The sequence below is a fragment of the Pleurodeles waltl genome, chromosome 1_2, assembly GCF_031143425.1.
Source record: "Pleurodeles waltl isolate 20211129_DDA chromosome 1_2, aPleWal1.hap1.20221129, whole genome shotgun sequence".
In the NCBI taxonomy this organism is placed as follows: domain Eukaryota; kingdom Metazoa; phylum Chordata; class Amphibia; order Caudata; family Salamandridae; genus Pleurodeles; species Pleurodeles waltl.
In genome coordinates, this window is record NC_090437.1 from 419,696,761 (window position 1) to 419,768,849 (window position 72,089).

Consider the following 72,089-nt stretch of genomic DNA (forward strand, 5'->3'; position numbering starts at 1 on the left):
TGTTAACTTCCTTATGCCACAGTAAGTGTGGAAGGGCAACTTGTCTTTTGGACATTTCCAATTATTCAACGCCAACTGGCCCTCTCATATATCAGGGTCCCATATATATGCTTCCAGCTAAAATACACAGGGACTTATTTACGAGGACCTAGCAGCACACCCGCCAGAACATCATTGTTTTTTTACGCTCCGTGGCACAGTATGCAAACCAATATTTACGAGGCCGTGCGAAGCCACCTTGTGTGGCTTTTCATAGCCTTGTAAATATGGACCCCTTTCACGCATAGCACTGGGTGAAAGAGGCGTTCCATGGGTGTTGCTTGGGGTGTTCCCATGTAGCAACCATGGAACCCAAAGGAATCTGACACATTCCCAGATTTGCAAGTCTGGGAACGCGCCAGATTCCTATGCCACCACAGGGGTGGAGTCAGAATGACGCATTGGGGAGCAATATCTTCATTTCCCCCATTTTTTTCTATCCATGTGTGCTCACATAGAAAAAGGAAAACACCTCTTTGATTGTTTTTGTGCAAGAAAGAGTCCCTTCCTGCACAAAAACAATCATCCCCACAATTAAGGCACCCTTGCACCATGGTGCAAGGGTGCCTGTGTTAGCACATGGCAGCAATTTGTGCACCAGGGCAGGTGGAGAGGACAGAAATGAGCTGTATCTTGTAGATGCAGGTCATTTCTGCCCTATTCCAGTGGCACAGGGAGTGGCCTAGGGTGGCACAGCAAGTTTTTCCTGTTGCATCAATATTATGCCTCCCCTAGAGTGGCGTAGGCTTTTGATGCATTCCAAGGTTTGCAAAATCCTGTAAATCTGGAAATGCGTAAAAATTCATAGATGTGTGGGAACAGTCATGTAACACCCATGAAAGCGGCTTTGCGTGAGCTTGTAGATATGGATCTGCAGCCTGCGCTGCCGGTGCATCACAAAAAAGTGACGCACCGGCGGCACAGGCCACTTGTAAATATAGGCCACAAAGAGCAAATATGTCTTTTTTTTTTCTCTATTCGAAATTGACCCCTTATGTTCTATTTCTCTTGTACTTTTTGTTGACAACAATGAGTCTAACACCTTCCTAAACATATACAATTGACGCGCTTGGGTCGTATCTTGATGGGCTCTGCTGATGCAGAGCACAGCCAGTGTCTGTGTTATGCACCCACCTTGCATAAATGTAATTCATTTAACCCTATAGTTCTCAGACGACTTTGTGCTTACATTTCAGCTAGCACAGCTCGTAAGCACTGAGCAAGGTTTGACTCTTTCTGTTTCTAAGCTGAGCAGGGACGTAGCTTCGTGGAGGTGTTTGGGGTGTTATGCCCCCCAATAAATGTATTTTGTGATAAATTGTTGGGTGCAGGTGCTTTTAGTTGTGTATGGAGAGGTGTCTGTCGGATTTCACCAGCAATCTTTACACCCAGACAAAAACACACACACACCTGTCCTTTCTCTATTTGAAAATACTTCAAAAACGTTGATTATTTTACAAAATATTGCGCTTTCTCCCACGTAGTACTTCACCAAATCCGCATTCCTTTCTCTTTTAGCTGCCCCTTAAACCCCTCTGCTGTGCCAAGCTTGTCGTATAATGTATTTTAATATTATATGCCAGAGTAATTGTTGGGAAATATGACGCTCATAAACCTCAATTTTATTGACCAAGCTTTGCCCCTGAAGCTGTGTTGTCTGAAAGTAAAGCAATAACTCGGAGAAATATTGGTTTAAATTAATTCATTTTATGTACTGAATGCATAAAGCAGGCACTCAGCTCTGTGATGCACCATGTAGGTCTATGGTAAGAAGGACCCTGATGTAATAATGTCAGATCACATTGCAGATGCAATTTTTGCACATCAGCGTTGCAACTCAACATTATTTTCGTCTTGTGGTGGAGGCACTAATCTCTCATTTCAAAAACTGCAAGCAGGTGGGGGTGACCATTTCATGAACTCTTTACATTACCAGAGTTCACTTTGCAAGATGAAAAAGCTTTTCCAACTCAATGTGAATTCGGCACATTGGGATTTTCCACTTTGCAAATCCTCCTGTTTTGACTGTCTCAGGCTTTGTCATAAAAAAGAATAGTATGTCAGGCCCTGAGGTTGGTCGTTTGTGCAGCACATGGCCTAAATTATTGGTTCTTAACCTTTTGACTTCTGTGTACTCCACACAATCATTACTGGAACCCTGGGACCCTCAATGATTCATTACTGCTATCCAGGGACCTCCACTGAGTCATTACTGGATCCTGGGGACCCTGGCCCAAGCATTTAGATGATTTGAATCACAAAACTGCTGAAAAATGCAGACAAGTACACAAATGATGAAATACTTAATTGAGTTCACAAACAAAAACAAAAAACAATATTAATTTAATGGGAAGGTTGGAGCTTTTCTAAATTAATGAAACCATTCATCATTCATTCTTTAGTATGTTTGATGCACTTGCACTGATCCCACAAATCAATCTGCGGATGCTAACTACATTTTTATCCTCCAATTTCAAACTCCTTCAAATTTACAGATTGTTTTTACTTTTTACATTTTAAATTTTGCTCCTTATTTATATATAATGTATGAATCTGTTAATATTATTTAATGTTGTAAACAGTCACGGACCCCCTGAATAGACTTCGCGAGCCATGAGGTGTCCCTGGACTGCAGGTTATAACCACTGATCTGCAGAACACACATTGCTCCAATGAGAATGATAAGGCAGGAAATAATATTTACAAAGGTGTAAAAATCAGCACAAGTTCGATCAACATTAAAAACAAATTTAAGCCACAGAGTTGGAAGGCCTGTAGCTATGATTTAAAAAAATAAGTTGATAAAAAAGTGCTTGATTGATAACATTCACTCTATTTGACAAAATTGTACAAGACTTTCCAGGAAACATAAATACGCATGTACATTTTATTCTGGATTCTTTTCTGCGAATTTGTATAAGCAGTCAGAGAACCCTTCAGGTGTCTCGAAGATCCCCAAAATGCAAGTTCTAATCAAATTTCCTTGGGAATTTTGGTGAACCTGTTGTGCACTGACACAATGATATCAAAGATGGATTGTAAAGAAACACCAACTCAAAATCGTTTTTCGTTTTGTATATATCTCTCAATATTTGAAATATACTAAACAATAGAAAGAAATGATGCATATGTTGACAGTTGGGATCAGAAATATTTCAGCACTCGTACTTTGAAACCAATCTTGGAATTTAAATGGCTGTGAGATGAGTTCAGAATCTGATTGGCTGTAAAGAGAGAGAGATGTTTGCTATTTTTGTGGTGCACAAACCTGGACATAGTATGGGAACAGCATTTTGAAAAAATAAAGGGGCATATTTATACTCTGTTTGCGCCGAATGTGCGTCAAAAATTTTGACGCACAATCGGCGCAAACCCTGCCCCATATTTATACTTTGACGCCCGACCCCGCGGGCGTCAAAATTCCACCATGTGCGTCATTTTTTGGAAGGGGGAACCAGCCTTGCGTTAATTATATGCAAGGTAGGCGTCCCCTTCCAAAAAATGACTTTAAGGCCTGTGCCCCTTATTTATACTCTGGCGTCATTTTGACGCACAGGAGGGGGTGGGCCTTAAAAAACGGCGCACAGCCTGATGTGCGCCGTTTTTAAACGCCTGGGTCAGGGCGGGCGTTAAGGGACCTGTGGGCTCGGAAGGAGCCCAGAGGTGCCCTCCTCTGCCCCCAGGGACACCCCCTGCCACCCTTGCCCACCCCAGGAGGACACCCAAGGATGGAGGGACCCATCCCAGGGAAGTAAAGGTAAGTTCGGGTAAGTATTTTTTTCCGATTTTTTTGTGGCATAGGGGGGCCTGATTTGGGCCCCCCTACATGCCACTATGCCCAATGACCATGCCCAGGGGACATATGTCCCCTGGGCATGGCCATTGGGCAAGGGGGCATGACTCCTGTCTTTGCTAAGACAGGAGTCATGTCAATGGAGGTTGGGCGTCAAAAAAAATGGCGCAAATCCGGTTTGAGGCCTGAATTTTGCCTCAGACCTGACTTGCACCATTTTTTGACGCACAACCCCCATTTTCCCATACGCCGGCGCTGCCTGGTGTGAGTCATTTGTTTTTACGCACACCAGTCCGCAGCGCCGGCTAACGTCATTCCATTAATAAGGCACCCGCATGGCGCGTTGGAATGGCGTTAGCCGGCGGTAACATTTTTGACGCACAACTGCGTTGACGCAGTTGTGCGTCAAAAAGTATAAATATGGGCCAAAGTGTGCAGCAAATGCAGAAAGGTGAAAACAGCACCTCTGGCACTCTGCACACCGGTTTTGATGGTGGAAAATATCACCCTGTCAAAGAATAACACTAGGCTTGTATCACCAGTTTAATTAAACAATATTTTAGTTTCAACAGTCATTGCTGTGGGATTTATCCGACAATCTAAGTTTAATGATCAATTATTTTTCAAAGTTTGTGCTGCAGACTGTTCACCTTATGTTTCCTTCAGTAAAAATTGGATAATGCTGCACAGGGGGCTTGCAGCTTGCAGTTCCTGCCCTTTTTGTGCCAAACCTAATTTAACTCTGACTAGATGCAGAATCATAGCAAGCTGGAACTACTACTTTTCTGCTAAGTGTTAGAAATTAAGTTGTTTGAGAAGGATGAAATCCTGCTCAGGCAGCGAACACAATCCTTGTCAGGATGTACCACAGAAAGTCACTCAATGAACCTGTGCTTACCTCTCGGGTAGCTTGGCACAAAAGGAGCCAGGTTTAATTCAGAGGCAATGTGTAAAGTATATATGCAACACTTAATCAGCAGTAAAGTGAAACACCACAAGGTAAATCTTCACCAGTTTACAAAAACAGAGTGCATTTTAATATGACGAAATGGCAAACATCCTATCAGTAGAACCAGAGTGAAGATTTTTAAAGTTTAAAATTAAAAATAGCATAAAAAAGATCAAAGTACCTACCACAAACATCTAGTCAAGCGAAACCAAAGCCAAGTCAAAAGTTATGGCCGACCATAATGAAGTGCGGTTTGGATACACAAAGTTGATTGGGTCAGTAACTGCTTACCTTCAGATTCAGAAGAAATTATCAAGATGAATGTCTGAAAAGATAAAGTTATTGGGGCAAGACATCCAGCGGTGTCTGAGGAGGAGGAGCAGGAGTCATTGGGGAGCCGCTGCATGAAGTCACGGTGAAGATTTCTATGTTCAGACTTAGGTTTTGATTTAGATATTGGCAGGCGAGTTACTCCATCACAATAGTGATGGATTTCCCATCTGCCGAAATTTAAATCCCACAGGGTATAATGGGATTTAGATTGCAGCAGTCAGGTTATCATCACCGTTGTGACAACGTAACTTGTCCGCCAATATCTAAATCAGGCATTCTGTTACTTTTTTGGAAGTCAAATATTTCCAGTGGGATACAGCTGCAGGCTGGAGCTGATGAGGGCTCCATGAGGCTGGATACCCCTTCTATGAGGAGTCGCTGAACAAGATATGCTGTTGCGCATAGGAACGTCGCGAGCACTACCGCAAAGTCAGGTCAGCCAGTGATGCACTTTGGGTGGATCGGTGAGTCAGTAGGTCCTGGTCTTCTCTTGATCTCAGACCACTTTTTGGCTGAAAAAAAAGTTTGGTCCCAAGTTTTGGATTTGGGCTATCCGAGAACCTTTAGCACCACTTGCATGGGTCCGGGACTGGAGGAGCACCACTTGGAGAATCAGGACTCACTCAAACTGAGTCCAAGTACGGGTTCAAGATGGTTGGAGCCTTTTCTGTCCCTGTGGCTCTAAGCAGGATGTCAGCCAAATGGCTCTTGAAGTCACTCTGAAAGTACTGGATTCAAGCACGAAAAATGGTCTCAAGCTGCAGGGCACTCCTCTGAGGGCACAAGACAGGCTTCAGGCAGCATGGAAGTCATCTTGATGCAGCAGGGAAGTCCCCTGAAGTACATAGCAGGCCACAGGCAGCAAGGTAGTCCTCTGAAAGTCCTCCACTGGTCCAGAAGTGAATTGAAGAGTGGAAATGAGGGTCCTAGATTATACGTGGTGCAAGCTTTGAAGTGGAAGAAACTTCTAAAGTTTTCCAAAACAAAAGTGTCTGAAATTTCCTACTTCCCTGCCCTGGACGCAGGATTTCTGGAGTCACAAAAGGCTACAGTGAACGTCACTGTGTGTGTGTGCTGAGTCAGTGTTTTTGAAGTGCAAGTATGGTTGTGCACAGCTTCTCTCCCCATCCTTCAAACACCCAGTCATACAAAGGCCAACTACCAACTACACATAGGCATCAGACCCAGGAAACAGGCTGCAGGCACCAATATTTAGGACAAGAAAATATCAACTTTCTAAAAGTGACATTTTCAGAATTGTGACTTGAAATTCAACTTAATCATTAATGAGGATTTTAAAATTGCATACCCTTAGACACCAAACATGATAGTTCAACCTGCTCCCAAGTAAACGTTATCACTTATTAAATGTAATAAGGTAACGTAATGGTGTACTTATTGGAGAGGTAAGCCTCAAAATAGTGAAAAACAAATTTGGGTGTTTTTCACTACCAGGACATATAGAACTTAAAAATACATGTCCAACCTTTTAAATGCAATACACCCTCCCCCATGGGCTAGTTAGGGCCTACCATAGGCGTGACTTATATGTACTTGAAAAGGTGGTTTTAAACTTGGCAAAATATTAATTTGCCAGATCAAATTAACAGTTTAAAGCTGCACATAGTCTGCAATGGCAAACCTGGGATATGTTTTAAGGGACTACTTAAGAGAGTGGGACACTAAGTTCTGTAGGGCCTCAAGTAGTATTTAGTTTACCAGCCCCAGGTATATTGTATACCACTTTACTAGGGACTTTTAAGTACAATTAAACATGCCATTGAGGTGTATGCCAAATGTACTATGTTGTAGGGAGTGAGCACAAGCACTTTAGCACTGATTAGCAGTGGTAAAGTACACTGTATTCTAAGTCCCATGAAAACAAATTTAGCAAAACAGGAGGGGAGAAGGTGAACGATTTGGGGAAGACCACCCTAAGGCTGACAGGTCTAACACTGAGGCTACAATGTGGTTGAAAGATGCTAGCCTTAAAGGCATCTTGCACACTGTCTAGAGTCTGGCATTCCCTCTACCAGTTACCAAGTACCTTTCTTCATGACCTCCTCTACATCCCATCAGACACAGGCTGCTGCTACTGCGCTGTTGCACTGTCCCTGTTTACAGTTTTAGCAGAGCCAAGAGGTTGTGCTGAGTGTGTCTGGGAGCAGAACTGTGTTCAGTGAAGTTGCAAGGATATGTCCTATGCTGGTTTCATACCATCTGTCAAGCACCCCTCTGTTGAGATCACTAATGTCTTCCTTGCTCAATCAACTCTACTTGTAATGTACTTTTAAATATTTTCAAGTTATTTTTCAAAATTAATTGAAGCACTTTATTTTTATTGCAAGTCACTTATTGATTGCCCCTTCGATGCTGTTTACTATTCCTAAAAGGACCTAAAGGTATTCACCTGCCCTCACTGCATGTTGCACACAGCTCATGCCTGCAACATTGTGTGATTGGGGTGTGTAGGAGGCTGGCCTGGCTTGTAGTGGGTACCTTGTGGTACTTACACCCTGTGCCAGGTCCAGTTATCCCTTATTAGTAGAATAGAGGTGTTTCTAGCAGCTTAGGCTGATAGAAGGTAGCTATGGCAAAGCAGCTTAGGCTGAACTAGGAGACATGCAAAGCTCCTACTATACCACTTATATCATATGCACAATATCATAAGAAAACACAATACACAGAGTTACTAAAAATAAAGGTACTTTATTTTTATGACAATATGCCACAAGTATCTCAGTGAGTACCCTCAGCAAGAAGGTAAGTAATATACACAAGTTATATGTACACAAACCACAAATAGGTAAGTAAGAGTCAGAAAAGTAATGCAAACAATGTAGAATTACAATAGGTTGCAATAGGCAAGCATAGGTCTAGGGGCAACACAAACCATATACTTCAAAAGTGGAATGCGAATCACAAATGGACCCCAGACCTATGGGAGCTTGTAGAGGGTCGCTGGGACTGTAAGAAAACAGTCAGGGTGTCCAAGATACCCCACCCCAAGACCGTGAAAAGTAGGAGTAAAATACACCTACTACCCGAAAAAAGCACAATAGTCGTGATAGGGGGATTCTGCAAGAACAACAAACACCAGCAGTGCACTGAAAACTGATTCCTGGACCTGAGGACCTGCAAAGCAAGGGGACCAAGTCCAATAGTCGCGAAAGTGTCCAGGGGGGCAGGAGCCCAGGAAACCCCGGATAAAGGTGCAAGGACGCTGCCTTTCGGATGGAAGAAGCTTGGAATTCTGCAAGAACGAAGAGGACTAGGAACTTCTCCTTTGGATGGAAGATGTCCCACATCGCGATGAAGGTTGCAGAAGTGTTCCCATGCAGAAATACCACAAACAAGCCTTGCTAGCTGCAAGGGTTGCGGTGGAAGTTTTTGGGTGCTGCTGAGGACCAGGAAGGACTAGGATGTCGCCCCTTAGGGGAAGAGACAGAGGGGGTGTTCAGCAACTCAGAGAGCCCTCACAGAAGCAGGCAGCACCCACACAAATACCTGAACAGGCACTTGGAAGATTTGTGAACCGGAGTCGATGCAGAGTTACAAAAGGGGGTCCCACGACGTCGGAGGCCAACTCAGCGGGTTGAGCACTGCAGGACTGAGTGCCAGGGATCCAGGCTAGGCTGTGCATGAAGGAAATCCTGGAAGAGTGCACAGAAGCCGGAGCAGCTGCAAATCACGCATTACACAGGTTTGCAGTCTAGCATGGGGAGGCAAGGACTTACCTCCACTAAATGTGAACTGAAGGATCACTGGGCTGTGGGAGTCACTTGGATAGAGTTCCTGTGTTCCAGGGACCGCGCTCGTCAGGATGAGAGGGGACCCAGAGGACCGGTGATGCAGTCTTTTGGTGCCTGCATTAGCAGGGGGAAGATTCCGTCGACCCACAGGAGATTTCTTCTTGGCTTCTGGTGCAGGGTGAAGGCAGGCGACCCCCAGAGCATGCACCCCAGGAAACAGTCGATAAAGCCGGCAGGATGAGGTGCTACAATGTTGCTGGTAGTCGTCTTGCTACTTTGTTGCGGTTTTGCAGGCATCCTGGAGCAGTCAGCGGTCGATCCTTGGTAGAAGTCGAAGAGGGAGATGCAGAGGAACTCTGGTGAGCTCCTGCATTCGTTATCTGAAGAATTCTCCAAAGCAGAGACCCTAAATAGCCAGAAAAGGAGGTTTGGCTACCAAGAAAGGAGGATTGGCTACCAAGAAAGGTAAGAACCTATCAGAGGGGGTCTCTGACATCACCTGAATCACCCTAAGGGTACTCCTGGCAGTGCCCAGGTCTACCAAATAGATAACCTCACCCTTTTTCTCAACAATTAGATGGGGTCCATTCCATTTGTTTTGGAGTGATCTTGGGGCCACATGCTCCAATACCCACACCTTCTGTCCTGGTTGGTACTGGATCAGAACAGCCTTCTGGTCATGCCATTGCTTTTGCAGCTCCTGGCTGGCCTGAAGGTTTTTACTGGCCTTTTTCATGTACTCAGCCATTCTGGATCTTAGGCCAAGTACATAACCCACTATGTCCTGTTTAGGAGCTTTTAAAGGTTGTTCCCAACCCTCCATCACAAGAGTGAGTGGACCTCTTACACGGTGCCCAAAGAGGAGTTCAAAGGGGTTGAAGCCCACTCCTTTTTGGGGTACCTCCCTGTAAGCAAAAAGGAGGCAAGGTAACAGGACATCCCATCTCCTCTTGAGTTTTTCAGGGAGTCCCATTATCATTCCTTTGAAAGTTTTATTAAACCTCTCAATCAGTCCATTTGTCTGTGGATGGTAAGGGGTGGTGAACTTGTAGGTAACACCACACTCCTTCCACATTGCTTTCAAGTATGCAGACATGAAGTTGCTACCTCTGTCTGATACTACCTCTTTAGGAAAACCCACCCTGGAAAAGATTCCCAGGAGGGCCTTTGCCACTGCAGGAGCTGTAGTGGTCCTTAAAGTTATGGCTTCAGGATATCTTGTGGCATGGTCCACAACCACCAAGATAAATCTATTACCTGAAGCGGTAGGAGGGTCAAGGGGGCCAACCATGTCAACCCCTACCCTTTCAAAGGGCACCCCAACCACTGGAAGTGGAATTAGAGGGGCCTTTGGAGTGCCACCAGTCTTGCCACTGGCTTGGCAGGTCACACAAGACTTGCAAAAATCTTTGGTGTCCTCTGACATACGAGGCCAGTGAAACAAGGGGACAAGTCTTTCCAAAGTTTTTATCTGGCCCAAATGCCCAGCCAAAGGAATATCACGTGCTAGAGTGAGAAGAAACTCTCTGTACTGCAGGGGAATGACCAATCTCCTGGCTGCTCCAGGTTTTGGATCCCTTGCCTCTGTGTACAAGAGGTTATCTTCCCAGTATACTCTATGGCTGTCACTGACATCCCCATTTTGCTGTTTGACAGCTTGCTGTCTGAGACCCTCTAATGTGGGACAGGTTTGCAGTGCCACACTCAGCTCTTCCCTGGCAGGCCCCCCTCCACCCAAAAGCTCAGCAGTGTCTGCTGCCAGCTCCTCTGGTGTAGGTTCTGCACAAGGAGGAAATTCCTCTTCCTCAGAAGGGAAATCATCTGTAGAGGGAGGGATAGTGGGTAGGGATTTACCCTTGCTACCCCTAGCTTTATGGAGCACTTGGTCCATTGTTCCAAGATCCAAGTTACCCTGTCATTTTTGCTTTTTGGCATGAGCCCTGGTTAAAGCAAAAATATGCACAGGAATGCCCAGCATTGCTGCATGAGCCTCCAACTCCACTTCTGCCCAAGCTGATGTCTCTAAATCATTCCCTAGTAGACAGTATACAGGTAAATCTGAGGCAACCACAACTTTCTTTGGACCAGTAACCCCCCCCCCCCAGTTGAGATTCACAACAGCCATGGGGTGGCTAAGAGTGTTGTTATGAGTGTCTGTCACTTGGTACTGCTGACCAAGTAGGTGTTGTTCAGGGTGGACCAGTTTTTCTATCACCATAGTTACACTGGCTCCTGTGTCCCTGTAGGCCTGAACATCAACACCATTTATTAGGGGAAGTTGCTTGTACCTATCCATGTTAAGGGGACAAGCAACCAAGGTGGCCAAATCAATGGCACCCTCAGAGACTAAAATAGCCTCTGTGGTCTCCCTAACAAGACCAACCCCAACTACATTGCCAATAGTGAGCCCAGCTACACCCTTGGATTGGCTATTAGTAGTAGATTTCCCACCACCACTGCTATTACTAGGGGCACTAGAATTTGCAGCAGGGGTTGTGGTGGTGGGAGGTTTGGTGTTTTTCTTTGGACAACTGGAATCAGTTGCCCAATGGCCTTTGACTTTACACAAATAACACCAAGGCTTTTTAGGTTGATTATTGGAAGAGGATTTGGACCCACCACCCCCAAAGGTATTTTTGTGGGCCTGATGAAGACTCAGAATGTTTACTTTTGTCCCCACCTTTGTCAGAAGACTCACCATCCTTCTTCTTGCCACCCTTGTCACCCCCTGTATGAACTTTTCTGTTCACCCTTGGTCTGACCCACTTGTCTGTCTTCTTTCCCAATTCTTGGGGAGAGGTCAGATCCGAGTCCACTAGGTATTGGTGCAACAAGTCAGACACACAGTTGTTCAGAATAAGCTCTCTCAGAATAAGATTATACAGGCTTTCATAGTCAGATACCTTAATGCCATGTAACCACCCTTCCAAGGCCTTCACTGAACAGTCCACAAAATCTGTCCAGTCTTGAGAAGACTCTTTTCTGGTCTCTCTGAACTTAATCCTGTATTGTTCAGTGGTTAAGCCAAATCCATCCAAGAGTGCATCTTTCAATACTGTGTAGTTGTTGGCTTCACTTTCGCTAACAGTAAGGAGCCTATCCCTACCCTTTCCACTGAAAGATAGCCACAGAATAGCAACCCACTGCCTTTGAGGGACCAACTGTACCATACAGGCCCTCTCAAGTGCAGCATACCACTTATTAATGTCATCCCCCTCCTTGTAAGGGGAGACTATCTTGTGCAGATTCCTGGAATCTTGCTCTCTAACAGGATTGCTATCAGGAATACTGCTGCTGCCACCATGGGGAACTAACCCCAACCTCTGTCTTTCCTTCTCAATGTCTAAGGATTCCCTATCTAAGGCCAGCTGTTGTTGTTTAAGCTTCAGTCTGGTCTCTTCAACCCTCAACTTTTTGAGTTCCCTTTCTAACAAGTTATCCTCAGGGTGGGTGGGTTGGGAATGCTTTGACACAGATGACAAATTGGAAACTTCAGAGGGGGACCTGTCCCTAACTGTCTGGACCCTGGTAACCTGGCCTCTAGGGAAAAAGGATGCCTGGGACCCTTTCTCACTACCAGCATCACTAGGTGCCCTGCTAGGGGGAAAACCCTTGTCAGAACCCTCCCCAGCTTCTTCAGGGGGATCCTCTGAATCATACTGGGAAGCTTCTCCCTTTTCTAACCTCTCATTTGATGGGCCAGACTGGTCATCCACAACAAGCATATTAAAGAGAAACTCTTTTGTATGGTTCTTTCCTATACATAAACCTCTATCCAGGCAGAGACCCCTTAAACTCTTGTAGTTCAAACTCTCATAAGTTGCATTAACTGTCTTGAGAGTGGAATCTACAACAGACATGATAGAAAAGGTTTAAGGATAGTGAAAAGAGAGAAAAAGTTTTAGAACTTTTGAAAGCACAGAAAAAAAAACTTTTTCTAACTTCTAGAAAACTTTTAGAAGTTTTAAGAAACTTTTCAGAATTTTGTAAAAAGTTTTAGGATAGAAAAGCAAACTTTTGGGGTTAAGTGTACATACACTGAACTGTTTGGTATATGATTCTCTTATGAAAAGTACAAAATGACAAAGTGGTAAAGCAGTTGCAAGTACTTATCCCACCGCTGCCACCAATGTAGGAGGCTGGCCTGGCTTGTAGTGGGTACCAGAGGTACTTACACCTTGTGCCAGGTCCAGTTATCCCTTATTAGTAGAATAGAGGTGTTTCTAGCAGCTTAGGCTGATAGAAGGTAGCTATGGCAAAGCAGCTTAGGCTGAACTAGGAGACATGCAAAGCTCCTACTATACCACTTATATCATGCACAATATCATAAGAAAACACAATACACAGAGTTACTAAAGCAAAGTTACTTTATTTTTATGACAATATGCCACAAGTATCTCAGTGAGTACCCTCAGTAAGAAGGTAAGTAATATACACAAGTTTTATGTACACAAACCAAAAATAGGTAAGTAAGAGTCAGAAAAGTAATGCAAACAGTGTAGAATTACAATAGGTTGCAATAGGCAAGCATAGGTCTAGGGGCAACACAAACCATGTACTCCAAAAGTGGAATGCAAATCACAAATGGACCCCAGACCTATGGGAGCTTGTAGAGGGTCACTGGGACTGTAAGAAAACAGTCAGGGTGTCCAAGATACCCCACCCCAAGACCTTGAAAAGTAGGAGTAAAGTACACCTACTACCCCAAAAGAGCACAACAGTTGTGATAGGGGGATTCTGCAAGAACAACAAACACCAGCAGTGCACTAAAAATGGATTCCTAGACCTGAGGACCTGCAAAGCAAGGTGACCAAGTCCAATAGTTGCAACAGTGTCCAGGGGGTGCAGGAGCCCAGGAAACCCCGGATGAAGGTACAAGGAAGCTGCCTCCGGATGGAAGAAGCTTGGAATTCTGCAAGAACGAAGAGGACTAGGAACTTCTCCTTTGGATGGAAGATGTCCCACATCGCAATGAAGGTTGCAGAAGTGCTCCCACGCAGAAATACCGCAAACAAGCTTTTGCTAGCTACAAGGGTTGCAGTAGAGGTTTTTGTGTGCTGCCGAGGACCAGGAAGGACCAGGATGTCTACCCTTGGAGGAGGAGACAGAACGGGCGCTCAGCAACTCAGAGAGCCCTCACAGAAGCAGGCAGCACCCGCAGAAGTACCTGAACAGGCACTTGGAAGATTTGTGAACCGGAGTCCAAGCAGAGTTACAAAAGGGGGTCCCACGACGTCGGAGGCCAACTCAGCGGGTTGAACACTGCAGGACGGAGTGCTGGGGACCCAGGCTAGGCTGTGCACAAAGGAAATCCTGGAAGAGTGCACAGAAGCCGGAGCAGCTGCAAATCACGCAGTACACAGGTTTGCAGTCTAGCATGGGGAGGCAAAGACTTACCTCCACCAAACTTGGACTGAAGGATCACTGGACTTTGGGAGTCACTTGGATACAGTTCCTGTGTTCCAGGGACCCCGCTCATCAGGATGAGAGGGGACCCAGAGGACCGGTGATGCAGTCTTTTGGTGCCTGCGTTAGCAGGGGGAAGATTCCGTCGACCCACAGGAGATTTCTTCTTGGCTTCTGGGGAGGGGCGAAGGCAGGCGACCCCCAGAGCATGCACCACCAGGAAACAGTCGAGAAAGCCGGCAGGATGAGGCGCTACAATGTTGCTGGTAGTCGTCTTGCTACTTTGTTGCGGTTTTGCAGGCGTCCTGGAGCAGTCAGCGGTCGATCCTTGGTAGAAGTCGAAGAGGGAGATGCAGAGGAACTCTGGTGAGCTCTTGCATTCGTTATCTGAAGAATTCCCCAAAGCAGAGACCCTAAATAGCCAGAAAAGGAGGTTTGGCTACCAAGAAAGGAGGATTGGCTACCAAGAAAGGTAAGAACCTATCAGAGGGGGTCTCTGACGTCACTTGCTGGCACTGGCCACTCAAAGCAGCCCAGTGTGCCCCCAACACCTCTGTTTCCAAGATGGCAGAGGTCTGGGACACACTGGAGGAGCTCTGTTCACCTCCCCTGGGAGGTACTGGTCAAGGGAGTGGCCACTCCCCTTTCCTTTGTCCAGTTTCACACCAGAGCAGGGCTGGGGGATCCCTGAACTGGTGTATACTGGCTTATGCAGAGATGGGCACCATCTGTGCCCATCAAAGCATTTCCAGAGGCTGGGGGAGGCTACTCCTCCCCAGCCCTTCACACCTATTTCCAAAGGGAGAGGGTGTAACACCCTCTCTCAGAGGAAATCCTTTGTTCTGCCTTCCTGGGCCAGGGCTGCCTGGACCCCAGGAGGGCAGAAACCTGTCTGATGGGTTGGCAGCAGCTGCAGTGGAAAACCCAGAAAGGCAGTTTGGCAGTACCCGGGTTCTGTGCTAGAGACCCGGAGGATCATGGAATTGTCACCCCAATACCAGAATGGTATTGGGGTGACAATTCCATGATCTTAGACATGTTACATGGCCATGTTCGGAGTTACCATTGTGACGCTATACATAGGTAGTGACCTTTGTATAGTGCACGTGTGTAATGGTGTCCCTGCACTCACAAAGTCCGGGGAATTTGCCCTGAGCTATGTGGGGGCACCTTGGCCAGTGCCAGGGTGCCCACACACTAAGTAACTTGGCACCCAACCGTCACCAGGTGAAGGTTAGACATATAGGTGACTTATAAGTTACTTATGTGCAGTGAAAATGGCTGTGAAATAACGTGGACGTTATTTCATGCAGGCTGCAGTGGCAGGCCTGTGTAAGAATTGTCTGAGCTCCCTATGGGTGGCAAAAGAAATTCTGCAGCCCATAGGGATCTCCTGGAACCCCAATACCCTGGGCACCTCAGTACCATAAACAAGGGAATTATATGGGTGTACCAGTGTGCCAATAAGAATTGGTAAATTTAGTCACTAGCCTGCAGTGACAAATTTAGAAAGCAGAGAGAGCATAAACACTGAGGTTCTGGTTAGCAGAGCCTCAGTGATACAGTTAGGCACCACACAGGGAACACATACAGGGCACATACTATGAGCACTGGGGTCCTGCCTGGCAGGATCCCAGTGACACAAGGGCTAAAACAAAATACATACAGTGAAATATGGGGGTAACATGCCAGGCAAGATGGTACTTTCCTACAGGGTGTGCAAAATTTGAATAATTTACAATAGCGCTATCAAGCACAAATTCCCATAAATTACACGAAATTACGTATCATTGTGCAAAATACATCTTTCTGCACAGAAACTGAGCAAAGACACATTCCTTGTAAAAATGTTATAAATAAGTGAACTACGCATGACACATGTGAAGCTATTTTGAACATGAAGTGGCTGTGAGAAAAGCCTTGTTTTGACATGGTTAGCCCCCACGTTTTGCCTGGTATGTGATGTAGCCTAGAAGTTGTTAATGTCCAGGGCCCCTGCTAACCAGGTTCCCTGGGTCAGAGCTTTTCTTTACTAAACTGTTGTGATGCATTGGCACAATTGGATACACCTTTAGCTGCCACTATATGTCCCTCATAAATGGTACCTAGGTACCCAGGGGATGGGGTACTAAGGGTAGGCCCCTGAGGGAAGCAGAACTGATTGTGCTACCCTCTAGGGCCATGTATCCAGATGCACCCAGTCCTACCAAAGTAGGCTGAGTGGAGACCTACTTTCCTGAAAGGTCTGGGGGAGGTAAAAAACATTCAGAAAGACATTTGAAAAAGAATGGAGATCATTGAGGAGCACTTTTATTAGGAAGGAAGTAGGACTATTTTGTGCTCTGGATCAAAGACTGTTGAGAACAAATAAGTGCAGGTCCCCAAAAATGCAACCCCCCACTTGCAATCACTGGCTCAAATAAGTATTGTGTATGTACATACAAAAAGTCAGAAATCGGCTCCAAACATAGAAGTATTCTCAAGGGGGTATATTTCAGATTTTTTGTTACAGGGCTTTTTCAATGGGGCACAAAGCAGTTAAAATGTGATGGGCAAATTCTTTGGCTGCTACTTCCCTAATGTCTAAGTGTCACATTTCTGTGTGACACCATTTATTTAAAATGGACGCCGTTTCAGATGTTTCTCTGATGTGGCTCTTGTCATCCTGTCATGAGGCCTATTCATGGACTTATTATAGTTATGCCTCATTTCGTAGCACTCACAACGTCTTTGCTTTGCACTGTCATACATTGCACCTTTTTTCTTTTGTGCCATTCTTTTGAAACACACTGTAATGTCACTTGTTGTGCAGCCACTTGCCTGAGATTCTGTCTGTACAGTGGTGGCCGGCAGCTTTAGGATGGAGGGGGGTGGGCGGGAAGCACACACACACTCATTCTTACACGCATGCACGCACGCACATCCATTAACAACACTCGTAACATTCAAACATGCACGCACGCACCAAACACTAATTTTAAAGATCACACACACTCATTCTTTCACACACATACGCATGCACATCCATTAACGCTGTTTGAACTTTTCTTCCCGGTGTACAATATAGAATTCTTTACTATGCTAATCACATCACCTCAATGACTTGATTACAATGCAGGTGGTCTTTTGTTATTATGAAGTCACCTTGAATAATGGTTATATTCGATAATATTTAAGTTCGAGACCACTCATTGAATTTTCTGCTTTCGCACAATCATTTCTTCTTTCTTTTCATATAAGATTTTTGTTCACATTCTTTTGACATCAGTTCCAGATGTTTTAAAAACTTTTTGATGCGGGTGACGGATTACAGAACAATCATAAGAAATTACATCTTATTTGTGAAATTATGGATATTTATTTCTAAAGACAATTATATGAAAATTGTATTCACAGCCCTGATGAAGTCATTTGCGACAATTTCTGCAAAACGAAACACGTGTTGGCTGTTGATTTATGATTGCCTTTGTTTGCTTCATCTTCAAATAAAGAACAAAAAGATCTGATCCAGACTGCTGGCTGTTGACTGCTATATATTGGGACATTCTCGTGACAAGAGGAAGATTGGATTTACTATTATTGATACGGACACTAACATTGATTTACACGAGTGCCTCTGAAATTTTGACCATTAATATTCTCTTTGAGAAGTGTGGAGGTATGGAGAGGATCCTCCTTCCGGGAGGACCGTGCCATTAGAAAGAACTTTTGTTAAATTTTAGGTTGTGTGATGAACTTTATGTGAGCGCCATTCCTATATAAATATTCTCCCTTCGACAATTAATTTACATTTTTCTCTATAGGAGGGCAGCTCCAGATATTGATTAGTATATATTAGAATCTCTTCTGGTCATTATGGATCGCAACAAATTAGTGGCAGATCTATTCAATAGTTTGGAAACTGATGGCAATATCAACATTGTAAATATGGGTGGGACTCACAAACCAAAACAGGATTTGAAAGAAAAATTTGTGAAATTGGAGAAACTTAAGAAACAAGAGGTTTCAAGGTGGTGGGATGGAGCCACCTTAAAACAATATGTGAAATTAAATAGGATACCGAGGGGATTGAGATCCCATATTTTTCCCACTTTCGATGATCTAGATGAAGATCTTCTAGAGTGTTGGGAGAAGGAGTTGACTTTCAGCTCAGCTCAATGAAATTGATTAACATTCTTATTGAAAATGCAGACAGGAAGGTCCTTAAATTACAGCTGGAAATTACTAACTTGGAAGCTGAGATTAAGGGACTCAATTTAGAAGAAGCAACTACTAAGAACTATGCAATTCTCAATGAGATTATTGACAGACATCAAAAGGAGATTACTCAGAGGAAGGCACGTAAGCTTAAACGTGATGAGATGGATTATAAGAATGGTAGAATTTTTACCTTCTCCCACAAATATGATCACCTTATTAGGAAGGCTGATAATTTACAAACACAGACCTCAGGTTCCCAATCCTCATTGAACATTCCATCAATCAGTAGTAGTGAATCTGATGTGAGTGATAATGCTGCACAACATCAGGAGATAGGTAATTTTAGGACGCCTTTTTTTTTAAGGGAAGTTCAAAGAATCAGACAGGGCCAATGGGAGATGAATCGGAGAAAAGAAGACCCTGTAAAACAAGGAGGGGCAAGAGAGGAAGAAGCTGCAGTAGAAGGAAAGGGAATGAGAACCAGATCTTGGACCAAGGAAAAGCAATAGATAAAATTGAAGGGGCAATTTCTATTAAGAATTTGTCAGATAAGGTATTGTCAGAGAATGACCTATCTTTACTAAATAAGGGCCTAGGCTCTTGCCCCAGTGAGTTTGGTGATCTCTATAAAGTAAAGATATTTTTTTTTAAAGTTTATTAAACGTTTAAAACTGAAGACATTTTTCAGCATTCATCGTGAAAACAGAGTTGCAAATGCTTTACATGATCTCACTAGAGACTTCAGTCCAGTGACGATTCAGGATATTCATGATACGGCTACATTACTGTCCATTACTGATTACGAACAGGATTCAATTACTGTCCCACAGATACTTGCTGATCTAGATATTCCATTTGGCACTTTGACTAGTGGTTTGAAAGCAAAATCTAGATGGACTCCTAACGTATCTAGTGGTAACAGTATAGATACTTTTTACAAATTGTTTTGGCAGGACTTAGACAGACTAGAATGAAAAAATAAGACACGTTATAGACACCACCATAGAAATCTTAAGAACGAAGAATATTCATTGTTAAAATCCCTAAAACAACTCAATGATATTACCACTAAGGAGGCGGATAAGGGTGGTAATATTGTGATAATGAATACTCATGATTATGAACAAGAGATCTATTCTCAATTGGCAGATCAAGTGTGTTATGAAAAGATTATATCGGATCCAATACCTACATTGACAAACAATATTAACAGTTTCCTCAGACAATGTTTTGACAAACAGCTATTGGATGAGGATGAATACTTGTATCTTCGGGTTTTCAGACCTAGAAATCCGTGCCTACATACCCTACCTAAGATACATAAAAATCTAGAATGACCTCCAGGTAGACCTATAGTTTCAGGTATAGGTGGCCCCACAGAGAGACTTTCAGAGTTTGTAGACATTTTTCTGCAACCATTTGGTCTTAATCTCCCATCTTTCATTAAAGATACCAAGCATATCTTGAGTATCTTGGCGGACATCACCTGGGAACCAGGTATGATCTTAGTAACTTTGGATGTGACCTCACTCTATACCAGTATCAAACATGACTTGGGGATCCTGGCACTCAAACATTTTTTGGATAACAGATCAGCTAGTCTATTTGAACACACCCTGATGTTACTAAAAATGACTGAGATTATATTGTCTAATAATGTTTTCCTATTTAAAACTGATTGGTATCCACAAAAACAGGGGGTTGCTATGGGGTCCAGATTTTCCCCGGCGTATGCAAACTTGTTTATGGGATACTTTGAACGAAAAAGAATTGGAGGATGGAGGGGAAACCCTGGAATTCTAATATTCTATATTGGGGCAGATATATTGATGATTGTCTAATGATTTGGACGGGTGATATACTGGAACTGAATGGCTTCTGTGAGTATTTGAATTAGAATAATTTGAATATTCATTTCACATGGCAATATAGCACTTCCAATATTGCGTTTTTGGATGTATAATTATTTATCGTTAATGAGAGAACTGAAAGCCGACTATTCTGGAAAAGTACAGCATGCAATTCTATTCTACATGCTACCAGTGCACATCCAAGACATCAGATAGAATCTATTCCATATGGGGAAATGATATGTGCCAGACCTAATTGCAGTAATGATATGGATTTTTTGAAATGCATGGAAAACAGTTTAGGCAACATGGGTACGAGCAACACATTTTAAAACAAGCTTGTAATAGGATTATGAAAATGCCCAGAAAGGACACTCTAAGTCATAAACCTAAACGGAGCAGTGATGAAATTCGCTGCATAGTGAACTATACACAGACTTCTGCCCTGCTAAGCAGATGTATGAAAAAACACTGGCATGTGCTTCAGGCAGATGTAAATTTGAAGAGTTATATTTCTGAAACTCCCTCTTTTACGTATCGTAGAGGGAGGAACTTAAAAAGCATTTTATGTCCTAGTTACCCCCATAGTAAACCCAATGATAATTGGCTTACCATTCGTAACAAAGGTTTTTATAAGTGTGGACACTGTGGCATGTGCAGATGGGCAAGATCTGGTATTTCTACTTTCAATAGTTCTACTCATGAGCAGTTTCATATTCTTTCCAATATTACTTGTAAAAGTAATTTTGTTATCTACATGATCACCTGTAAGTGTGGACGTATCTATGTGGGTAGCACAATTAGACCATTGAAGATCAGAATAAGCGAACATTATAGGGCTATGAGACAGGATGATGTTCGCTACCCCATTGTAGCACATATGAAACAATGTTCCAAGCAAGGCTTAGTGAAGAGTTTTGATTTTTTTGGATTTGAACATGTACAGAACGATCCCCGTAGTGGTAACAGGGAACTATTCCTTAGAAAGCGGGAATCAATGTGGATTTTGAAACTTAGAGCAGTGGAAGAGGGTCTAAACACAGACCATGAAATGGAATATTTCTAAGGGGAATAAATGTTGGTGTGTTTGATTCAATTGATTGTTGGTGATGCAATACTGGATATTTTTGTACTTATGATTGTCTTCGAAAAGTTATGGTGGGAATTGTATCCTAGGATCAATAATTGTAAGAACTGTTAAAGTAAGGGCTATATTGTAGAATCATATTTTAATGGATGACTGTATTATTGAAATGTACCCAGATTACATTGCCTACTACTTATTATCATACCAAGATGATGATGATCTGTATGCTTGATACTAATTGAATTTATGTACACTCTACTACCTAATGATGTTATAACATTATGGAAACTCTAAATATATAGTCACTGGCCATTGGGGCTTACTAACTAATTTTCTTCCATCCCTTTCTTTTATCACTTATGCCTGAACATGTCACTTTCATTATAGTTTTATATGACATATTTTCATTATTATGATGGGTATTAGGCGTTGGCCGTAGTGATTCTATATAATCAATCATGCCGTTAAACAGGTACCGATTTACTTATTAGATAATAGGCTTTCCGATATTATGGTCATATACGACCTGAAGGTCAATATGTTACTTGATGTGGACACTAATGTCTCGGTATGCTTTTCCCATTAAGCTTTAGTCATCATATAATAAGTAATCAATAAACTTGAGTGAATAATTTCAGACCTTCAAAACATATTAGCATTTTGACATGTTTGCGAGATATATCAACAGTTTTGGTTTATCTGACACTGCCTAGTGAGATGTTGTTTAAGGTTACTTCCAACATGGCGCCCACATATTGGAACCGCCAGTCCTCTCTTTATTTTTCTAGTTTGTTATTACTCACTAGTTTCGGCGTTGACTCGATTATACCGGCCCCGAGTGATACTAGTTAACCCCTTCCCCGCCACGGACGTAATGGTTACGTCCATGGCAGCGCCCGTGTGGCGCCATGGACGTAACCATTACGTCCTGAATGCTGCTCTCGGGAGAAGCGCTAGCGCCCCTCCCGAGGGCCGCCCCCCCACCCCCCTAGGTCAGGGCTGACAGGGGAATCCCTTCCCCTTCAACCCCCGACCCCCCCCCACCCCCCCTGTGATGTCAGCGCGCGAGCGCGCGCTGACAATCACACAACCTCTCCCATCGCGCTGGAAGCAGAGCTTCCAGCGCGATCGAAAGAGAAATGCTCAGCATTTCTCTTTCGATCACGTGGGGGAGGCCCGGAGGGGCTTCAAAGGGAAGGAAATGTATTTCCTTCCCTTTGAAGTCTCTCCGAGGGTTTCAAAAGCCGGATTGCTTGCAATCCGGCTTTTGAAACCCCACTAGACACCAGGGATTTTTTTTTTTTATATGAAATTGACAGAAGGGAGCGACCCCTTGGGCAAGGGTCGCTCCCAGGGGGTCATTTTTTTTTAAGGCCTTTTCTGCCCCCCCTGGGGGCAGATCGGCCTATTATTAAGCCGATCTGCCCCCAGTGGGGGCAGAAACCTCTAGACACCAGGGATACTTTTTTTTTTTTGTTTTTTAATTTGTTTTCTTTAGTTTTTTAGGTGTGGGATGCGACCCCTTAGGCAAGGGTCGCTCCCATAGGGGGAAATTATATTTAGGCCATTTCTGCCCCCTTTGGGGGCAGATTGGCTTATTTTTATGAGGCCAATCTGCCCCCAAGGGGGGCAGAAACCACTAGACACCAGGGAGTTTTTTTTGTTTGTTTGTTTTTCACATAAGGGGAGCGACCCCTTAGGCAAGGGTCGTTCCCTTGGGGGGCAAATTTATTTTAGGCCATTTCTGCCCCCCATGGGGGCAGATCAGCCTATTTTTATTAGGCCGATCTGCCCCCACGGGGGGCAGAAACCACTAGGCACCAGGGATTTTTGTTGTTGTTGTGTTTTACAGATGGGGAGCGTCCCCTTAGGCAAGGGTCGCTCCCCTGGAGGGGCAAATTGTATTTAGGCCATTTCTGCCCGCTTTGGGGGCAGATCGGCCGATTTTAGGTCAATCTGCCCCCAAGGGGGGCAGAAACCACTAGGCACCAGGGATCTTTTTTTTGCGCCGTCACGCAAGGGGAGCGACCTTGTAGGCAAGGGTCGCTCCCCGGGGGGGGTGAGGGGGACACATTTATTTTAGGCCATTTCTGCCCCCCCTGGGGGCAGATCGGCCTGTTAGTATTAGGCCGATCTGCCCACAGGGGGGGCAGAAACCTCTAGGCGCCTGGGCAAATAGTTTTTTTGTGTTTTTTTTTTGTTTGTTTGTTTTTTTAGAGATGGGGAGCGACGCATTAGGCTAGGGTCGCTCCCCTGGGGGGCAAATTTTATTTAGACCATTTCTGCCCCCCTTGGGGGCAGATTGGCCGATTGTAGGTCAATCTGCCCCGAAGGGGGGCAGAAACCACTAGGCACCAGGGATCTTTTTTTTGCGCCGTCACGCAAGGGGAGCGACCTTGTAGGCAAGGGTCGCTCCCCGGGGGGGGGGGTGAGGGGGGCAAATTTATTTTAGGCCATTTCTGCCCCCCCTGGGGGCAGATCGGCCTATTGGTATTAGGCCGATCTGCCCACAGGGGGGGCAGAAACCTCTAGGCGCCTGGGCAAATAGTTTTTTTGTGGTTTTTTTTTTGTTTGTTTGTTTTTTTAGAGATGGGGAGCGACGCATTAGGCAAGGGTCGCTCCCCTGGGGGGCAAATTGTATTTAGACCATTTCTGCCCCCTTTGGGGGCAGATTGGCCGATTGTAGGTCAATCTGCCCCCAATGGGGGCAGAAACCACTAGGCACCAGGGATCTTTATTTTGCGCCGTCACGCAAGGGGAGCGACCTTGCAGGCAAGGGTCGCTCCCCGGGGGGGGTGGGGGGGCAAATTTATTTTAGGCCATTTCTGCCCCCCTGGGGGCAGATCGGCCTATTGGTATTAGGCCGATCTGCCCCCGGGGGGGGCAGAAACCTTTAGGCGCCAGGGCACATTTTTTTTTGTGTGGTTTTTTTTTTTCTTTGTTTGTTTTTTTAGAGATGGGGAGCGACGCATTAGGCAAGGGTCGCTCCCCTGGGGGGCAAATTGTATTTAGACCATTTCTGCCCCCCTTGGGGGCAGATTGGCCGATTGTAGGTCAATCTGTCCCCAAGGGGGGCAGAAACCACTAGGCACCAGGGATCTTTTTTTTGCGCAGTCACGCAAGGGGAGCGACCTTGCAGGCAAGGGTCGCTCCCCGGGGGAGGTGGGTGGGCAAATTTATTTTAGGCCATTTCTGCCCCCCTGGGGTCAGATCGGCCTATTGGTATTAGGCCGATCTGCCCCCGGGGGGGGCAGAAACCTTTAGGCGCCAGGGCAAAATTTTTTTTGTGTTTTTTTTTTTTTTGTTTGTTTGTTTTTTTAGAGATGGGGAGCGACGCATTAGGCAAGGGTCGCTCCCCTGGGGGGCAAATTGTATTTAGACCATTTCTGCCCCCCTTGGAGGCAGATTGGCCGATTGTAGGTCAATCTGCCCCCAAGAGGGGCAGAAACAACTAGGCACCAGGGATCTTTTTTTTGCGCCGTCACGCAAGGGGAGCGACCTTGCAGGCAAGGGTCGCTCCCCGGGGGGGTTGGGGGGGCAAATTTATTTTAGGCCATTTCTGCCCCCCCTGGGGGCAGATCGGCCTATTGGTATTAGGCCGATCTGCCCCGGGGGGGGCAGAAACCTCTAGGCGCCAGGGCAAATTGTTTTTTTTGTGGTTTTTTTTTGTTTGTTTGTTTGTTTTTGTAGAGATGGGGAGCGACCCATTAGGCAAGGGTCGCTCCCCTGGGGGGCAAATTGTATTTAGACCATTTCTGCCCCCCTTGGGGGCAGATTGGCCGATTGTAGGTCAATCTGCCCCCAAGGGGGGCAGAAACCACTAGGCACCGGGGATTGTGTTTTTGGCACCAATGTCACGCAAGGGGGGGCGACCCCATAGGCAAGGGTCGCTCCCAGGGGGCCAGGGGGGTTGGGGGGTGGGGGACAAATTTATTTTAGGCCATTTCTGCCCCCCCTGGGCCCGGCTGAGCTAGAGGCCAAAATCCACAGGTAGGCACTGTTTTCTATGAAAAAATGTGATGTGTCCACGTTGTGTTTTGGGCCATTTCCTGTCGCGGGCGCTAGGCCTACCCACACCAGTGAGGTATCAATTTTATCGGGAGACTTGGGGGAACGCTAGGTGGAAGGAAATTTGTGGCTCCTCTCAGATTCCAGAACTTTCTGTCACTGAAATGTGAGGAAAACATGTTTTTTTAGCCAAATTTTGAGGTTTGCAAAGGATTCTGGGTAACAGAACCTGGTCAGAGCCCCACAATTCACCCCATCTTGGATTCCCCTGGGTTTCTAGTTTTCAAAAATGCACTGGTTTGCTACGTTTCCCCAGGTGCCGGCTGAGCTAGAGGCCAAAATCCACAGGTAGGCCCTGTTTTCTATGAAAAAATGTGATGTGTCCAGGTTGAGTTTTGGGCCATTTTCTGTCGCGGGCGCTAGGCCTACCCACACAAGTGAGGTATCATTTTTATCGGGAGACTTGCGGGAACGCTGGGTGGAAGGACATTTTTGGCTCCTCTTAGATTCCAGAACTTTCTGTCACCGAAATGTGAGGAACATGTGTTTTTTTAGCCAAATTTTGAGGTTTGCAAAGGATTCTGGGTAACAGAACCTGGTCCGAGCCCCGCAAGTCACCCCTCCTTGGATTCCTCTAGGTCTCTAGTTTTCAGAAATGCGCAGGTTTGGTAGGTTTCCCTAGGTGCCGGCTGAGCTAGAGGCCAAAATCTACAGGTAGGCACTTCGCAAAAAACACCTCTGTTTTTTTCCAAAATTTAGGATGTGTCCACGTTGCGCTTTGGGGTGTTTCCTGTCGCCGGCACTAGGCCTACCCACACAAGTGAGGTATCATTTTTATCGGGAGACTTGGGGGAACGCTGGGTGGAAGGGAATTTGTGGCTCCTCTCAGATTCCAGAACTTTCGGGCACAGAAATGTGAGGAACATGTGTTTTTTTAGCCAAATTTTGAGGTTTGCAAAGGATTCTGGGTAACAGAACCTGGTCCGAGCCCCGCAAGTCACCCCTCCTTGGATTCCCCTAGGTCTCTAGTTTTCAGAAATGCACAGGTTTGGTAGGTTTCCCTAGGTGCCGGCTGAGCTAGAGGCCAAAATCTACAGGTAGGCACTTCGCAAAAATCACCTCTGTTGTCTTCCAAAAATTTGGATGTGTCCACGTTGCGCTTTGGGGCGTTTCCTGTCGCGGGCGCTAGGCCTACCCACGCAAGTGAGGTATCATTTTTATCGGGAGACTTGGGGGAACGCTGGGTGGAAGGAAATTTGTAGCTCCTCTCAGATTCCAGAACTTTCTGCCACAGAAATGTGAGGAACATGTGTTTTTTTAGCCAAATTTTGAGGTTTGCAAAGGATTCTGGGTAACAGAACCTGGTCCGAGCCCTGCAAGTCACCCCTCCTTGGATTCCCCTAGGTCTCTAGTTTTCAGAAATGCACAGGTTTGTTAGGTTTCCCTAGGTGCCGGCTGAGCTAGAGGCCAAAATCTACAGTTAGGCACTTCGCAAAAAACACCTCTGTTTTTTTCCAAAATTTAGGATGTGTCCACGTTGCGCTTTGGGGTGTTTCCTGTCGCCGGCGCTAGGCCTACCCACGCAAGTGAGGTATCATTTTTATCGGGAGACTTGGGGGAACGCTGGGTGGAAGAAAATTTGTAGCTCCTCTCAGATTCCAGAACTTTCTGCCACAGAAATGTGAGGAACATGTGTTTTTTTAGCCAAATTTTGAGGTTTGCAAAGGATTCTGGGTAACAGAACCTGGTCCGAGCCCTGCAAGTCACCCCTCCTTGGATTCCCCTAGGTCCCTAGTTTTCAGAAATGCAGAGGTTTGGTAGGTTTCCCTAGGTGCCGGCTGAGCTAGAGGCCAAAATCTACAGGTAGGCACTTCGCAAAAATCACCTCTGTTGTCTTCCAAAAATGTGGATGTGTCCACGTTGCGCTTTGGGGCGTTTCCTGTCGCGGGCGCTGGGCCTACCCACACAAGTGTGGTATCATTTTTATCGGGAGACTTGGGGGAACGCTGGGTAAAAGGAAATTTTTGGCTCCTCTCAGATTCCAGATCTTTCTGCCACAGAAATGTGAGGAACATGTGTTTTTTTAGCCAAATTTTGAGGTTTGCAAAGGATTCTGGGTAACAGAACCTGGTCCGAGCCCCGCAAGTCACCCCTCCTTGGATTCCCCTAGGTCTCTAGTTTTCAGAAATGCACAGGTTTGGTAGGTTTCCCTAGGTGCCGGCTGAGCTAGAGGCCAAAATCTACAGGTAGGCACTTCGCAAAAAACACCTCTGTTGTCTTCCAAAAATTTGGATGTGTCCACGTTGCGCTTTGGGGCGTTTCCTGTCGCGGGCGCTAGGCCTACCCACACAAGTGAGGTATCATTTTTATCGGGAGACTTGGGGGAACATAGATTAGCAAAACAAGTGTTATTGCCCCTTGTCTTTCTCTACATTTTTTCCTTCTAAATATAGGAGAGTGTGTAAAAAAGACATCTTTTTGAGAAAAGCCCTGTAATTCACATGCTAGTATGGTCACCCCGGAATTCAGAGATGTGCAAATAACCACTGCTCCTCAACACCTTATCTTGTGCCCTTTTTGGAAATACAAAGGTTTTCTTGATAGCAATTTTTTACTCTTTATATTTCAGCAAATGAATTGTTGTATACCCGGTATAGAATGAAAACGCACGGCAGGGTGCAGCTCATTTATTGGCTCTGGGTTCCTCGGGTTCTTGATGAACCTACAAGCCCTATATATCCCCGCAACCAGAGGAGTCCAGCAGACGTAACGGTATATTGCTTTCGATAATCTGACATTGCAGGGAAAAGTTACAGAGTAAAACGTAGAGAAACATTTATGTTTTTTTCACCTAAATTTCAATATTTTTCTTTTTCAGTTGTTATTTTCTGTAGGAAACCCTTGTAGGATCTACACAAATGACCCCTTGCTGAATTCAGAATTTTGTCTACGTTTCAGAAATGTTTAGGTTTCTGGGATCCAGCATTGGTTTCATGCCCATTTCTGTCATTGACTGGAAGGAGGCTGAAAGCACAAAAAATTGCAAAAATGGGGTATGTCCCAGAAAAATGCCAAAATTGTGTTGAAAAATTGGGTTTTCTGATTCAAGTCTGCCTGTTCCTGAAAGCTGGGAAGCTGCTGAGTTTAGCACCGCAAACCCTTTGTTGATGCCATTTTCAGGGGAAATACCACAAGCCTTCTTCTGCAGCCACTTTTTCCAATTTTTTTGAAAAAAACAAAATTTTCCCTGTATTTTGGCCAATTTCTTGGCCTCTTTCAGGGGAACCCACAAAGTCTGGGTACCTCCAGAATCCCTAGGATGTTGGAAAAAAAGGACGCAAATTTGGCTTGGTTAGCTTATGTGGACAAAAAGTCATGCGGGCCTAAGCGTGAACTGCCCCAAATAGGCAAAAAAAGGCCTGGCACAGGAGGGGGAAAAGGCCTGGCAGCGAAGGGGTTAATGCTAGGCTTAATTTCAATACTTTCAACATGGCGCCCGCACACTGGGATCGCCAGTCCACTTTCTATTTTCTCAAACTTACCTTTAAATGTCAAGCTTCAGCATTGGCTCGGTTTCACCGGCCTTCGCGTACACGCATTGAAGAGGCAACAGGAGTACGGTCGCATTTTTGCAGTTATCTATCAGAGGTATTGGTAAGTGAGAGTGATATTCCCTTAAAGTGGCTTTTGAGTTTTTTCATTCAATTTATATGAAGGTTTATTTAATACCTTATAATATTTCTTTAGATAATCGGGATTAAAATACATGCCACGATTGGATTAGAGGCCATGTGTTTTACTTGGAGCATTAAAATCTTAAATTGGTTTCTAAAGGTATGCACTTTAAACTTTATTCTGGACTTGCATAGATATGAATTCACTTTGGTTTTTGTAATAATGGATGGGGTCGGATCTATTTCATTGATAGCGTCTCTTAGTGCCTTGCTTACCCCTACGAATTCCACTAATGTTTGGTGACGGCACGCTGTTTGAACTTTTCTTCCCGGTGTACAATATAGATTTATTTACTATGCTAATCACATCACCTCAATGACTTGATTACAATGCAGGTGGTCTTTTGTTATTATGAAGTCACCTTGAATAATGGTTATATTCGATAATATTTAAGTTCGAACCCACTCATTGAATTTTCTGCTTTTGCACAATTATTTCTTCTCACTTTCCACATATGATTTTTGTTCACATTCATTTGACATCAGTTCCAGATGTTTTAAAAACGTTTTTGACGCGGGTGACGGATTACAGAACAATCATAAGAAATTACATTTTATTTGTGAAATTATGGATATTTATTTCTAAAGACAATTATAAGAAAATTGTATTCACAGCCCTGATGAAGTCATTTGCGACAATTCCTGCAAGACGAAACACGTTGATTTATGATTGCCTTTGTTTGCTTCATCTTCAAATAAAGAACAAAAAGATCTGATCCAGACTGCTGGCTGTTGACTGCTATATATTAGGACATTCTCCTGACAAGAGGAAGATTGGATTTACTATTATTGATACGGACACTAACATTGATTTACACGAGTGCCTCTGGAATTTTGACCATTAATATTCTCTTTGAGAAGTGTGAAGGTATGGGGAGGATCCTCCTTCTGGGGGCACCGTGCCATTAGAAATAATTTTTGTTCAATTTTAGATTGTGTGATGAACATAACGTGAGCACCATTCCTATATAAATATTCTCCCTTCCACAATTAATTCATATCCATTAACAACACTCATAACATTCAAACATGCACTCACGCACCAAACATTCATTTTAAAAGATCACACACTCATTCTTTCACACACACACACGAACGCACATCCATTAACAACACTCATAACATTCAAACATGCACGCACCAAACATTCATTTTAAAAGATCACACACACACTCATTCTTTCACACACGCACGCATGCACGCACATCCATTAACAACACTCATAACATTCAAACATGCACGCACGCACCAAACATTCATTTTAAAAGATCACACACACACTCATTCTTTCACACACGCACGCATGCACGCACATCCATTAACAACACTCATAACATTCAAACATGCACGCACGCACCAAACATTCATTTTAAAAGATCACACACACACTTACCTTCAGCCTCGAGGTCCCAGGAGGGTTGGGACTGCTGCCTTAGGTCAGTCAATGAAGGAAGGCAGCAGTCCCTGCCTCGTCAGAGTGGGATGGGGTCAGTGAGACTGCTGACCCCACTCCACTCTGTGACAAAGTGTCACTGATTTACACTCGACCTGGGCGCTTCAGGGCTTAAACCTGAAGTGCCCAGGTCGAAGTCAATGGGTGGCGCTTTCCTTGTCACCCAGGGGAGGGCCTCGAGGCACCTTTGCTGAGCAGAGGAGGTCATGCCCATAGGAGCTGTGACCTCCTCAGCCCAGCAAAGTTCAGCTGAGGCAGCAAGGAGTCTGCGCAAATCGCTCATATCTGCTCCTGACTGCCTGACCTGAACATGAAGAGTGTCTGTCAGGCTGACCTTTGTTCAGCCTGACAAACACTCTTCAGGAGGGGCAAAAGGTGAAGGGGTGGCCCCTCCACCCTAAAGGACGGGCCGCGCCTGTGTCTGTACATTCTCAGACTGTTCAGTGGGCACAACAAGTGCCAGATGTTGTTTTTTGTCTGTCCAGCAATCGTTCCCAGGCTCCTATAGACATATCACAATAGCTTTTTACCGTATCAAGCTAAAAATATAAATTAGGTCCTGTAGCATTTAGGAGTATTTTAGCAGAGCTGACTTGTCTGTGGAACAGATGCCATCCGGGAAATGCAGCCGGTTTAAACTAGGTTTATACTCCCCTATGAGGACTGCTTGACTATAGAAACAGAAGTATGGGGTTCGCTGCTCCCAGAGATCACACATAATAATAATAGTCTTCCTACGCATACAATTACAGGGTAGGCTCAGGCCACTAGATTTGCATTATGGTGGCACTATTTGTGTCATGCAGTTTTCTAACTGCTATTATGATTTTTATAATTATTGTCAGGATTGGAATCACATCTAATTTGCTTCATAATAGATTACATTAGTTGCAATAAATATATTGTGTACTTTCATTGTGTCTTTTTTACTGCTCCCTAAGGATATGTATGACTCAGATAATGTTGAAAACAACTGACCTGTTTTTCCACTGTTCCCTGAAAGGGGGCAAGAGTGTAATGCCTTTAGGGTTGCCACAATTACTTGTCACTTTGTAAGGTTAGGAGGGCAAGTAAGGCTCTATGAGTTAGTCAGGTATTTTTGTATGACAGTACTGATTTGGCAGAAGTGGCGCCACCTCTATATTCTGACGTTCTGTTGTCCCAAGGCGCAGTTCTGCAAAAGCAGACTTCCCTACTACAGTCCATCCATCCCAATCAGTGACCCCCTGCTAGTCATCTCCCCCCACAATTTCAGTGGAGCATACAGAGCTATGACACAAAGGGGGTGATTGTACTAGAAAATGTGTATTGAGAATTAAATATTACATTCAATCAATCAATCAATCATAGTATTTATAAAGCGCGCTATGTACCCGTCAGGGTTTCGAGGCGCTGAGGGGGGGGGGGGGAGGGGAGCGCTGCTGGTTTATCGGTCGAAGAGCCAGGTCTTGAGGAGCCTTCTGAATGCGAGGAGGTCCTGGGTCTGGCGAAGGGATGTGGGGAGAGAGTTCCAGGTCTTGGCGGCGAGGAAGGAGAAGGATCTGCCGCCGGATGTCTTGCGCTGGATTCGGGGTACGAGGGCGAGGTTGGCGGATCGGAGTTGACGTGTTGGGGTGTAGAAGTGAAGTCTGGTGTTGAGGTAGGAGGGTCCGGTGTTGTGAAGTGCCTTGTGAGCGTGGGTCAGGAGTTTGAAGGTGATCCTCTTGTCTACCGGGAGCCAGTGGAGTTCCTTTAGGTGAGGGGAGATGTGACTTCGGCGGGGTATGTTGAGGATCAGTCGGGCGGAGGCATTTTGGATACGTTGGAGGCGTTTGATGTCTTTGGTTGGGATGCCTGTGTAGAGTGCGTTGCCGTAGTCAAGTCTGCTGCTGACGAGGGCCTGGGTCACCGTCTTTCTGGTTTCTGTTGGAATCCACTTGAAAATTCTGCGGAGCATTCGGAGGGTGTTGAAACAGGAGGAGGAGACGGCGCTGACCTGTTTGGACATGGTGAGGGCGGAGTCCAGGATGAAGCCGAGGTTTCTTGCGTGGCTGGCAGGGGTGGGTGGGGGTCCGAGGACGGAGGGCCACCATGAGTCGTTCCAGGCCGAGGGAGTGCGTCCGAGGATGAGGACTTCCGTCTTGTCGGAGTTGAGTTTCAGGCGACTGTTGTTCATCCAATCGGCGATGGATTTTAGTCCCTCGTGGAGGTTTGTTTTGGCGGTGAGCGGGTCTTTGGTCAGGGAGAGGACGAGCTGGGTATCGTCGGCGTAGGAGATGATGCTGAGATGATGTTGGCGGGCCAGTTGAGCGAGGGGGGCCATGTAGATGTTGAACAACGTGGGGCTGAGGGAGGATCCTTGGGGGACGCCGCAGATGAGGTTGGTGGCTTTGGAGCGGAAAGGGGAGAGACGGACTCTCTGCGTTCTGTCGGAGAGGAAGGATGAGATCCAGTGGAGGGCTTTATCTTGGATGCCGGCTTCCTGGAGGCGGGTCAGTAGGGTGCGGTGGCAGACGGTGTCAAAAGTGGCTGATAGGTCGAGGAGGATGAGGGCTGACGTTTCGCCGTTGTCCATTTGATGTCTGATGTCATCTGTGGCGGCGAGGAGGGCGGTCTCAGTGCTGTGGTTTCGTCTGAATCCGGATTGTGAGGGGTCCAGGATGGAATTGTCTTCGAGGAAGTGGGTGAGCTGAGTGTTGACGATCTTCTCGATGACTTTCGCTGGAAAAGGGAGGAGAGAGATCGGACAGAAGTTTTTGAGGTCGTTGGGGTCAGCCTTGGGTTTTTTGAGGAGGGGTTGGATTTCTGCGTGTTTCCAGCTGTCCGGGAAGGTGGCAGAAGTGAAGGAGAGGTTGATGATCTTGCGGAGTTCGGGGGCGATGGTGGCATTTGCTGAGTTGAAAACATGATGGGGGCAGGGGTCCGTGGGGGAGCCTGAGTGGATGGTGTTCATGGTTGCTATGGTTTCTGCCTCGTCCACGTGGGTCCAGGCGGTGAGGCGGCAGTCGCGGGAGGAGACGTCGGGGGTGGGGTCTGGCGGTGGACCGGTGATGAAGCTGTCGTGGATGGTGGTGATTTTCTGGTGGAAGAAGGTGGAGAGGTCGTCGCAGAGTTTCTGGGAGGGCAGGATGTCGTTGGAGTTGGCTTTCGGGTTGGAGAGTTCCTTCACGATGCCGAAGAGTTCTTTGCAGTCGTGGGCGTTGTTGTTGATGCGTTCGGTGAAGTGGGCGCGCTTGGCGGTGCGGATCCGTTGGTGGTGTTCGTGGTTGGCGTTTTTGAGGGCGGCGAGGTTGTCGGGTGTGCGTTCTTGGATCCATTTCTTTTTGAGTTTCTGGCAGTTGCTTTTGGAGGTGGTGAGATCGTCTGTGAACCAGGCTGGTTTTCTCTTTCCTTGGGTGGTGGTGGGTTTCTTGAGAGGGGCAAGGGTGTTGGCGCAGTCGAGGATCCATTGATGGAGGTTGATGGCGGCTGTGCTCGGGTCGATTGCGTCGGGTGGAAGGTTGTTGACGAGGGTGTTGGTCAGTTGTTCTTGGGTGATTTTGCCCCAGCGGCGGTGGGGAGGAAGCTGGATGCGGTGTTGCTCTGTGGTTGTCATTGTGTCCCTGATGTATCATTTTGAAGGATTTCCTATGAAAGTTCTGATGCAGGCATGCAAAAAAACACAATTCTGTGAGCTATTGTTTGAAAAATCTTTTGCATTCTGTTGTACATTTGCGGAGTGTAGTTGCAGAGGAAGAAAGCTGGAGCTTTCGCTTACTATAAGAAATTGGTTAGTGTTAAAAATCTTTAATGATTATGTAGTTGTTTTTAATTTGACATATCAACATATTCATGATTGTACCATGTTGAATATGACCCTTATTTAATTGTTATGCATTAATTCTATAAGACAACCCTTGATTCTGAAGGTTCGGGTGATTTCTTATTTTCCTCTTAAGACTCTTTCCAATTATCTTGAGACTTTCTTTCCCTTCCTCAGCATGCTGTCTGTAGTCTTTATGAGTTTGACTATAGAGATTTAAGTGCCTAAATAGCAATTTTACTATGCTTTTGTGATTCTGTATTCTGTGTCTGAGCCTTCATGGCAGATATATGCATTACTCTGTAACATTTTTAGTACCAATTCTGTAATAAATGTATTTTGTTCTAGAAATCAGGGCCTTATTTAGATGTTGGCGGTCTTACTGCTAAGCCGCATCGGCAGCATGCCTGAAAAGACCATCACGTTGGTGGTCTTCTGCCTGCTGTATTTAGATGCATTTCAGCTAATCCAAAGATGCCATGATAGAGTGTATTCTGTCCAGACAGCTGAATCCTACAGCCGGTGAGGCGAACTCCAATGCCGACGATTAACACTCCATCGCCATCCTGACAGCGGCATCTCGCCAAGCCTATTTAGATCACATGGTTGTGCTGGCGTTGGGTCAGTGCTGGGCCCCTGACGGCGGGAGTCCGTTCTGGGACCCATTGAGTATAGTATCATGGCTGGATGCCAGTAGCCCACACCTGTTGCAAATTGGACAGTTGTGAACACTTGCAAAACATACTATATAACACACTCCATTTTGTTCCACAATCCTTTGGCATTCCACTGCAGAAGACCAGACAGCCAGCCAAATCCACAACATAGGAGATAGGTTTTTTGATTCAGTTTATCTCTCCTTCTGTATCTGTTAGTTAAATCTATTTTTTTCAGTACCCTACATTATCTTGAGCAGTAGCTTTGTTTAGATATATTTCACAAAGGCAGGGAGAAGAAATCTCTGTTTCACAGAGGGAGAATTGTCTGTCATGGTGGATGAAGACACTAGAGTAGAGCCACAATTGTTTGAACACCAGTCCAAAACACTGCCATTTCCAAGAAAAGGCAAATGTAGACTGGGATAGTTGACAGGGTGAATGCAATAGCTAACAACCTGTGCACATAGAAAGAGTTTAAGAAGAGTTGGAACAGCCCTCGGGGAAGGTTTGTGAACTGGCCCCCAAGTGTCACCTGGAGGCCCAGAGGACTTATGGTGGTTCTCCTCTCCCCCATTACAACTCTTTCCCAGGGTAGAGAGGGTCCTACAAATCCTCCATCCTGAAGGCTTGAGTGGAATCCCTGATGGAGTGCTAACTGGTAAGTCAGACATATGTATGTCTCCCTAATCACCAATAGAGTCCTGCCCTTAAGGTAGAGTTTTAGAATGCTGCGACAACATTAGCAACACAGATGTAGCTAATTATGAATAAACAAAAATGTTGTGTCATACAAATTACCAGCACCATGGGTATAGCTCTCCTTCTAACATAATGCAATATGGATAGTCAGATTGTGGGTAGGTTTCCATTAATCATTCCTTGCATGGGCTCTGCCCATTACTGTCTTTCAATGTTTGTTGTTGTGCTTACAAAAACAAGCCCAAAACTACATCCATTTTCACAAGACAGTATGGTGTTCCTAAGATGTATTTTCCCCTAGTCACATTATACCCAGATGTGTGTACCAGTTCAAACATGTTTTCAACTCTAAGATAGTCTTTGAAAGTGACATGTGTACCTTATTTCTCAAACACGAATTGTCCCTGGTGTCAACAGATGATTACAGCTACCATGATGCTCTGTTATTGAATCTGAAAAACAATAGTGGAATGTAATGCTTTCCCACTGTTCTTTAGTTCCATATGCACACACATTAAAAAAACAGTGTATTTGTCACCATGTCATGAAATAGATTAAAATACCACTTCTTGTGTATCTCAACCATGTTGGCACCTGCTCAAAGCTACACTGAATTGCTGAAAATGCTAATATCATTCATTGTCTGTTGAATCCAAGATATCCAAAAATGTGTTGTGGCATACTGAACAGAATCAGTAGCCACACACAATAAAATTCACTGTCCATATGATGACCAATTACAGTTTGTATTTTAAACCACTTTGTATCGAATGTTTTGAGGCCTGATAGGCCTTGGAATGGCCCAGTACTCCAATCTACACACCACTGTGTTGGGTTCAATGTCTGTCACATGTGACCTACAAATCTGAACTAACAGTTTGACATTTCAGGTCATATCTACAAGGTCAGCACTGGAGTTGTCATCTGTGTAAATCAGGCTGCATGGATACAATAATGCAAATAACACGAAGGCCTCGCTCTTTCTAGGTTTTAGGTCAGCCCTTTTGTAGACAAAGACACATGAAATGCACAAACAATATTTTAAACACATATCCTCTGTATCCTTCACAGGCCCAACCACCGGGCCCCGTGCAACATCATCTGCCAACCATGACACCTCCGCTCCAGCCCAGAAGCATGCCTTCAGGGAGGACTCCAATGCTGCAAGTCCTGATGATGAGGAGGAAGCTGGCGATTTGGTCTGTCTGGTCGCACTGCTCTAGTGAGTCACACCCAGGCCACAGCTACACCTCCCACCGCAGCTGCAACAAGACCTCAGTGTGAGGACCCCTCCACTTCCTGTGCACCGAGAACCAGCATACCAATCCTGTGCCCCCCAGTCCTGGCTCCTGTTGAGCCACCAACAACTCAGCCTCCAGTTGAGACAGGGCACAGTGGTTTGGGGCACAGTTCAATGGCACAGATTAGTGGGGGTAGGGGCTGTGGGAATCTGTCGGCCAGCCAACGGAGACCACTGCGGTGTTAGTTAGCCAGACCACACTTGACCAAGTCTCTGGATCAGTTCAACAATCCCAAGATGTGATGGGCCAGGTCCTAAATAAGTTCTGTCACATGAAGCAGGGGAGAACAATGCAAAGATGCAGGACATCAATTCCAATTTGTGCTCCTTGATTGGGGTGATGTATAACATTTATCACATCATGCACAGGGCTTATACCATTCCATCTTCCCCTTTCTGTGGTCCCTATATATCTGGGCAAAGTACACCACTGCCTGCCACAGACAGGGAGGCCCTGCCACAGGGTAAGCCTGCTCCCACCACCCCAGTCCCTGCACTTGTGTCCTCCTCCTCATCGGAAGGGTTGGTCATCTGGACCAGCAGCAGAGGAATGACAAGATCAACACCGCCACCTCCAAGATACTCAGAACCTAATTTCCTCCTCTTGTGCCTACCATTCACTCTGTGGACTGTTTCCTGGACACATTTACTTTTTCAGAGGACAGTAGTATTTTAAAAATTGGACTTTAAACTCCATTTGGCTCTACACCATGTTTTCATCCACCATGATAGACTCATAAATGTAATGGACACAGAGTGCAAGACTCTTATTTGATTATTTGTTGTACTTCCTTTGTCATGTCCATCTTCCACCATCATGTTGGGGAAATTATTGAACTTTCATTTAGGAAAAAAGTGTTGCAATTATAAAAAGGAAACTTGCCAATAAATTTATTGAAAGTAAACAAACTCGACTGACAATGTATGAGGAACATACTAATGTTAAAAACCGATCCTTTTAGAAATTGAGTCTGGGCTACAAAAAACACCCCAAAACCCAATATTTGTGACATTCACAGTTATATGCTCCACTACTTTGATAACATGTAGGAAAGAGGGTGTGCAATGGGAACAAATTAAATAGGCAAATTATCACTGATGTATGACCTCAGTTGGAGCCATACACCCTGCCCTCATAAAAGTTATCCTCGATCAATAGCACCAATAGTCCACATCACGGCAGTGACAACATTTGATGGTCCAGGACAAGTTCAGGGCACTGTAGCAATATCTGGTACAATGACACATTCAAAATTTAGTGTGTGCTAACAAAAAGAGCTATCACCTATGATGAAACATTTCAAGAGCTACCTCCACAGTCCACAAACTGAAGATTTAGCCTATGGGAAGAGAGCACAGTATGCTAGGGCTTCACGTATGCATATGGTTTGAGCGACTCAAGTGGCACATATTGCCTCGATGGCACCACCACACAGGAAGCAGGTCAGATAATATCTTCCGAACTTCCATGCTATCAGAGTGCTAGTTGTCTTTGGAAATGATTTGCCCAACCCAAGTGGGTGTCTGTCCTAGGATCAACCCATATACACTTTGTACTTCAAAACAGGCACATATCGTAGAAAGTGCCACAAGGTTGAAATGTCCAAATGAAGATATCATGGTGAAGAACTCTGAAACAAAATAGCACAGCAACATTAATTTTACCACATATTAAATTGAAATCACTTGACAAGTCATGAGGGCACACATACTTAGCACAAGCACAATTGAATGTATAATGGAACAACGCATGTGAATATCACGCATGCCTTTACAATGGGGTCTCTACAGTGACCACATCTTTACCATACATGCCTTTATAACGAATTTCATTGTAAAAATCATGTTTGGTAAAGGAACATACGTGGTAAATTTTACCACGCCCTGCCCTATGCACCTGACACCATATTCCACCTGCTCAAGCCCTTAAAACAGCCCCTTCCACCCCATGCTCTGAGCACTAACCCCCACCTACCCTGCCCTGTCCTAAAACCTACCCCCATCCTAAAAATTACCCTGACCTACCACCCCACCCTAAGCCCTGAAACTTACCCTGTCCTAAAAACTGCCCCACCCTGTCCTGAAAACCAGCCCGACCCCCATCCTAAACCCTAAGATCTATCCTACCCTGCCCTAAAAGCTACCCGACCCCCCCACCCTAAAAGCTACCCTGCCCTGTCCTAAAACCTACACTGCCCTGTCGTAAAAACTACCCAGACCCCGCACTAAATTTTTAAAACCTACCCTATCCTAAAAACTCCCCCTCTCTGTCCTAAAAACTACCCTGACCCCATCCTGAAACCTAAAACCTACTCCACCCTGTCCTAAAAACCACCCCACCCCTCAACCATATCCTAAAACCTACCCTGTCCTACAAACTACCCCACCCTGCCCTAAAAACTACACCAACCCCATCCCTAAACTCTAAAACCTACCTTGCCCTGTCCTAAAACCTACCCCTCCATAAAACCTATCCTGCCCATTCCTAAAACCTACTCCGCCCTGTCCTAAAAACTACCCTGATCTCCTCACCCTGCCCTAAACCCTAAAACCTAGCCTGTCCTAAAAACTACCTGATCCACCTCCCTGAACCCTAAAACCTACCCCACCCTGTCCTAAAAACTACCCCAATCATCTGCCCCACCCTGAACTCTAAAATCTACACTGCCCTATCATGAAAACTACTTCGACCCCCCCTTTACCCTAAACCCTAAAAGCTTCCCTGCCCAAAACCTACCCCGCCCTGTCCTAAAATCTACCCAACCCCTGCTCTAAACCCTAAAACCTACCCTGTCCTAAAACCTACCGTGCCCTGTCCTAAAAATCATCCCGCCCCACCTTAAACCCTAAAAGCTACCCTGCGCTGTCCTAAAATCTACCCCGCCACATGTCTAAAAACTACTTCGACCCCCTCCCTAAACCCTCAAACACACCCTGTCTTAAAACCTACCCTGTCCTAAAAACTACCTCAACCCCTGCCCTAAAACCCACCATGTCCTAAAACCTACCCCACCCTATCCTAAAAACTATCCCTCCCTAAACCCTAAAATCTACCCTGCCCTGTCCAAAAACCTACCCGCCCTGTCCTAAAAAATACCCCCACCCCTCACCCTGCCCTAAACCCTAAAAATGCCTCACCCTGTCCTAAAAACAACTGCGACCTCAGCCCTCAACCCTAAAACCTACTGTGCCCTGTCCTACAAATTACGCCAACCTGCCTCCCCTACCTTAAACCATAAAAGCTACCCTGCCCTGTCCTTAAACCTACCCCATCCTGTCCTAAAAACTACCCTGACCCCCGCCCTAAACCCTAAAGACTAACCTGTCTTAAAAACTTCCCCACCCTCAACCCTAAAATATAATCCCGCCCTGTCCTAAAAACTACCCAGACCTCCTGCCTTCACCCTAAATCCTAAAAGCTACCCTGCCCTGTCCTAAAATCTACCCCGCCACATGCCTAAAAACTACTCCGACCCCCGCCTTAAACCCTCAAACCCACCCTGTCTTAAAACCTACCTTGCCCTGTCCTAAAAACTACCCCAACCCCTGCCCTAAAACCCACCCTGTCCTAAAACCTACCCCACCCTGCCCTAAAAACTACCCCTCCTTAAACCCTAAAATCTACCCTGCCCTGTCCACTAGACAAATTATCACTGATGTATGACCTCAGTTGGAGCCATACACCCTTACCTCATAAAAGTTATCCTTGATCAATAGCACCAATAGTCCACATCATGGCAGTGACAACATTTGAGGCCCCAGGACAAGTTTGGGGCACTGTGGCAATATCTGGTACAATGACACATTAAAAATTTAGTGTGTGCTAACAAAAAGAGTTTTTTTATTTTTTTTTATTCAATTTTTAAAACACATAAACCAAAAAATATACATTAATACAAACATATCCTCAACGAGGAAAATCAGAAAAGGATAAGGCACATTTCAAACCATATAGCTTCAACGGGTCCCGTGACACAAGAAGTTCTCTGCAAAGTCTTCCCCGCATACATTCAATATCAAGGGGACCATTCTCAAATACCTTCCCCACCGGGGCAGCGAAGGGGTCCAAAGCCCCGGTACAGGAGAGAAACTTACACGCCAATGGTCATAACCTAGCGTCAACAAACAAGTAGAACTACAAAAAATAAAAATAAAAGAGGAAAGAAAAAAAACAATTTGCTAAAACCACTAAGAAGGCAGGTGGAGCAAGCAGCCACAGCGCGCAGGTTTATCTTACAGCGTGGTAACACACATGATCCAAAGGGGGGATGAACCTCACAGGTGGGAGCCACCAATCACGCAGCACACTCCATCCGGGCAGCCAAATATTCATTCAGGGGGGACCAGATATCATTGGGGCGGGACCCCTCTGGCATAAGTCCCCAAAATACCGACAGCTGATCATGACAGAAAGCCGCATCTCGCAGCCAGTCAGACCTACGAGGAGCTCTCCCCCGACCCCAGCACATGGCAACCCTGCGCTTAGCCAGCAACATGAGGAGACCTACTAGGCGTCTGTGGGGGCCCTCAATCTCATCTATATATCCCAGCAGCGCAATCTTAGGGGAGGGAGTCAGCTCCAAATCTATCATTTCAGCAATTGACTGCCATACCTCCATCCAAAAATTATGCACTTCCGCACAGTCCCACGCCAAATGAAAAAATCCCGCATCTTGAGTCCCACAGCGAGCGCAGCGTGCTTACGCCAGTAACCCCATGGAATGTAGTCTCTTGGGCGTATAATATAGTCGGTGCAAGAACTTAAAGTGCAGCAGGCGCAGCCTATAATTCGGGGACAATGCTTTCATGTGCGCGCAACATCTGCGCCACATTGCCTCCGGGATAGGCTCCCCCACATCTCTCTCCCATGCAGTCCTAGAGGACTCCCCAAGGCCACCCCTCTGCTCCTGTACAGAATTGTACAGCTTTGTTATCAGCTTAGAAGGGGATCTCCCACCGCAAAGTACCTCCAGAGCACGAAACTCCAGGGGAGCACCAGGCGTACCAAAGAGTCGATCCCGCAGCAAAGCACGAACCCGGAGAGCATAAAAACGCTGCAACGCAGTACCCTCGCAGCCCGAAAGCGCCTCGGAAATATCCAGCAGTCGTCCGTCAACTACCCAGTCTCCCAGCACCATCAGGCCAGCATCTCTAAGGAACCTATGCACCCCCCCATCCAAAAACATCTGAGCATCAGCAATTGCCATAACAGGCAGCGAAGTGGGGAATGGTATAGAAACCCCGGAACGCTGCATCAGCGCCCACCACCCTCTCGCCGTGCAGGCCACCGTGTCGATTCCCCTCGGACGGACAGGTACCCGCCTACCGAGCACACGCACCAAGCCGTCCGGCCACACAGAGTCACTCTCAGGCGCCAAATGTGGCATATACCGGGTCGGATTTAGCCAATAGTACGCAAAATGCGCCTGTGCGCAGTGATAATATAATTCCAGGTCTGGGGCGGCCAGCCCGCCCTGTTCAAATGGCAGCGTCATCTTCTCCCAAGCAATACGTGGCTGTCGCCCCGCCCACGCCAATCGAATGAGCGCAGCTCTGAGGCCTCGGAAATAACCTCCAGCAAGCGGAAGTTGAATATTCACAAACAAATACAGGAATTTAGGGAGTACCACCATCTTGGCAATAGCAATGCGACCGATCAGAGAAAGTGGCAAAGTGCTCCAGACCTCCACCTTATCCTCCAGCCATGTCAGTGCTGCCCCGTAGTTAGCAAGACATAGTGCATCCTCGTCACAACACAGGTGTATGCCCAAATAACGCACCGGGCCCTCCGCCCAAACCAAAGGATATCGAGAAACAAATCTCTCCGCGCTAGAAGTCATAGGTAAGATCATCGACTTCGACCAGTTTATAGTGACCCCGGAAAAGTTCCCAAAGCGCACAATTTCATCTAATAGCATATCTAGATTCTTTCCTGGGTTCCGCACGTATAACGTGATATCATCCGCATATAAAGATATCAAGACAGGGCGTTGCCGAAACTGTAAGCCCTTGCTACTATATTTCTGTCGCAATCCCGCCGCCAACGGCTCCATCGCAGCCGCGAAGAGAAGCGGAGACAGCGGGCACCCCTGGCGCGTACCCCGAGAAACCGGGAATGGAGCCAACACATTTCCGTTGAGGCGCAACCTGGCAGTGGGCAGAGTATACAGCAACCTAATCCAGTTCACAAATCGCGCACTGAGTCCCACTCGGCCCAGAAGCGCAAACATATACTCCCAAGCCAGGGAATCGAAAGCTTTGGTCGCATCAAGAAACACCGCAGCTACATCATCACTCGCCTCCAGTGAGCCCACCACCGCAAAGAAGGTGCGTGGATTATGACTCGTAGACCTCCCAGGAACAAAGCCTGATTGATCTGGAAGCACCAGTCTGGAAAGAAGTGGCTGCAAGCGAGCCGCTATCATCTTTGCAAGAATTTTGTTATCAATATTTATCATGGAGAGTGGGCGGTACGAATCACACCGTGTTGGGTCCTTCCCAGGCTTCAGAACTGTTATTATTAAAGCCTCCCGGAGGGAGGCCGGGAGCGACCCAGTCGCCAGAGACTCCGCATACACCTCCAGCAGACACGGAGCAAGGATGTCTACGTATTCTTTATAAAACGCAGGTGTCAGCCCATCAACTCCTGGAGACTTGTCCCCGGGTAGACTTAGAATCGCAGCTGCCACCTCCTCCACTGTAAACGGCATATCTAGATACGCCCTGTGTGTCTCTTCGAACCACACCAGTGTGATGTTTTCAAAATACTCCTTCATATCTGCCTCCCTCAGACCTACCGGGGACGCATATAGCTGCGAGAAGTATTTTATAAATACTTGCATCACGCCACTTGATCCGGTCACCCTGCCGCCCTCAGCGTCAATTGTCTCAGTAACGTAATTACTGGCCCAGGGTCTACGCAGTAGTCCCGCTAGTGTTCTCCCGGCTCTCTCGCCTTCTCCGTACCTACGAGCTTGTGCGTGTCTCCCAAGGAAACAAACTTCTCTTAGAGAGGCCTCCTCATACGAGGACACCTCCCGCCTGATTTCCACAAGGGCCTCGCTTGACCATGTCGCCGCCAACCGTCGTTCCAGCTCACCAAGCCTCCTCTCAATATCGGCCATCTCCCGCCTTACGGCCTTCACAATCCCATACTGCTTTGCGAGACACACCCCACGAATAACCACTTTGAATGCCTCCCAGACAGTGCCGGGAGATCCCACCGATCCTCTGTTCTCAGCAAAAAATAGCCGGATCGCCTCCCATACCTCCTCCCGGAAGACCTCGTCTCGGAGCGCTCCGCTGGGCAATCGCCACATAGCCGTCGGCAGCAACTCACTAGGTATCGCCAATTCTAATAGCACCGGCGAGTGGTCCGATAGAGTACGGGGGAGATGTTCTACCGCTCTAGTCCAAGCCTCCACATCTCTGGTGCCCAGCCATCGGTCAATACGAGACCAGCTACTATGAAAGCAGTTTAAGCAGGTGCCCTCTCGCACGTCTGCATGCCTCTGCCTCCACAAATCCACCAGAGCTCCACTGTTCATCACTGCCGCCAGGGATCTCGCCGAAGAAACATGCTGCACCCTAGCCACACTCTCATGGTCCAACTTAGCATCTAGGACTACATTAAAATCACCGCCCCAGATCACAGCTCCAGCTCACAGCGATTCCACAAGGCGCCACACCTCCAGGAAAAACTCCGGATCATCAACATTCGGCCCATACACAGCCACAAGTCGGCAAGCCCTGTCCAGCAACATTCCACTCAGTAGCACATACCTGCCGTTGGGATCAATAATGGTTTCGCGCGTACGCCACTGCAATCCTTTGCGGATAATAATTGCAACCCCCCCGCGCGTAGCTAGAGTATGTGGAGCAATGAGCCTCCCCTCCCCAACCCAACCAGCCTTCAGTCTGCTCACAGCAAACGCCATCAGATGCGTCTCTTGTATCATACAGATGTCAATACTATGTCGCTTAACATAGGCAGTCACCAGCCGGGCTTTCCGATTATCGTTGAGCCCCCGCACATTCCATGTCAAGCATCTAACAGCAGAGGTAGCATCACCCCTCATCCAAAACTACAGCCATACCACATTGCGCGTGACCACGCCTCTCCACCTGCCAGGAAATTAACGAAAAGGTAACCTGAAACATTCCCAAATTGGCCCAAACCCCCCACCACCCACACAGGCCACCCAATCGGACCCACACAGAGCCCCTCCCATCCCACCCCAAAGCCCATCCCGTAAACTTAAAGCAAGCAGTAACCGGACTCATCCAAGGGGGCAGAAGCCTGCCAGATAGCTCTCCACCCAGAATGCTCTAGGCGAGAGGGGCCATTGGGCCAAGCAGAAACTACACATCAGGGGCCAGACCACGGAGCAGACCCGCACGCACCCACAGCCCCAGACATAGCAGCACTCTGTACAAGCCGGTTAATCATTGTCGCTAAGAGCAGCGTCCTCTGTACCCGCCCCCCCGGATCCCGCCAGCCCCGACTGTCTTGGTAATCGTCTAACAAACTTGGGGCCATATTTACACTTTTTGACGCAAAACTGCACTAACACAGTTTTGCGTCAAAAAAATTAGCGCCGGCTAACATCATTCTGAAGCACCAAGCGGGCGCCGTATTTAATCAATGACGTTAGCCGGCGTCAGCCGCCGGTGCTGCCTGGTGTGCGTGGAAAAAAACGACGTACACCAGGCAGCGCCGGCGTAGGGGGATATGGGGCTTGGGCGTCAAGAAATGGGTCAAGTCAGGTTGAGGCAATTTTTTCGCCTCAACCAGATTTGCGCCATTTTTTCCGACTCCCAGCCCCCATAGAAATGACTCCTGTCTTAGCAAAGACAGGAGTCATGCCCCCTTGCCCAATGGCCATGCCCAGGGGACTTATGTCCCCTGGGCATGGTCATTGGGCATAGTGGCATGTAGGGGGGCACAAATCAGGCCCCCCTACGCCACAAAAAAAAATGAAAAAAAACTTACCTGAACTTACCTTAATGTCCCTGGGATGGGTCCCTCCAACCTTGGGTGTCCTCCTGTGGTGGGCAAGGGTGACATGGGGTGTCCCTGGGGGCATGGGAGGGCACCTCTGGGCTCCTTCAGAGCCCACAGGTCCCTTAACGCCTGCCTTTTGCAGGCGCTAAAAAACGGCGCAAAAGCGGCCGTACGTCATTTTTTTTGACCCGCCCACTCCCGGCCGTGAATTTTGCCTGGGAGTATAAATCCGACGCACATGCCTCGGAGTCGATTTTTTAGACGGGAACGCCTACCTTGCATATAATTAACGCAAAGTAGATGTCCACGCTAAAAAATGACGCTAACTCCATGGACTTTGGCGCTAGACGCGTCTAACGCCAAAGTATAAATATGGAGTTAGTTTTGCGTCGAAATGGCGTCAAAAAAAACGACGCAATTCCGGCGCAAACGGAGTATAAATATGCCCCTTGGTCGCCTGCTTTGGATCTGAGAAATACAGCACCTTGCCCTCGTGCCGCACCCTCAGTTTAGCCGGGTATAACAGGGCAAACCCAACTCCAGCCTGGCTCAGTAGACGCTTCGACGGCAGAAAGGCCCGTCTCTGGGCCTGTACCCCTGGGGTGTAATCAGGGAAAAAGTTAATTTCGGAATTCTTATATACAAGAGGTCTTTTCTCCCTAGCCAGCCGGAGGACAGTGTCCCGGTCCCTGTAGTTCAATAGTCGTGCAATAATTGGACGTGGAGGAGTACCCGGCGGAGGCCGAGGCCCCAGGGATCGATGTGCCCTCTCAATCACCAACAGCCGTGAAAGCTCGCCAGCAAACAACTCCTGCAACATATTCTCCACGAAGTCTTCCATACGACCCATATCTGTTACCTCCGGCAGTCCCACAATGCGTATGTTGTTGCGCCGGGATCGTGCCTCCAAGTCCTCATTTTTATTCCGTATCACCTCTAGAAGACGCTCCATTTGGGCAATCTGTTCTCTGTCACCACTGCGCGCATCCTCTATTTCAGACGTACGTTACTCCAGAACCTCAAACCTGGCATCGTGGTCATCGACCCGAGCTCTAATACGATCTAGCCGTTCCGACACATGGTCCAGCTTAGCATCAATTCCTGCCAAGCTGGTCTTAAGTTCCAAGAACATGGACCGCACAGACATCTCTGGAGACTCTTCTTCAGTCTCGGCGTCTCCAGGCTGGGAGGCAGTGGGGGCACCACCCCTCCCTCCACCCGCGAAGGTGAGTTTAGCTTGTCGCTTTTCTGCCTTGCCCATCGTTCAATTCGACACGAATATTCGCAGCATGCACCAGCTCAGGGAAAAGGAACGAAGGCTGCAGGTAACACCTCCAAAAAAAAAACAGCTGGCAGCACAGCTCTCCTCACAAGACCACCAAACAACTTCCAGGCGCACAGGCCCGCCGCCCAGCCCCTCCAGATCAAACAGCCTGCTTTATAGGGACTCCGCCAGCACTGCCAGCAGCAAAATAGTCCACGTAGCCCAAGTGAAGGGAGGAGATGATATCAGGCAGGCCCCAGTTCCCAGAGCCAGGGGGTTCCACAGCTCCCGTGCGCCAGAAGACCCCCCAAAGGCGCTCCGCCACACCAGCCCAGGTCGCTGCACTCCACCTCACCACCTGTGCCAGTGTCCACTCGATCTTCTCTGTCTGGGGGAATTCAGGGCTTCCAATGCCATATGAGGCCTCCTCGAATAGGAATCCGCAGGTAAACACCCCGGGGCAAAGTTACAGCCCTCTCAGGTCGCCCCTACACCAGGGCCTCAAGTTCCAGGCCTTCGCCCCCACCGGCCGTCTCACCGTCTAGGGGCCGAGCCGCTCTTCGCTGCAGCGCGCTCTCCGCACGTCTCAGCCATCCGGGCCTAACACGCATCAGCCGGGAGCCCGAGGATCAGGATGCTCAGGAGGACACTCCAGTCGGAGACCACAGGGACCCAGAGGGGCCGGCGCCAATAGCCACGATGCACACCAGGTAGGGGGGAGGCCGCGGCTCGATGCAGCCGCCGGACAGGCCTCCTGGAGCTCCTCCGCACTCCCGGCCGCTCCCTCGGCCGGGAGCAGCCCCAGCGCCTCCCCTCCTCCAAGCGCGCAGTTAGTCAGCGCACGCGGGAGACCGCGGCGCCAGGCCCGATCACGCGGATCCGGTCCCCCAGTGCCCGCCCCAGCCCGTCTCGGCACACCAGAAAGTCGTCGGGGGCTCCGGGTAACGCCCGGGGGGCTCCGATCCAGTCTTAGCCACCTGCAGGATAAATTAAATTAAATCACTTGCCCGGGCCCGGCAGAGCCTCACACTGTGTCGGCCATCTTGCCAGGCGGCCAGGCCACGCCCCCGCTAACAAAAAGAGTTATCACCTATGATGAAACACTTCAAGAGCTACCTCCACAGTCCACAAACTGAAGATTTAGCCTATGGGAAGAGAGCACAGTATGCTAGGGCTTCACGTATGCATATGGTTTGAGCGACTCAAGTGGCACATTTTGCCTTGATGGCACCACCACACAGGAAGCAGGTCAGATAATATCTTCCGAACTTCCATGCTATCAGAGTGCTAGTTGTCTTTGGAAATGATTTGCCCAACCCAAGTGGGTGTCCGTCCTAGGATCAACACATATACAGTTTGTACTTCAAAACAGGCACATATCACAGAAAATGCCACAAGGTTGAAATGTCCAAATGAAGATATCATGGTGAAGGACTCTGAAACAAAATAGCACAGCAAAATAAATTTGACGACATATTAAATTGAAAATAATTGACAAGTCATGAGGGCACACATACTTAGCATAAGCACAATTGGATGTATAATGCAACGCATGCGAATATCACGCATGCCTTTACAATGGGGTCTCTACAGTGACCGCATCTTTACCATGCATGCCTTTACAACGAATTTCATTGTAAAAAGCATGTTTGGTAAAGGAACATACGTGGTAAATGTTACCATGCCCTGCCCTATGCACCTGACACCATACTCCACCTGCTCGAGCCCTTAAAACAGCCCCTTCCACCCCATGCTCTGAGCCCTAACCTCCAGCTACCCTGCCCTGTCCTAAAACCTACCCCCATTCTAAAAATTACCCTGACCTACCACCCCACCCTAAGCCCTGAAACTTACCCTGTCCTAAAAACTGCCCCACCCTGTTCTAAAAACCAGACCGACCCCCACCCTAAACCCTAAAATCTATCCTACCCTGCCCTAAAAGCTACCCGACCCCCCCACCCTAAAAGCTACCCTGACCTAAAACCTACAATGCCCTGTCGTAAAAACTACCCAGACCCTTGCACTAAATCGTAAAACCTACCCTATCCTAAAAACTCCCCCTGGCCCTGTCCTGAAACCTAAAACCTACCCCACTCTGTCCTAAAAACTACCCTACCCCCACCCTAAACTCTAAAAGCTACCCTGCTCGTTCCTAAAACCTACTCCACCCTGTCCTAAAAACCACCCCACCCCTCAACCCCATCCTAAAACCTACCCTGTCCTACAAACTACCCCACCCTGCCCTAAAAAATACACCAACTCCATCCCTAAACCCTAAAATCTACCTTGCCCTGTCCTAAAACCTACCCCTCCATAAAACCTACCCTGCCCATTCCTAAAACCTACTCCGCCCTGTCCTAAAAACTACCCTGACCTCCTCACCCTGCCCTAAACCCTAAAACCTAGCCTGTTCTAAAAAATTACCTGATCCATCTCCCTGAACCCTAAAACCTACCCCACCCTGTCCTAAAAACTACCCCAATCATCTGCCCCATCCTAAACTCTAAAATCTACTCTGCCCTATCATGAAAACTACTTTGACCCCCCTTCACCCTGAACCCTAAAAGCTACCCTGCCCTGCCCAAAACCTACCCCACCTTGTCCTAAAACCTACCGTGCCCTATCCTAAAAACTCCCCCTGACCCTGTCCTGAAACCTAAAATCTACCCCACCCTGTCCTAAAAACTACCCTACCCCACCCTAAACTCTAAAAGCTACCCTGTTCTGTCCTAAAAACCACCCAACCCCTCAACCCCATCCTAAAGCCTACCCTGTCCTAGTACCCTGTACTACCTGATCCACCTCCCTAAACTCTAAAATCTACTCTGCCCTATCATGAAAACTACTTCGACCCCCCCTTCACCCTAAACCCTAAAAGCTACCCTGCCCTGCCCAAAACCTACCGCACCCTGTCCTAAAACCTACCGTGCCCTGTCCTAAAAATCATCCCGCCCCACCGTAAACCCTAAAAGCTACCCTGCGCAGTCCTAAAACCTACCCCGCCAATGCCTAAAAACTACTCCGACCCCCACCCTAAACCCTCAAACCCACCCTGTCTTAAAACCTACCCTACCCTGTCCTAAAAACGACCCCAACCCCTGCCCTAAAACCCACCATGTCCTAAAAGCTTCCCCACCCTGTCCTAAAAACTACCCCTCCTTAAACCCTAACGTCTAGCCTGCCCTGTCCAAAAACCTACCCGCCCTGTCCTAAAAACTACCCCGACCCCCCACCCTGCCCTAAACCCTAAAAATGACCCTGTCCTAAAAACTGCCTGACCCTGTCCTAAAAACGACAGAGACCTCAGCCCTAAAACCTAAAACCTACTGTCGTAGTTTGGACTCTTGCTCTGGGCAAGACTGCTTGTTAAAGGATGATAGTACTTTTGTTTGTGGGCGACTACGCCTTTCCTACAACAAGTCGCAACTGTTGTTCCAACCTTACCGGCTCACTAGCAGCACCTCATCAGCAACACAATAGTAAAAGGTGATTTGTGGCAGCCTTTACGCATGGACTCGAGAATAAGACATCTCAGGGAGTGTCGTGTTTAAACGGAGATTACCCTTTTCTCACAGATCTATCATGTCTCATACAAACACAGGCAATGACAAAGATGCAGTAAAGTTTCAATGGTTTTCATTTAACATAACTGCAATTTGTGATAAGTTGCATGGGCTGCAATGATTAGGATATTGAATAATGCAAGGAACAGAATTGTGAAGACGAGAGTCATTATTACAAAGTCTCCCACCATCTTGCAATGCATAGAAAAGACATATGAGATGTAAAATGCCCTACTACCCTAATATGAGAGGCCTAACCTCCTACTTAAAGGAGAGCTGGGTTTGCTAAACCTAATCTGCCAATGCCATGTCCATGAGAGGAGCCCCCAACCCTTGTTACCTTGGAATGAGGTCTCTATCTCAGACTCCGCAGGGACACGAAGACTGGGTCAGCGTCAAGACGACGTGCAGCATCGATATCAGCGATGGTGCCCATGCCCTCTGTTCGGAATCCCTCTGATTATCTGTCTAAAGTGCGATGTATTTATACAGATCTACAAGGACCCCTGACATAGGTGTGTTCCCAAACAATAGATAACAGACATGCTTGGGACGGCAATTAATATAAACAATCCCTCGAAAGTATAGAGAGGGAAAATCCCTAAGTGTGAACACCTACTGTTTGTTTGTCTTTGTTTCTTGATCTTGACGCCTTAACACTGATAATGTAACTCATAACAAGTGGCCTAACTATAAACAAGGCAGCCATCTTAGAAGAATTAAATAATTAAATGGGCTAAGACAGAGCAAGCTAAGTAGGTTAAAAGTCACTAGGTGACGGGGGCACGAGTCTGCAAGCCAAAGGCTAATCTAACTCCTGTTATCCCATTAAAAATGAACTAGGATTCACTACACTACTGTGCCCTGTCCTACAAAGTACGCCAACCTGCCTCCACTACCTTAAACCATAAAGCTACCCTGCCCTGTCCTTAAACCTACCCCATCCTTTCCTAAAAACTACCCTGACCCCCACCCTAAACCCTAAAGACTACCCTGTCTTAAAAATTACCAACTCCATCTTAACCACTGTCATCTCCATAGGGCATTTCAACATCCACACCCAGGGGCTCATCATGGCCTCTCTCTTCTGCTTTTATAGGGATAGCTCTACTCTGGCGGAATTTTTGGAGAATGCAGCAGCCAACCGAACCGTGATTTGTAACACCATATCGGGTGAGTTGAGGAAGGCTCCACCGGTCTTGTCTAGTCACCTACACCTAGCCTTCAGGAGCCTCAGAGCCCGCTCCACTGACCCCTTATTCTTCCATGGGCCTAATTGAAGTGGTCTTCCCCTGGCATTGTTGGCTTACTCAGCAGTGCCAATAACCACGGTTAGTTAGGATATGCTGTGTCTCCTACAAGGAAGCAACACATCAACAGATCAGTCACATATCAAACCATTGTCCCTTCCTAAACTAGGATTCAGGAAAAATATCAACATGTCATGCTGTACTTACAAACAAGCCAGGCCCTCTCTGGTCCTAGTTGTGACATCTGCATGGTCATATTGTTGTTTAGTAGTATGAATAAATCATCTGTTGACCCAGGGAAGGGGACACACACACTTGAGATGCATAAGTCTGGTAAGCAGACAACTTGAATATTGATGGAATGGAAGTTCTTCTGATTGTGGTAGACCTGTTCTCTGTTGTGTGGTGGCACTAAGGAAATATATGTGCCATATATTGCTCCAACCACAAGTTTTATTCCATCTACAGCATAAAATTCTCTCTTCACAGTGTTCAAATCCTGTGGACGTGGGAACTGAATGAAGCTGCAGATGTTTTCTTGTCAGGGAAGAAAGGACTTCTTGTAGCACACCATTGAATGTGGGCTGGGACAGGCCCCTAGATACTACCACAGTGTATTGAAAGGTACCTGTGGCTACAAAATGCAGTACTTCCATGAGTTTTACTATTGGTGTAATGGCTGTTGGATCCCTTTTGTGAGACAGGAGATCAGGCTCCAACTGCTGACACAAATCCAGGATAGTTTGCCTATTTAGACGATATTGCTTGATGTCCTCCCTTTGCTCCTTGGTGGCAAGGTCTGGAAAGGACCGGAAAACCTGAGACTGTCACCTCCTACTCATGCTGGATTCAGACGTCTCTATGTATGGAATAAAAAAGAGCAGGTGAAATGGTTACTCCATACTTTTAATATCAATACACATTAGAATTCGAGGTAACAGTACAAATGTCATTGGGTAATATATGTACACACATTGACATCAAATATTTGGTCCACTAAAATTTACAAAATACAAATTTAGGATTTTTCAGTTATCATGTGCAAATGATACATTTGAACTGTATTATTTGCACCTATATTTTTAAAAATACCATCAACGGAGGTAGTACTTCCCCTGCAGCCAGTGCTTTAAATGGGCCGGTACTGTCCGGTACTGAGTACCGGCACTTTTTTATTTTGAGAGGGAGAGTACCGGCACATCTCAAGAAAAACGTAATACTTTTAATTGGAGAGTACCGGCACTTCTCGGAAACAAGCAGGTACTCTGTCACAGAGTACCTGCACTTTATTTTTTCCATTTCAAGCACTGCCTGCAGCACTATTGTTGTCAAAGATGGTCACTTCTTCACATTTTATGGTGTCATTTCTTGCCAAGGAAAGTGTTGTACATAGCTGACTTTTAGAGATGCACTATACTCCATGGTGACACAAAAACATTTGTAAAATGTGAAGCTTCACACCCTAAAATGATGGCTTTCTGACCTTGCCTTCAGGACATTGGCCACCCAACGGCCATCAGTGGAAGTTGACTGCGAGGTAGGTGGTAACCTCCATGGCCGGCCCTGCCATAGGCTAACGTATTAACGTGTGTGACTGCTACGCACGAAAGCCAATGGATGTGCCCGTCTTCATCATGAAGAGTGTCCACTGTATATACTTGTATGTCATCTTGTGAAAAAACACTCACTTGCCTCCTGACACTGCAGCCATCAAGACCCCCTTGTTATTTGCTGCTGTTACCGATCTCTGGGAGCCAGGATGCAAGGCAAAGCAGGTGACAGGGCCCCTGCCTTCTCCCCTCCCCTAAGGAGCTGGAGCCCCTTGCCAGGGAGGTTCTGCCAACTCTATGGGACCCCAGAGGAATAGGTACATGTTTGATTAGTGAATGTCTGACTGAGTAACCTCTTCCTATCTGATTCACAGGGTATGTGGTTCTTTTGGCAAAGTGTGTGGTGTTGTTCTTGGAGTTGACAGAATGATGTAGCTGGGACATATGTCTGAAATGTCTGTTCATGGCAATGTTAAGTCACCAGTCAGTAAAATCTGTAATGTGCCTCCAAGTAGCACACAAATCCTATTTCATCACACAAACTGCAAGCCACTGACTACCAGTGGCCAGCAGACAGTATACCAGTAGTATGTCTGACAAAATACACCCAATGTTGAAATCACAGTGATATTGAGTGAAAAATGTAGAGGTCAGGAGTTGTATGATGCTGTACCGTCATGTGGGATTCCAGCACATATTGTGTTTCAGTTTGCACTATATGGTTTAAAACTGTCATGGAGTTACTTGTAGGTGGACTTATTTTAGGCGCAGAAAGTTCAGATGACTCTGGCTAACCATCATCCATCCCAATCTGTCTCATTAGAAATCACACTTGTTCAAACAACCCACAAATCCCTGCTCTCATTGGCACAGCAGCCCTCATTTCTTGCCCTCGGTCACTGTGGAGTTTAAGCAGGAAGCCATTGTAGCTGTGAGTATCAGGGGTGGCGCTCACCACAGGATTAGATGCATAGTTCAGGCCAAGATGATGTTGTAGGTCTGATCAGGTAACATGAAAAGCCAGCAAGTATTGATTGTGCACATGAGATCACTTCAGATCAGTATTTCCACTGTACCTAGGACAGTTTTAGGGCAACTGTTTTTATAAAAGTACGTTTGAATTTATGAAAAGTGATATCACAGCAGTACTGCCCAACAGTGACACTGATTTATCTTTTCCTTTTCTTTTATGTCATCTATACAGATCAACGCCCATTAGAAGTGGGATAGGGCAGCCATCGGCAAGAAGGTGCGGACCTGGCTGGGTCCACAATCTGCATATCCTGCACTGTTGGAAGAGGTGGGAGGACCTGCGTTGGGCGAGCAGAAAATCACCTGAGAGCAAAGTTGGGCAGTCTTCCCAGCGGTCCAGGCAGGTGGGTCACACACTGACGCCCCTAATGGCCTGCGTCCTTGTTGTGGCTTACCAGGAGCTTGATGGGCAGTTGAGGGCCCAACAGCAGCAACAAGGGTGGGGGGTAAGTAATTTTCTGTATATATTGTTGTGGTTTGACCTCTTTACTTTCCAGCGATGTTGTATACCATCAACTTTGAGGAAGACACACATCCAAAGGCCATGATGATTTCTGGAAGTGTAAATTGATCAGACACTGTGTGATGCTATGTGGAATATATTGCTTTGTGCTGTAGCATGCCACTAGATCCCTCCTCTCAAGGCAAGTACTGTTGTGAGCAGACACATGGCTGCATGCAAATAAAGGATTGCCTGTATTTTCACAATGTCTTGAGGGACAGTTTCACTAAACATACCCCATGTCATAATTGGGTCAGGTGTGACGGTATCTCAGAAATGTGTGTAGTGAATGTAGGCTTCCAATACTGGTGACTGTGGGAAACTGAACAATTATGAAGCAGCTGATATATCAGATTTGACATTGCTAAATTGGTGCTATGACAATGTGAGCATGTGCATCTACACCGAACGTTTTGATATTCTTTGTACAGTGACATCATTCCATATCTGACACCTGTTTGGAAGTGGTTTCTCCAGCAAACCTATGATACTTTATGCGGACAGTAGCTGGCAGATCGGAGTCCTTTATCCTTCACAAATATACATGTAAGCCAATCTGTGATTGCCAATACAAATTTCTATGCCAAACTGTATTGTAAGCAACAGACAGAGATGTGTCTACATTGGTGAGAGAGTTGTGAGTCCCACAGACTCCAATTTTGTGTCCTTAGTCCTGCCCAGAGGAGAAAACGATGATGGATAGCAATGTCATACTGAAAGAGATATTTGCATATGGATGGTACTATCACATAGAAGTTGTGGTGTCCCATTGTGGGCAGACAATTTCCATCGAAAAAATGTACCCTGTGGGAGAATGCAAACAATTATAGCTCTGTATTGCAGTAGTTCAGAGATATAGGCAGGCCTATGTGTTTACTCATGCTGTTGGAACCCTTTGTTATGGAGTGGACTACAAGTGTATAAGTGATAAAGGCAGACATGATATAATAGCTGACAGGGAGGATAACTGAAATTTTTGCAAATGTTGTGTGATGTACATTGCTGTCCAATTGCATTCTCAAAGATACACTATAACTGTTGTATCTTTTGTTTCAGCATCAACTGGGCAAGGTGAAGGTGACTCCGGCCATGTCGGCCGGGATGAAGCTGCCCACTCGGAATCAGGTGTGGGCACCACAGGCACTGATGGACCCAGTGCCACAGAGGGTGAGGGGACTGACCAAGAGGCCAAGAGTGAGTCAACATCTTCCTCCGAGGCCTTGAATGAAGATTAGACTCTAGTGGGTGGCAGACCCTGGAGAGACTGTGACACCTGTGTCTGTGTCTGCTCCCCCCATTCCAATCTCCCACCTCCCTCTTGCTCCCCCCACTTGGCTGTAGCCACCCCCCCAAAAGGGTCGGTGTCACCTTTGCTGCAGACACCTCTGCCCCGTCCCAGTGTCCCAGGCTGTGTTCACTGTTGAGGCTGTTGATCTTTTAAGGATGATCGCTGTAGGCCAGACCGCACAATTGAATGACATCCAGGGGCTGACCGGCCAGAACACCAGATGCTGACTTACCTGGATGGCATTCCAAAGTGCCCTGTTTGTCCTACAGCGGTCATTCCAGGGCCTGGCCTCCTCATTGGCCTCAGCCTCCCACCCACTCCAACCTGGTGCCCAGACTTTTACCCCTTCCCCAACCCAAATCCCTCAAACCAGCCCTGTTCAAAGCACACACAAACATATACACACACCCAAAGCAACACCCACAAGTAGCACATCCCAACACAGACACATCAGAAAACATAAGCACAGACACACACATGCAGACACCACATACCACTACCACCACAGTCACACCTCCGGTCAGTACATCCACTACTACACAGGTACACCCCCTACTAGCACACCCACAGACACAACACCCACCACTACAGCAACACACACATACCACAAGTACACCCCCAGTCATCACATCCACCACCACACATGCATGCATAAGCACACCCCCAGATACAACACCCACCACTACAGCAACATCCACACATACCACAAGCACACCCCCAGTCATCACACCCACCTGCATGTACACATGCATACACAACGACACCCACAGGCATGCACAAGGACACCCACAGGCACCACAGCAACAAACACCACTACCACAACAGACACATACACACACTCAACACAAACACCCACACTCACCCGCCCAACAGACAATCATTAAAGAAAACATATGGAAAGATACAACAAATACACCAGACCATCAAGCACCCACACTTTCAACATACACATGCACAACAGACACAGCCACTCCCTCTACCTGCCACCCCGGAAATCCTCTCAACCACCCTACTCATTTCCCCAAAGAAGACCTACTTTGTGCCCTGGCCCTGAGCCCTTCCACAGCCCAAACGACCCCTACCTATCCAACCCTTCCCAAACCAAAGGACCCACTTCCTCACTAAGATCATTGTGGTGTCTGTTCTCTGCCCCATAGATGCCCCTTCCAGAGGATGTTTATCCTGGCAATTTATGAGGCAAGTGATGGGCCTGAAACCCATTGTGGCGCACATGGGCTGTGACATCAATTTGGACTCATGACATTTAATTGAGTGACTAAACTCATCATTGTATAAAGTGTTTTATTTTGAGTATACCTTTTTCCCGGCCTAATTATTCAATTGCTACTAATTGTTCACTGATGATGTTATTTCTGCGTATGTATGAGCCATTCTCTTGCTCTAATTTGTGACAGTATCAAACACATGTTTGTTTTAGTTATTTTTTTTAAATGCCTACAATATTGTTGTATACTAGTGATGGACTTATTATTTTGGTGAGGGCATTCTTGTCATTACTGAACACTTACACCAAAATAATATGTGTTTCTATTTTTGTGAGTGGAGATTTCATGTGTGTTTATTTTGAGATGATGTGCCAATAATATACACATACTCAATTGAAAACAGATGACCAGGCACTTTACTGTTGAATGTGATCTTATGTCTGTGATATATTGCACACACCAAGTGGACATGAGACCTTCGTACATCTCTGAAATGATTTCAAATCACCAGTGAATATTGTGTTACATTCTGTGTACACTCACCTGTAGCATGCTGTAGTGTACTTGCTACATTAACATGGGATTGTTTGGTTCAAATTGGGGATACTGTCACAGTTGTTACTGAAGATCTTTTTGGTACATTCCTGCACACACCTTTATGGGCACATTTCTATTTGTGATTATTGAGGCTTTTTGTGTAGGTATCCATTCTCTTGTAGGCAGTGGTGGGCGCTACCTATATCTCGAGGTCTGTTCTGATACATTTGCAGGCTTCTACATTGCACACTTCAGCACTGAACCCCAGTATGGTGATGTGTACACAAATTATTGAGCCATGCACAAGTCCAGTGTTACTATGCAGCTACAGCTCCGTGAGTAAATGGAATGCTCATGACTTGCCTTCTGTTCCAACGACGATGGAATTGATTTGCATCTTTGACCTGGCCGAGAAGCAATGGGAGAACTGGTAGCAACTGGATCATAGTTACAGGATACGTGGAAAGCATTCAAAGCATGAGTTTTGTGTTTATATAGCTGCCAATCCACCAACTTGGGTATGGAGGTTTAGCCACCATAGTTGCATCGGCAGGACTGCACATCATGATTGGCTCAGGGGCATAAGGGGCTGGAGTCCAACTGCATTAGCCTACGGCATCATCAGGGGGTGGACCATCACGGTAGCGGGTGGGTTTCTCGTTAAAAAGTCGACCACAGGACTGTTACCGCCAACATCTAAATCAGGCCCAAAGTGTCTAGGCTAGACTCTAGACATCACTTCATCTTTTCAAAATAAAACTACATTTTGAAACGTTCCAACCTCCCCATTAAAATAAAAAATTCAATGTTTGTATATTTTTGTCAGTACATTAACTAGAATCTTTCAGAAAATGTTTATTCCTCTAATGTACACTTGTTTCTGCAACTTTGTGTATTGTTTAGAGCTTTGAATCATGGAATTCTTTAAAGCCGGGGTTCCAGGCTTCCAATTGTGATCCAATGAGAGTTTGCAGAAGATAAAACATTTAAAACTCTGTTCTAAATAGATTTTTAATGTAGTTGTGAACCACATATATGCACAAGTCTACATGCAAGGTGCAAGCGCAATTTGGCTAAAATCGTTAGTATAGATGTCAAAGCTGTTGTTTTAGGAAGTCCTATAACACTGTTTTTGCTCCATGGGCCTGGACAAGCAGTGTCATCGGGGTGTGTTGCAAAACCTCATTTGGTGCAAATACATACCAAGTTATTTTGCACTGGTTTGCTGCTTGTATTATCGGGCTTGGAGCATACATTTGTTTCCCCAGTCTAAATTACAGAAACGTTGTTACAGGCCAATTTCCCTATTAGATTCTGGTGTGAAGATCTTGGGGAGAGTCATCTTGTCATGTAATAAATCCTGGACCATTGAAAATAAAATCTTATTGGAGGCCCAGTTTGGCTTTAAGCCAGGCATTGGCACAGTTAGCAACCGTTAAATCTTTACCTCATAGCAGGGAAGTGCTGGCCAAAAAGAGTACCCTCTAAATGACATTTATAGATTTAACTAGTGCATTCGACATGGTAAATAGGTCAATGTTATGGCAGGTAATGGAAAACCTGGGGTTGCATTCTGATTTTGCTTGATCTTATTAAACATTTACAATATGATCTAACCATATCAATGCATGCATTGTGCCACTTAAGAACACTTTGCGCTACATTATGCATGCGTCATGCATAATGTATGCATGCGTCATGCATAATGTATGCAAAGGGTGCATTCCCCCATTGGGGGGCAGAATAAATGGTGCAAAGAAATCTAAGAGATTTAATTGCACCATTTTTTTTGGCACTTTTAACACCTGCTTGGAGCAGGCGTTAAATGGGGACACACAATTGTTTACAATGGGCCCCTATGTACTGTCCAAGGTTAGCACAAAATTTTTGGCACCAACCACGATCAGTACATCAATAGCATTAAAAATGTTAATGCTATTGTTCCCTACCCCGCGCCATGGTGGTGGGAGGGGGCGCTAAGGAGCATAAGGAAAGTGGCGCTGCACTGGGTGTAGCGTCACTTTCCTTAAATATGCCCCAAAGTTTTTTATGATGGGGTGGGAACAACTGGAGAAGTTGAATACCTTTAATTACTTTGGCATTACTTTTAGTTCATCCCTATCCTGGAATGCACTTATTACTGAAAACGCCCAGCTAATGGGAAGGAACATGGAAGCAATTTCCAGGTTTGTCCAAAAATGTAAAAATCAGCAAATCAAAGAGATGCTTAATCTATATAGGAGTAAGTGTGTTTCTGCAGGGTTACATGCCACAGGGGTCTGGGGCAATGGGAATGCAGGACTCATTCAGCATCTAGAAAATGCTTTTGCTAGCAGACTATTGGCAGTACCAAAAAATACTGCAACTTTTATTGTACATGAGGAAGTTGGCCTGCCAAATATAGAGGACCAAATAGGGTTAATCCTGTTATTGTTATGGATTAAGTGATGGGGGATCCTGAGGCAACTTTAGCCAGATCCTGTATGGCAGATTGCCTGTCACTTCATGACCCCAGTGGAATTCCTTGATTCACGTGCGGAATATTTGCAGTAAACTGGATATGGTTGATGTATTCACAAATACACAAGAGTTTAACCCCTTCGCTGGCAGCACTTTTCCCCCTCAGGTGCCAGGCCTTTTTTGGCTATTTGGGGCAGTTCACACTTATGTCCTCATAACTTTTTGTCCACATAAGCTTCCCACTCCAAATTTGAGTCCTTTTTTTTCCAGCATCCTAGGAATTCTAGAGGTACCCAGAGTTTGTGGGTTCCCCTGGAGTGGACCAAGAAATTAACCAAAATACAGCTAAAATTTAATTTTTTTATAAAAAATAACAGGGAAAAGTGCAGCAGAAGAAAGCATGTGGTTTTTCCCTGAAAATGGCATCCACAAAGGGCTTGCTGTGTTACAATCACCATCTTCCCAGCTTTCAGGAACAGGCAGACTTAAATCAGAAAACCACAATTTTCAACACAATTTTGGCATTTTACTGGAACATACCCCATTTTTACTATTTTGTGCTTTTAGCCTCCTTCCAGTTAGTGACAGAAATGGGTGTGAAACCAATGCTGGACCCAGACAGCTAAACATTTCCGAAAAGTAGACAAAATTCTGAATTCAGCAAGGGGTCATTTGGGTAGATCCTACAAGGTTTTCATATACAAAATAATAGGTGAAATAAACAAAATATTGAAATTGAGGTAAAAAAAAAACAATTTCCCTCCACATTTTACTCTGTAACTTTTTCCTGCTATGTCAGATTTTCAAAAGCAATATACCCTTATGTCTGCCTAACCCTTCTGGTTGTGGGAACATATAGGGCTTGTAGGTTCATCAAGAACCCTAGTTACCCAGAGCCAATACATGAGCTGCACCTTGCAATGGGTTTTCATTAAATACAGGGTATACAGCAATTTATTTGGTACAATATAAAGAGTCAAAAATAGGTATCAAGGAAACCTTTGTATTTCTAAAATGGGCACAAGATAAGGTGTTAAGAAGCAGTGGTTATTTGCACATCTCTGAATTCCAGGATCCTCATACTAGCATGTGAATTACAGGGCATTTCTCAAACAGACATCTTTTTCACACATTGTCTTGCATTTGGAAGGAAAAATGTAGAGAAACACAAGGGGCAATAACACTTGTTCTTCTATTCTGGATTCCCCCAAGTCTCCCGATAAAAATGGTACCTCACTTTTGTGGGTAGACCTAATGCCCGCGACAGGAAACGCAACATGGGCACATCACATTTTAACATTGAAATGTAACTTTTTTTTACTTTTTTGGAAAGTGTCTAGCTGTGGATTTTGGCCTCCAGCTCACCTAGGGAAACCAAACAAAACTGTGCATTTTTGAAAACTAGACACCTAGGGGAATCCAGGATAGGTGACTTGTTGGGCTCTTGCCATGTTCTTTTACCCAGAATCCTTTGCAAACCTCAAAATCTGGCCAAAAAAACACCTTTTCCTCACATTTTGGTGATAGAAAGTTCAGGAATCTGAGAGGAGCCACAAATTATCTTCCACCCAGCATTCCCCCAAGTCTCCTAATAAGAATGATACCTCACTTGTGTAGTAGGCCAAGTGCCCGCAGCAGGAAATGCCCCAAAAGACAACGTGGACACATCACATTTTCCCAAAGAAAACTGACCTATTTTCGGCAAAGTGCCTAGCTGTGGATTTTAGCCCTAGCTCAGCCGGCACTTAGGGAAACATAGCAAACCTATACCGTTTTTAAAACTACGCACCTAGGGGAATTCAGAATGGGGTGACGTGTGGGGCTCTCGCCAGGTTCTGTTATCCAGAATCCTTTGCAAACCTCAAAATTTGGCATAAAACAACTTTTTTCCACACATTTCGGCAATAGAAAGTTCTGGAATCTGAGAGGAGACACAAATTTCATTCCACCCAGCATTTCTCCAAGTCTCCCGATAAAAATTGTACCTCTCTTGTGTGGGTCGGTCTAGTGCCCGTGACAGGAAATGCCTCAAAACACAACGTGGACTCATCACATTTTCCCAAAGAAAACAGACATGTTTTTGCAAAGTGCCTAGCTGTGGATTTTGGCCTCTAGCTCAACCGGCACCTAGGGAAACCTAGCAAACCTATATATTTTTTAAAACTAGACACCTCGGGGAATTCAGAATGGGGTGACTTGTGGGGCTCTCACCAAGTTCTGTTACTCAGAATCCTCTGCAAACCTCAAAATTTGGCCAAAAAACACCTTTTCTCCACATTTCAGTGATAAAAAGTTCTGGAATCTGAGAGGAGCCACAAATATCATTCTACCCAGCATTCCTCTAGCTCACCCGGCACCTAGGGAAACATAGTAAACATATATACCCAGCATTCCCCAGAGTCTCCCAATAAAAATGGTACCTCACTTATATGGGAAAGTGCTCAGTTGTGGATTTTGGCATCTAGCTCAGCCAGCACCTAGGGAAACCTAGCAACCGTTTATATTTTTTTAAACTATACACCTGGGGGAATTCAGAATGGGGTGACTTGTGGGTTCTATTACCCAGCATCCTTTGAAAACCTCAAAATTTAGCAAACAAAACACTTTTTCCTCACATTTCGGTGATAGAAAGTTCTGGAATCTGAGAGGAGCTACATATTTCCTTCCACCCAGCATTCCCCCAAATCTCCTGATAATAATGGTACCTCACTTATATGGGTAGGTCTACTGCCCCCGACAGGAAATGCCCCAAAACACAACATGGGCACATCACATTTTCCCAAAGAAAACTGACCTGTTTTTGCATAGTGCCTAGCTGTGGATTTTGGCATCTAGCTCAGCCGGCACCTAGTGAAACATAGCAAACCTATATATTTTTTAACTAAACACCTGGGGGAATTCAGAATGGCTTTGCAAACCTCAAAATTTGGCAAAAAAAACTTTTTCCTCACATTTCGGTGGTAGAAAACTCTGGAATCCAAGAGGAGCCACACTTTTCCCTCCACCCAGCATTCCTCGAAGTCTCCTAATAAAAATGGTACCTCACTTGTGTGGGTAGGCCTAGTCCCCGTGACAGGAAATGCCCCAAAGCACAACATGGGCACATCACATTTTCCCTAAGAAAACTGTCCTGTTTTTTGCAAAGTGCCTAAATGTGAATTTTGGCCTCTAGTTCAGCCAGCACCTACGGAAACCTAGCAAGCCTACATATTTTTTTAAACTAGATACCTAGGGGAATTCAGAATGGCTTTGCAATCCTCAAAATCTGGCAAAAAATTACTTTTTCCTTACATTTCGGTGATAGAAAGTTCTGGAATCTGAGAGGAGCCACACGTTCTATCTATGCAAGCCACACCTCTCTGGACTCCACTGGGTGTCTAGTTTTCGAAAATGTCTGGGTTTGGTAGGTTTCCCTAGATGACGCCCGCACCCTGGACCAAAAAAGCAGATGACCCCCTGGAAAAACAGGTAGTTTTGTAATAGATCATTTTGATGTGTTCACATCCTTAAGTGATGTTCCAAAGACTATAATTGTGAAAAGAAACACACTTAGGTTATGTTAAAAAAAAAAAACTCACCAACCAAGTTGGTGGCATGCTTCATCATCGAGTCCCAACCAAGATACATGACATGTCACGGGTGTGCTTCGATGCCTGATTACAGCAGAGTAGTTTTTTTTTCATTTTTACCACACATACTTGTTGGATTTGGCACAAGGATGAGTGGTGGTTCAGTAGATCACATTTTATTAACGAGAGATTTCACAAAAATGAAATGCACTGTTAATAACTGAAAGGCCAAAAAACTGAACCAATGACTCACAGCTCGTGAACTGCAAAGCCGTGTCAAGGCACCAAGGGCCATATTTATACTTTTTGACGCACAACTGCGCCAACGCAGTTGTGCGTCCAAAATTTTAACGCCGGCTAACGCCATTCCAAAGCGCCATGCGGGCGCCTTATTTATGGAATGACGTTAGCCGGCGCAGCTGACCGGTGTGCGTAAAAATAAATGACCCACACCAGGCAGCGCCGGCGTAGGGGAAAATGGAGCTTGGGCGTCAAAAAATGGGGCAAGTCAGGTCTGAGGCAAAATATTGGCCTCAACCCGATTTGTGCCATTTTTTTTTACTCCCAACCCCCATTGAAATTACTCCTGTCTTAGCACAGACAGGAGTCATGCCCCCTTGCCCAGTGGCCATGCCCAGGGGACTTATGTCCCCTGGGCATGGTCATTGGGCATAGTGGCATGTAGGGGGGCACAAATCAGGCCCCCCATGCCACAAAAAAATAAAAAATAAAATACTTACCTGAACTTACCTTAAGTTCCCTGGGATGGGTCCCTCCTTCCTTGGGCGTCCTCCTGGGGTGGGCAAGGGTGGCAGGGGGTGTCCCTGGGGGCATGGGAGGGCACCTCTGGGCTCCTTCCGAGTCCACAGGTCCCTTAACGCCTGCCCTGACCAGGCGTTAAAAAATGGCGCAAAAGCGGCTGGACGTCATTTTTTTTTTTTACCCGCCCACTCCCGTGCGTCATTTTTGCACGGGAGTTTAAATAAGGCGCACATGCCTTGGAGTCATTTTTTAGACGGGAACGCCTACCTTGCATATCATTAACGCAAGGTAGGTGTCCACGCTAAAAAATGACGCAAACTCCAAGATCTTTGGCGCTAGACGGGTCTAACGCCAAAGTATAAATATGGAGTTAGCTTTGCGTAAAAAAAAAACGACGCAATTCTGGCGCAAACAGAGTATAAATATGCCCCCAACTGCTTTACAGTCCATTCACACACCTTTCATACATGACATGCACAAAACCATTCACGCCACCAGCCGCAGGCCCAGCAAACTACAACACTTGCATCACCAGACAGCGCCATTCAATAGCCCATCACTTTTATACGCCCAAATGCCTGATACAGCAATCACATCAGCTGATGGGAGTATGTGGGCTGGTCTTTGGCTAGCAGTGTGTTGTAGTGGCCAACAGCAAGACACTATTTAAACCGTCAGCCAAGCTCCACTCCACGCACACCACCAGCCAAGCACCACTCCATGCGCACTGCCAGCAAAGCGCCACTCCACGCATACTGCCAGCCAATCGCCACTCCATGCACACCACCAGTCAAGCGCCACTCCATGCACACCATCAGCCAAGCACCACTCCATGCACACCGCCAGCCAGGAGCCACTCCATACACACCGCCATCACTTTTTTAAAAAAACAACACAGAAACTACTAACTAATTATAAAGAAGTACAAAACTACAAACATAAAAGCTCTAACTAAATACAGCAGTAATGCCAACCATGAAACTGAACATAGGAAAATATAGACAGGCAGTTTACTCTCACAGTAGTTCCCAAAAATTATTTCAGGTGTGGTAACTCCTGAAACAGCCAGCCACACACAGCCCAGGCTTTGAAGGTCAATCAGGACATTTCTTAGTGGGCAAGTCTTTTTTGGGAGTGGGAGGAATCTGATCAGGAAAGTGGCGATCTTACAACCTAGCCACATCTTCCACCACTGTTTCTCTAGGAACTATTGCCTGTTCCACCACAATAAGGCTCTCTATCACTGACTCCTGAAATTTAGCAAATTTCATCCTTGGCTCAGGGGAACAATCATTGAACACAATAAAAGCATTAAAGCATTAAAAGTTGCTAAATGAAAGAGCTGTATAGCCAACTTTTTTATACTAAATGTAAGACTTATGAATAGCAGTGTAAGGTTCCAAACTCTGATCTACTCTATCAACACCACCAATGTGCTTATTGTAGTCCAAAATGCACTCAGGTTTGTGCACTTCGGCAATCTGACCCCAAACAGTCACAGGGAAAGTAGGAGCATCATGGATGGTAGTCAGCAGGTGCACATCCCTCCTGTCTGCAAATTTCAGAGCTAGCAGCTCATTATTACGCAAGGCACTGCACTGTCCCCTCTCAAGTTTTTTGCAGACAAGCTCCCTTGGATAGACTTTCTGGTTAGAGCGGTGAGAGCGGATTGTGCCACAAGCAACAGTGTCCACTCTGAACAATTCCCTGAACAACTGTTATCTACAAACAAATGGTGACCTTTTTAAAACAGTCGTCTACCAAGTTCCCACACAATACTAACTCCAGAAGTGGGCGGACAACCAGGGAGTTCAATACTAGAATCCCCACCCAGTGAAGACCCAGAAATTATACACATTTCCTGTACTACTTTCAGACAACATATACATCTTAATTCCATACCGTGCCCTCTTCCTAGGAATGTACTGCTTAAAAACCAAACGCCCTTTGAACAGGACCGAAAACTAATCTACAGATATTTCTTTCCCTGGAACATTGACCTCTGAAACCGATCTACAAAATGATCAAGGACAGGCCTAATCTTACAAAGGCGGTCATAATCAGGGTGATCTCGTGGCAAGGCTAAAGCATTGTCAACAAAATGCAGTATCCGAAGAAGCAAATACCGATTACGAGTCATGTTTGCAGGAAATATAGCCGTTGCCATCAAGTGACTAGAAGACCAATAAGAAGCCAGTGACGGCTTCCTTATCAACCCCATCCAAAAAGTCAAACCCAAGAACTTTTTCAATTCTTCCAGATTTGTGGGAATCCACTGGGTAGCTCTAGACTGCGGCCTAAGTCTGGCAGCGTTGTCCCTCGAATACTGCTCTGCATACATATTAGTCTACTCAACAACCTCTTCCAAAAATACATTGTTCATAAACAATTGAAAGAAATTGACAGGCAAAAAGTTTTCTGTATTCACTCTACACCCTGGGAAACCAGTAAAGACAGGCAATTCTGGCTGCTACATGTCTAGGGCAACCCAGAGTTCAGTTATTCCAATGGGAAACCTTTCAGCCCCAGGTTGCTGCACTATTGGCACATCAGTGTCCTCCTCTAAAACAGGCCCTTCATCTGCACTGAGAGTGGCTTCAGAAGATTCCTCTTGGACAGAAAATTAATTGCTTGCCAGAATCTCACTTCCTCCACTGCATCAGAGGCAGAGTCAGTCTCATAATCATGATCAGAAGATGACTCAAAAAGCATAGCAACAACCTGTTGAGCGGTCACTCTGCGGTTAGCCATGATCCTGTCTAAGAAGTGTAACTTGACAAATGTGCCAACAACAACCAGCACTGTCTAAAATAAGTAATAAACAAAGTGTGGTTTTATCACAAAGAGTTATGTACTCAAAAACTGTACCATTCACTTGCCTGAAAAAGCTAGACTCACCAGCAACTACTTTGCACAGACACAGCAATCAACAATGATATCCCATTAAAAGAAAAAAGGAAAGAAAAGTAGACATAAGACAACACAAATATCATTGTGCACAAATCTAAGAACAATTTCACACACAATTCTGCATTTATTACACCACCTATGAACATGTCATTCATGCATGGCAACATTACTCTTTTGGAGTAAATTGTTTTTTAATTTTTACCTAAAACACACAACTATGCAAACTGCAGGTCAACCACTGCCATAACTGCAAGGAGCCACAGCAAAGGAAGCAAAAGCTTTGAACTAGAACAAAAAGGAGAAATAAACTCTTATACTCACAAATGCAACTACTTCGCCAGTTGACAAACACCCTGCCACCAAATATTTAGAATGTTTTCCTGGTGTCTAGTGCTTTCTGCCCCCCTTTGGGGCAGATGGGCCTACAAACAATAGGCCAATCTGCCCCAAAGGGGGGGCAGAAATGGCCAACAGTTGTGTGCTCCCCTTGAGGGGTGACCCTTGACCAAGGTGCCGCCCCCACAAAAAAAAACATTCAAAAATCGCTGGTGTCTTGGTGACTTCTGCCCCCTCGGGGCAGATGGGCCTAATAAAAATAGGCCGATCTGCCCCCAAGGGAGGCAGAAATGGTCATCAGTAATATGCCCCATTTTGGGGGCGACCCTTGCCAAAGGGGCTGCATCCCCCATACAAAATACACACACACACTCAAGATCCCTGGTGCCTAAGTGGATTCAGTTCCCTTGGGGGCAGATGGGGCTATATAAAATAGGCCTATCTGCTCCCAAGGGGGGCAGAAATGGCCAACATATGTATGACCCCCTTGGGGGGCAACCCTTGCCCAGAGGGCCACCCCCCCACACAGAAAAACAAAACTTAAAATAACCCAAGGTGTCTTGGTGGCTTCTGCTCCCCTTGGGGACAGATGGGCCTAAAAGAATTAGGCTGATCCGCCCCCCCCCCCCCAAAAGGGGACAGAAATAGCCACCAGCAATGTGGGGGCAAACATTTTCACAGGTCCCCCCACACAAAACACATACACACACAAGATCTCTGGTTCCTAAGTGAATTCTGCCCCCTTTGGGGTAGATGGGCCTAAAAAAAAATAGGCTGATCTACCCCAAAGGGGATCAGAAATGGCCAACAGTTCTGTGCCTCCTTTAGGGGGGCAACCCTTGCCAAAGGGGGCATCCCCCAAAACAAAAAAAGCAAAGAAAAAAAAAACCTTGCGTCAGCGTGGCTTCTGCCCCACTTGGGGGCAGATGGGGCTAAAGATAATAGGCCAATCTGCGTAAAACAATATGGCCCACTAAGGGGAGTGACCCTAGCCCAAGGGGTCCCTCCGAACAACCAAAAAACACACAAACACACACACACAAACAACAATCCTTGGTATCTAGTGGGTTTCGACCCCACTCCCCCCAAAAAATGGCCGATCTAGCTCCGAGGGGGACGAAACATAGAAAAATATTTATCCCCCAGGGCAGAGACCCTTGCCGAAGGGGTCACTCCCCTAAATCAACAAAACAACATCCCTGGTATCTAGTGGGTGGATTCCTGCTCCCCGCAATCGTGGAGCAGGAATCCATTTAAAACGGGCACAGGGGGGAAGGAAAAACTCTTTCCTTTCCCCCTGTGTCTGTTTCCCCCCCCTCCAACCTCTCTAAGGAGAAGGACTTAACAGAAGAAGGTCCTCTCTCCAAACGCGCTGGAAGCAGATGTCTGCCAGCACGTCCTAGGCAGCATTTGATGATGTTGGCATGCTGTGAGCGCGCCGACATCATCAGATCACGGAGGAGGGGGGTCTGGGTTAGAAGGGGAAGCAATTCCCCTTCCATCCCTGACTGGGGGGGGTGTGGGTGGGAGGCCCATGGGGGGAAGGCTAGCGCTCCCCCCATGGGCCGGGTGTAGGACGAGCTGGTCTCAGCACGCAACTGTGGCTGAGGGCGAGACCAGCTCGTTCCAGGCACCCAAGGGTAATCTAAACTATAAAGAGTCTGTTAAAAATATGTACCTGGAGAAATGCCCGAAAAATAGAATGGAAGGTGCGCTTGATTTGCAAACAGTTGCGGTGTCTGGAGCCATATTTGTGCTGGGTAGAACATCTTTTTCAGCTTAATTTTCTCACACATTTTAGATTAGATACTGTACATTTCAAGGTGGCGTTCCCCACGCAAAAAACCTGGTACTGCGATTTACCCCCATGTAGTTGCAATAACATTACAAAACAAAGTACATACCATTTAATCATGTTTTGTCCTTTTTATCAAGGCCCAAGTCAATCTTTCCTGGACCCAGTATGGTGCAGTTTAATGTAATGGTTAGAAATTATCATCTGAGATTAGATTGTCATGCTGTTTAAATATTCTCAAACTGGCTTTAACCATTAGGAAGCGATACGAAGAGATATAGTTATGAACAAGCGTACGCATGAATAATTTAGATCTCTGTTAGGAACTGCATCAGCTATTTAATGTATATTGCTATTTTGTGTATTTTATGAATTTTTATGTACTTTATTTCTGGTTATTATTTGTATCTATAATACGGAGTTTTTCTTCTAAACTGGTAATTTTATTAGACATTTGATAATTTTATGTCATTTTACTGTAAATTTTATGAATGAACTGTGGCTTTTATCGCAGAACGCCGAATAAAGTTTATTCTGAATCTGAATCACAGAAAAGTTCTTGCACCAGGTGAGAAAACGAGAAAAGTATTACTGGAACCATTGTTTTAAATTTACCTTTACTAGTACCAAAGAGTTTTAAATATGAAATCCTGGACCTCGAAGAATACTGGGAAAGATTGATTGATGAGATATGAGCTTGGTACACATCAGCGGAGGTTAGTCTGGGGCTACCAACGCTCGTGGGCAAAGCAGTTCATCTGCTTTTGCGCCCTGGTGAGAACAGGGTGTGAGACCTCAGCCTTTAGTCGGAATAGGATATATATTTACATCCCTACGAGATCCCTTAGAACCACCTCTTCCGTCACTTATATCCAGCCTTTTGAAGAGAAGAATGAATAAAAAGGTGAATGTTCTCTACTAGGCTGAGGTGGTGAGGGATTGTGCCAACCATATCGAGGTGTCACATAATAGTTGAGAGAAAGAAGGCTCATAGGGGCCACATGCACAAAGCATTTTGTACTTTGCAAACGGCAGATCGGACCGTTTGCAACGTGCAAAATGCAATTTGGGATGTACAGACCCATTTTTGCGATTCCGTAAACTATTTACCGAATCGCAAAAAGGGTTTGTGAGTCGCAATTAGGAAGGGGTGTTCTCTTCCTAATTGCGAGTCGCAGTCCCATGTATGATTGTTTTGGTAGCAAAACAATCGCAGTTAGCTCCAGTTTCAAACTGGTGCTAACCCATTCGCAAACGGGAAGGGGTCCCTAGGGGACCCTTTCCCCTTTGTGAATGGCAGCAAAAACATTTTTTAATTTTTTTGTTTTTGAAATGCATCTCGTTTTCCTTTAAGGAAAACGGGCTGCATTTTTTTTTTAAACTGCTTTATTTAAAAGCAGTCACAGACATGGTGGTCTGCTGTCTCCAGCAGGCCATCATCCCTGTGAGGGAAGCCATTTCCAAGGGGGTCGCAAATTGCAACCTGCCTCATGAATATTCATGAGGTAGGTCATTTGCGACCTCCTTGCGAATCGCAAACAGTGTCATAGACTCTGTTGAACATAAGGTTTTGCGACTCGCAAATTGCGAGTCGCAAAACCTATATTTTGTACATGTGGTCCATAGACTGCTAACCTTGGTGCTGGCAGTAAAAGATGAAACTTCAGTTACTGGTGAAGTTTTGAAGGGGCTGTAAGTTTATGGTGCGTTTGGTGTTGTTATACAGTAGATCAATTTTGCAGCCATTTAGTTTGAACAAACTCTTTGGAATTCATGTGGAACCACACACAGTGCATGATGGGAATTTAGAGGACGGGCTCAAATGTGAGTTGTTGAGTTCAATGAAGTGAGTTGTTGAGAGCAAGAAGGCAGACTAGCAAAGGAAGTAGATAAAACCCCCTGCTATCTAAAACATATCAGGATTTCATGGCGTATGAGGATGAAAGCTGCATTTAGTTCCAGAAGTGCTAGTGAGCACGTGTCACCTCATCTACCATT

The 72,089-nt window shown here is 46.0% G+C and overlaps 1 long non-coding RNA gene across 1 annotated transcript; it reads left to right on the top strand.

The window, feature by feature from the left end:
• The first annotated feature begins 29,013 nt into the window (after positions 1-29,013).
• Positions 29,014-58,170, top strand: LOC138295640 (uncharacterized). Its single transcript, XR_011203647.1, has 3 exons — positions 29,014-29,071; positions 54,879-55,152; positions 56,265-58,170. It is a non-coding gene; the product is annotated as an uncharacterized lncRNA (long non-coding RNA).
• Positions 58,171-72,089: the final 13,919 nt, after the last annotated feature.